Source organism: Telopea speciosissima, chromosome 4, assembly GCF_018873765.1.
Source record: "Telopea speciosissima isolate NSW1024214 ecotype Mountain lineage chromosome 4, Tspe_v1, whole genome shotgun sequence".
Lineage (NCBI taxonomy): Eukaryota > Viridiplantae > Streptophyta > Magnoliopsida > Proteales > Proteaceae > Telopea > Telopea speciosissima.
The window spans coordinates 27,546,391-27,614,785 of record NC_057919.1 but is presented as its reverse complement, the minus strand read 5'-3'; the positions used below and the strand labels follow the sequence as shown (position 1 = coordinate 27,614,785).

General features: G+C 40.6%; 2 protein-coding genes, 1 long non-coding RNA gene and 1 pseudogene across 3 annotated transcripts in view; 2 read left to right on the top strand and 2 right to left on the bottom strand.

The window, feature by feature from the left end:
* The window catches only part of LOC122658475 (protein FLX-like 4), a 1,512-nt gene extending 175 nt beyond the window's left edge, over positions 1 to 1,337 (bottom strand). The window contains exons 1-4 of the mRNA XM_043853452.1: positions 737 to 1,337; positions 450 to 589; positions 140 to 316; positions 1 to 94 (exon numbers count right to left, since the gene is read on the bottom strand). The exon at positions 1 to 94 is cut by the window's left edge and continues 175 nt beyond it. Coding sequence (XP_043709387.1) covers positions 1 to 94; positions 140 to 316; positions 450 to 589; positions 737 to 1,290 — 965 coding nt within the window. The 5' untranslated portion in view covers positions 1,291 to 1,337. The remainder of the gene's footprint in view (positions 95 to 139; positions 317 to 449; positions 590 to 736) is intronic.
* A 7,255-nt stretch (positions 1,338 to 8,592) lies between these two features.
* On the bottom strand, positions 8,593 to 19,062 carry LOC122658476. The gene is made up of 3 exons (XR_006332448.1): positions 18,949 to 19,062; positions 14,123 to 14,125; positions 8,593 to 8,604 (listed from the first exon to the last, which is right to left on the bottom strand). It is a non-coding gene; the product is annotated as an uncharacterized LOC122658476 (long non-coding RNA).
* A 3,606-nt stretch (positions 19,063 to 22,668) lies between these two features.
* On the top strand, positions 22,669 to 30,760 carry LOC122659650. Its single transcript, XM_043854747.1, has 2 exons — positions 22,669 to 23,062; positions 30,692 to 30,760. The coding sequence occupies exon 1, from the start codon at positions 22,786 to 22,788 to the stop codon at positions 23,056 to 23,058; it is 273 nt and encodes a 90-aa protein (XP_043710682.1). The 5' UTR covers positions 22,669 to 22,785; the 3' UTR covers positions 23,059 to 23,062; positions 30,692 to 30,760.
* Positions 30,761 to 33,288: 2,528 nt separating this feature from the next.
* On the top strand, positions 33,289 to 35,774 carry LOC122657862 (annotated as a pseudogene).
* The last annotated feature ends 32,621 nt before the right edge of the window (positions 35,775 to 68,395 follow it).

Below are 68,395 nucleotides of genomic sequence, written 5' to 3'. Positions count from 1 at the left end.
GATCCTCCCCGATTACCATTGCCACCATTGCTAGCTGGAGTACCTGCACCACCACCAGCAACAGCAGAACCAACGTTTGTACCACCAACAGAAGAACCGGTACCAGAAACAACACCACCAGCAGGAGCAGAACCAGCACTAACACCACCACCACCACTACCACTACCATTACTGCCATAAATATGTGTTCCATCTGCTCTCCCACCCATCTGAACCTGATGTCTTCCATAACCATCCATATAGAGACTATCACCTTGAAAAGTGTGCAGATGTGATGGATCTTGAATTCCATACGCTCCCCCGTATGGATTTGGAGCTACATGTAACACAACCACTAGTATGAGTTTCAAGGATAAAGCCTACATTATTGTTTCTTTTGGGTACACCAGGAGAAGGGCTACATTTAACATAACAATAGTAGAAGTAAATGGAGGGGGAAAAGACTTTACCACGTGCTCTGTTCTCTACATTTAAAACCTCGGCTCGGAGCTTCTCCACTTCTCTTGCCACAGATATCAGATTTTTCTCCATTGCTTTCATTTGCTCCACTTGCTCAATGTTCAAGCCCTTCTCATATTGAAAAGTGGCACTGTTTGTCATAACAAGAGTATGATTTTAGAATATGCCAGCTCGTGAGTAAACAAACTATTTAGCTAAGCAGGGTGCAATTAAGGATGTTGACATCCAACATGTACAAGCAATGAAATATGAACGTTTCGACAGAGTACTGACTTACCGCAGCCTCTGGTGTTCTTCCCTCAAACCATCAAGCTCAGCCTCCATCTCTGGTAGTTCCTTAACCTCAGAGAGGTTTTTCTGTAATTCCTGAGTTGCATGCTGAATCTGGGCATTCAGCTCTTTTCTAGCTGCTATTAGACTTTGTGCCTCCAAATGTGCCTGTTGCAAATCTGTTTTTAAACTCTCACTGGCTCGAACTTCTGCCTCCATTTTTGAAATCTTATCCAACAGGACTCTAATCTGAATATCACTTTCTGTTTGGATGCTTCCAATGTGTGCCTGCAGCTTCTGCATCTCCTGTTGAGCAGCAACAATTTCCTCCTTCAAGCCCACATGACTAACTGCCAATCTTTGATTATCCCTCGCAAGCTGGTCCATCTCCGCTGCCTGAATGGCTACCTTGTTCTCCAGTAGTTCTGCAGGAGGATGTGGCTCTAGAAGGCGTTGGCCAGCAGCAGGGCCCAACCCAGGAAATGGACCATGACGCATCATCCCTGGGGCTTGGATAGCACGTCCCTCAAAGGATGATGGTATATGTCCTCTTGCAGCCATGTGTAACACAATATCTCAAACCTTGAAGGAACGAAATGACTGATTTTTCCAAAACTCTGGAGTGCAAAGACTATTCTTAATATAATTGGTTAAAGCCAGGTAATTTGTCATACAGAAATACTGAAGTGATGAGTGATGTTAAACCCCCCCCCCCTCCAAAAAAAAAAAAGTGATATACCCTAGAAGTTGGAACAAAAATATTTATACATAAAAAATAAAGGGAAATGCAGGAGATAATGAGAACATAAGATTGTGAGGGGAAGGTAGAAAAAATACTGAAGGCAGATTCATGGCACCAATATAAAGTGATGCTCGGGGAACTTGGAACATGGAAAAATGGACATATCAATAGTTTTAAAATTCTTGAGAACCTTCCTCAAACTGACTGTAAAACAATGGTTTTTAAGCACCATTGTACCAGGAAACTTTGAACTCCAAATCAAGACATTCACAAAACTATTTATTAGCAAAGACAGGAACATGAATACAAGTCCCATGCTACAATATTCTTCTTGAGCGGTGTATGAAATAGTATACATTAACCTCTTGTGGCACTCATGTAGCACTTGACCATCACGCAGTACCATTCATACAAATTATTGCAAACATTAATGTCTCAGGAAATTTGCCCACTAGAAACCTAGCTCATTCACCATAATATGGCCATAGCAAACTAGATTATCACCATTAAATAAACTATGGGACTTCATAGGGTTGTACTAGTATGGTTAATGGAATTCTGGTTCAGTCTTTGCAACAGAATCAGAATCCTTAACAGACAGGATCGCAGGCAAGCATAATTGTCAAGGCATTGCCTAGGCGTCCGGGCACCTTTCTCTTGCCTTGATTTCTGGTGTCGCCTTGGTATTTTGCCCCTTCGGTTCGCCTAGGCGCCTTGGCAACTATGCAGGCAAGTGAGAGAAAACAACCAGAATTGAACAATTTCATAAAACTCTAATACAGGAATTTCAAACCAGATCAATTCCTGGTATGATCAGCTCAAATTTGGGTCGAAGGAAGGGACCAATGGATCCAATAATCCTCCTTCAAGAAACCACAGAGATCCAAGGGCTGGATATGAATGAAATTCAGTTGCAGCAGTAGAACATAAAATAGAAGAACCTCAAGTTTGGAAGAACTGCAAAACTAGAGTCTGTTTAACCACCGCTTATCCCTTATGATCAGCAACCAAACACCTTCAGGAATCCACCAAAACAACAGCAAACTACCAGCACAATTTGAGAACAAATAGGTAGATAAGAGGGATATGACCAAGGACTCTCACCAAGGCCTAGGTAAGAATCTCACCAACCAAAACAAGGTATCTCACCAAACAACCCAGCATCTAACTAAGCTCCACTGTATCTCACAGCTATTAGCATAGAACTAAAACTTTCATTCAATTTTTTAACTTGTTCAAAATGCTTATAGGCAAGCCCTTTTATAGAGTGACTGGGAGGGTTGTAGACTCTCATTGGGACTTTCTCCTAGACTCTCTGACCATTTAATCCAACAACTCAGCCTTATCCCAACTAAATGGGGTCGACTACATGGATCCTTACCCTTCAATCAGCTCTGTTCAAGGTCATACTTCATACAAGGCCTAAGCTATGCATTTTTTCCTCACCACTTCTCCTAAAATCATTTTAGGTCCACCCCTAGCTCTTTTAGCTCCTTCAATCTGAATCAAATCACTCCTTTGCACTGGAGCAACCAAAGGCCTCCATTGAATATGACCATGCCACCACAAATGACTTTCTCGTAGCTTATCATGTATGGGAGCCACTCCCAAATCGGCTGTAATATGATCATTTCTTACTTTATCATTCTTTGTGTTGCCACACAACCATCTCAACAACCTCATCTCAACTATACTAAGTTTATCTATATGATTCTTCTTAACTGCCCAACATTCCGCACCATACATCATAGCCAGACATATGACTCCTAAACATAAATCTTGTATTATAAATCAGATTCATCAGATAAAAGCAAAGCAGCCCATCGAATGAATTTCGATACCATCTCCTTATCGGTTGGCGGAGAGTCATCTCTTGGGCAGTCGAAAGGGGGCAACTCATCTTTCATAAGACGTTCAATATTTATTATTTCATTTCCAACAAATTCAAGAGAGATTATATCTGATTTATATTGAAAGATTTATGTATCAGTCAAACTTAATTTGGTGTGCGTGAATGTTGTCAAAATCGCTCTGAATGAAAATATAGTTTTTTAAATATCAATACAAATGAATATTTTACCATACATTTGGTTTTTAGCAATGTCATACCATATTAAGATTTATGGAATTTATAGATTTGAGAAAAAACCCCAGCATTTAAAAGTTGAAAATTGCACCTACCGCCAAAAATCCAGTTTTTGTTCTTGAACTAAGGGGGGTTGACTTTTTATCCTTTGGAATATGATTTTTTTAACTATTTTTATTGGATTCAAATATAAAAACTTTTACTTAAATGATATTAGGCATAAATAAGTGTCTGTCCTGGTTTCGAGCCATGTTTCCTCAAGTTTTGATGGGCACAAGTGTCAAAACTTGCGAAATTACCAACATCATGGTCGAAACAGGTCGAAACTGGTCAAGTAGGGATTTTTTAAAGTAGCAGGCCATCCCGTTTCGGTTTCGCAATAAACTGAAATATCTTGCAGTTTCGACCGAGAATTAGAACCATGATCTCACCATCCCCATACACCAGTACTTATCATATGGATTGCTATCTCTCAATGCACAACATTCTTAATATGGAAGGCATGACCAGTCTCATAATTTTCATATACAAGTTATCCTAGAATTTGATAATTCAGGCACAAACAGTCTATAGAGATACCTACTGCTGCAAATTTTCAGCAAGAACAGAAGATGGACCTGTTGTTTTGGGTTTGGTTCTGTTTCTTGGGTCAAACTGAACCTACGGTTCAAGAATGGGACAAGTTAGCCTTAATTTAGAATGCCCAATGGGTTATAGGTTATATGGGCCATGGGCTTTAGTATTTTTGGGTTTACTATTGTAATGGGCCAATTCTATAACCCAACTATAAGAGATTTAAGGCCTATACGGGATTAAGAGGTTAATTTCTATTTTTTATTAACCTAAAGGCATTCTAATTCGTTTTGATGCAGTTGCCTTAACTTGGCTGGACCAACATGACCCACTTTGGAGGCCCAACCAAAGACTAGTCCTAAACCAGTTTTCTGGTCTGGCAAGGGCTGGTAGTGTACTTAGGATGCAATATTTATTTTAGTATATTTATTTGAAATGGGTAGATTACGTATGAGCTTCTTAGGTAGTTTCCTTTCTTAGATATGGCTTATTTTGGTAATTTCCTTTCTGGGTTGTTTCCATTTTAGTTAGGTTTCTATTCCTATGCAAGGCTATTTTCTATTTATTCATTGTAATCGTAGGAGAGCAACAGAATTGAAGATTTGAGAATTGACTATTGAAGTTGAACTTGCTGGTTTGTGCAAGAAGTAATTGTGCATGTGCGTTCCCTCTTCTCTCTTTCCCCCCCTACAGTTCTGAATTTTTCCAGGCTTCCCTCTTCTCCTAAATGGCCCTCCACCAACTTGGTATCAGAGCCGAAGGATCCATCATCCCTCCCGATCAATCTCTTTCATTCCCCTCCCAATTAATCTCTTTCAACCCATTCTTCTTCTTCTTCTTCTATATCCCTCTCTTCCGTTACTGTTCTGCGACCAGCAGCAGTGAAATTATATATATATACACACACACTGTTCGAATCCAACGACCACCCCTCCCCATTCCACAGTCTTAGCAAAACCCAACACACCTTCCCTTTCCCTTCTTCCACGCTGTAACATCAAACCCAAAAAAGAAAAAAAAAATCGTCTCTGTTTAAAATAGAGCAACCGAATCAAAATCCCACCCCTGCGATTCCCACCGACAAACCCCCAAACCTCAACTCAAATCTCAATCCCATCATTTTCGACTCTCTTGGCAAAACCCCCAACCCACCATCACCCACCTTCTTGGTTCCGCCAGAACCTTAAAAAAAGAAAAGAAGAAGAGAGCAAGAAAAGAGAACCAGAAGCAAAAGAACACAAAAAAAAAAAAGAGATGGGAAGAGAGATGAGAGACAAAGATCAACACAAAAAAAAGAACTCTTACCTGGTTTGAAGCTCCCGCCGAGCTCCTCCTTCGACGTCGAAGCTCCATCACCGTGAGCTCTCTACTAACGAAGCCCTTTGACCCCTTCAAAGTCGCCGCAGCCTCCTCCGTTACAAGTCGTGATTCGTAGCACCTTCAAGATCGCGAGTTCCCTTCCATCCTTGCAGTCCACATCTCCACCATTTTTGTACTCTTCCTCTTCCTCTGGGTCGACTGACAGAGTCCAAACCCCAACGGTGACCCCTACCCCACGATCTTTCTTTTGCTTTTTTTTCTTTACCCTTTTCTTTCCTAAACTACCCCTCAGTTTTATATTAATTCTGTTTTATCCTTTTTTTTACCCACTTCCCAGTTTGACCTTTACCTTATATGTGCTTCTCCATCACCTTTCACCTTGTGTGTTACTTGTACTTCCCATAATTACTGTTCTGCCATTAGTGTCATAAACTTCCATTTATTTACTGTTTTGCCATTCACCCTTTGTCTTTGAGTGTTTTCTTGCTTTCCCTTAACCATGGTAGCCAAAAGTGAGGCCCTTCAACAGCTCAACTCCTATAAGGCTGAAAGCGATGCCAAATTGAAGACTCTCACTACTATTGTCAATTCAATTCAGACATTGATGGAATCTATGCAAGCTTCGATTGACCGACTGTTGGCTTCTGAGAAAGGAAAGAGTCCCATGCTATCTAGGGATTCTTCCAACTTCACCCCACCACCCCCATATGGGGCTGGACAATATGAAGGAGTGGACAAAGCAGCAAGGTTGGAAGTCATTGATTTTTATGGGGACCACAACCTGGAGCAATATCTCGATTGGGTTCATAGTTTGAAAATATTCTTCAGATGGTACAACTTGACAGAGGCAAGGAAATTGATCTTTGCAGAGGATAAATTGAAAGGCATGGCTCGGGTCTGGTAGATCAAACACTAGCAACAAAACGGGACTCGAGGTCTTGGGCAAGTTACTACATGGGCTGAAATGCGAAATGCAATGGACCGAAGATTCTAACCAGATGATTACAAGTAGCATGTACATCTCAAATTTGTGCAATTGAGACAAGATACTTTGTCAGTGAGTATGTGGTCAAGTTCTATTACTTAGCCAGTTGTTCTAAGTTTGAGTGGGACGAGGAAGTCTTAGTGGCACAGTTTCGTAATGGTTTACATCCACAGATTAATGCCGCACTTGCCGCCAGTAGACTACTTACTATGGAGCAAGTAGTTCAAGTGGCATATCAGGTTGAGCAAAATTTGAGGAAACCTTAAAATTGAAGAAATTTTAAACACACACATTCTAGAGGTGATAGCTTTCGCCCATAGCGATCCTCTTTTTAGGAGAAGTTAGTTACGGTTAGCAAACCATAGGCTAGTGGTTCCTCTATGGGACCTACACAGCCAATTCGCCCTTATTCCCCACCTCGGCGAGGTTCAGACAGACCTTATTCTCCACCTCGACGTGGATATGACAAAAATTCGGTGATGCCAAAAGCATCTATTCAGTGCTTCACGTGCAAGGGGTATGGACATATGACTGCTCAGTGCCCTAACCGGTCGGTAGCCCAAATTGATAAGGACAATTTCATACCATTTGAACCGAAGGAGAAACGACACACAGGAACAGTCAATCTGGTGGTTGAACATGAGCATGAGCCTAGTGAGGTTGATGATGATGATAGTAATGGCGAGCGTCAGTATTGCTATGTTATTCACCCCCTCTTAGCTACACAGAAAGTTCCCAATGAAAAAGATAAAGATTGGTGTCGTAATAGTATTTTTCAGATCAGGAGCGATGCAATGGCAACCTATGTGATATGGTGATTGACTCAGGCAGTTGCACCAACATTGTCGCTGAAGATGTTGTTCGTAAGTTGGGTTTAAAGACGGAACCTCATCCGAATCCCTACAAGGTTGCGTGGGTGAACAATACAGACCTCAAGGTTAATGAAAGGTGTTTTCTCTCACATATTCCATTGGTGGACTGATTGATCAGGTGCAACATGATGTCCTCCATTTGAAAGTGCCACATTCTTTTGGGACACCCATGGTTGTATGACAAAAAAGCCAGGCATTGTGGTTATTAAAATACATATTCCTTTCATCATGGTGGACTTGAGATGAAATTCCTCCAAGTAAAGGATCTTCCATCTATCAAACTCAAGAAGACAGCTAATACATTTCTCCTTAAGGCGAGTTCACTCAGACGGCATTCTTGGACCCTATCCGAACAGTCGGAGTCAAGTTCTTTTCAGAGGAGGAGAGCTGATGCAGTTGCCTTAGCCTGGCTGGACCGACATGACCCACTTTGGAGGCCCAAACCAAAGATTGATTCTAAACCAGTTTTCTGGTCTGGCAAGGGCTGGTAGTTTACTTACGATGCAATATTTATTTTAGTTAATTTATTTGAAATGGGTAGATTACGTAGGAGCTTCTTAGTTAGTTTCTTTTTTCTTAGATATGGCTTATTTTGGTAGTTTCCTACTTTGGTTAGTTTCCTTTTTGGGTTGTTTCCATTTTAGTTAGGTTTCTATTCTTATGCGAGGCTATTTTCAATTTATTCATTTTAATCGTAGGAGAGCAACAGAATATAAGATTTGAGAATCGAATACTGAAGTCGAACTTGCTGGTTTGTGCAAGAAGTGATTGTGCATGTGTGTTCCCTCTTCTCTCTTTCCTCCTACAGTTCTGATTTCTTCCAGGCTTCCCCCTCCACCATGTTTATCCAAAACTTTCTTGCTTGTACTTAAAGAGTTGTTATTTTCTAGTATTGTTGCAAGATTATAAATGAGTAGGGACAAAGCATGCTTTTGTGGGATTCAGAGCTGCTCTATTGTGGAAGTAGTAGGGAAGCCTTGGTGTGATACCAAGGCTGGAGCTGTTGAGAGACCACCTAAACAGTTAGGTGAGAGGCCTAACACACAAGGTTTGAGGTCTTGGTATCTTGGCAGGTTTCGATCAGCCCAAAAACTGAGTTGTCTCGGTAACTCGACCAGATCTCAGCAGAGATTTTTTTTTTTTCAAATTTTGGCCCTTAGTTTCGGGGGCTATATGACCTAATTATAGGGGTGTCAATGGGTCGGGTTGGGCCGGGCCTGCCCTAAACCCTAACCCAACCCTAGGGGCCTTAATCTAAACGCTAACCCAATCCAACCCTGGCAGGGCCTAAGAATCCCTCAACCCAGTCCGACCCTGCCAGGGTTTTCCCTAACCCAACCCGGCCCTGATTGACCCTGGTAGGGTCGGGTTGGCCCTGATTGACCCTGTCCCTGTCCCTGACTTTAATTTTTTATTTTTTTTTTTTGGAAATGGTTTTTCTTATGCCTGTAATTTTTACTATGTCAAAGTTGATCAGATTGTAAGTTTCTAGGATTGTCAGCATTGTGATTGTCATATTCCGCCTCTTGCAAGTAAAATATTTTAACTGAATTTGAAGCAGTAAAAGTGAACAGCTTATAAACACTACACTCAATGAATCTTGTTAGCTTGAGATCTGAAATTTCTCCCCATTCTGCTCTCCTTTCTAAGCTTAATTATGTATGAATATCAATAGGGAAAGAAAAAACTTGAAAGTCAAAAGATAGAAGATAGATCGCAAGAAGAAAAATAACAGCAGTACTACAAGTCCTCAGTAATGAAATCAAACATGTACATACCATCACACTAACCCGAAGGCCGAGTTACTAAAAGCCACAAAAAAAATATTCAATAATCCAAGATAAATTTAAGAAGAAAAAAAAATTATCTAAGAAAAGACATGGATTTGGGTATCTATCCGTTTCCATCTGTTAATTCAAAAGTTCAAGAGATCTCTGTTTTACATTCTACACCCAGTTTTGTCGTCCATGCCTTTGCCCTCTGCCACCGAGAGCTGTAAAAAAAATCATCTACAGCAGCCCCATCTCCCCAACCCCCCTCTCGACTCCAACAGTAACAACCTATTCTCCTTTCATTACCCCCTGCTGTAAGCCTGTAACAGCGAACAAACAAACAAACAAACAAACAAAAACCCTCGACGTTCACAGCAAAACACTCATCCCTCCGACTCTCATTCCCACCCAATTCCTTGACCCCAAACCAGATAACTTCTTCAATTTTAACCGAAAATCACCCCACCCATTTGACTTAAAAAAAACCACTGTCGATTGCCAGCGAAAACGCCCACCACCCCTTTTTTTCCCTCTGAAACTTCGATCAACCCCTTCTAGGGTTCGACCCAGTGAAAAGAAAAAAAAAAAGAGAAAGAGTAAAGAGAAGAGATCGAGAGACAGAACCAAGAGAGAGAAATGGAAGAAGAAGAAGAACAATCGGACATACCTAATTGGTCCAAACTCGCCTTGCAGTTCTCCTCGTCAGCCTTCTCCTCCAAAGTCCAAACGAGAACGATAGATGAGGCTAATCCAGACACTTGGGTAGGAGAGGAAACGAAATGTTAGGACTTAGGAGATCAGGGTTTTTCGTTTTCTAAACCATCTAATCCAGATTTCCAGACACTTGGGTGGGAGAGGAAAGAGAGGAAATAGAGGAAACGAAATGTTACGACCTAGGAGATGAGGGTTTTTCGTTTTCTAAACCAATTTAAATCCTACGGTTCTAACAAAAACGAAAAAACTTAAATCCTACGGTACAAAATATAGTAGACCCCCAAAAGCCCAACCTATATAGCATAGGGTCGGGTCGGGTCGGGCCGGAATGGGCTAAGCCCGAGGCCTAAATCCAAACCCAACCCGACCCTGCCAGGGCCAGGGTAATGCTAAACCCAATCCTGCCCTTCGGGTTGAAAAATCAGGGTCAAGTCCAGGTCGGGCTCAAGGCAGGTTCGGGTCAGCTTGGCTTTTTTGACAGACCTATAAAGAGTGGTGCCGTAACAATATTTTTCAGAGCAGGTTCGATGCAATGGCAACCTATGTGATATGGTGATTGACTCAGGCAGTTGCACCAACATTGTCACTGAAGATGTTGTTCGTAAGTTGGGTTTAAAAACGGAACCTCATCCGAATCCCTACAAGGTTGCGTGGATGAACAATACAAATCTCAAGGTTAATGAAAGGTGTTTTCTCACATATTCCATTGGTAGACTGATTAATCAGGTACAACATGATGTCCTCCCTTTGAAAGTGCCACATTCTTTTGGGACACCCATGGTTGTATGACAAGAAAACCAAGCATTGTGGTTATTAAAATTCATATTCCTTTTATCATGGTGGACTTGAGATGAAATTCCTCCAAGTAAAGGATCTTCCATCTATCAAACTCAAGAAGACAGATGGTACATTTCTCCTTAAGGCGAGTTCACTCGAACAGCATTCTTGGACCCTATCCAAACATGTCGGAGTCAAGTTCTTTTTAGAGGAGGAGAGCTGATATAGTTGTCTTAGCCTGGCTGGACCAACATGACCCACTTTGGAGGCCCAAACCAAAGACTGATTCTAAACTAGTTTTCTGGTCTAGCAAGGGCTAGTAGTTTACATAGGATCTTAGTTAGTAAGTTTGCGCATTATATACGTATTAAACGTATCTGAATGTTTAATTCAAAAAAACATATTATGCCATATATATCCGTATATTTACTAAAAAACACGTTCTTTGAGTGTTGCTGTTTTATACCCGTATAAATACGTATTAATCGCGTATAATACGTAAAAAAAAAAAAAAAAAAAAACTGAAGGTAAAATGAGAAAACGCGCAAAACCCCTTCAGTTCGCAAAAAGGGTAAAAAGCTCTGGTCTTCTCTTCAGTCTTGGAAACCTAGCCGTCTGCTGCGGTGCTGCTCGATCACCTGCTTCCTCTCCGTCTCCGTTCAACGGCGGCCGGCGAGACTTCATATAAGGTTCAATACCCCCTAGCCCCTGCTCCCTTCCTATTCTCCATCTCCGTTCAAGGTTAATTGCAGCGGTGGAGTGGCGGACAGGCTCTGTTCCTCTTCCATTCTTTGCCCCTTTCTCATCCTCTCGCTCCTGTAAGTTATACTATCTGCTGTGAATGTAAATAGCATTATTGAATGTTAAGCCCTTTGTGATTTTTTTTTTGTCTCATGTGACGATGTCTTTCTGCCGCTTCTTATTTCTTTACTCCTCAACCCCCCTCTTTTTGCTCTTGGTTCCATTGTTGTGTTAGTCAATACAACATCTTTTGTATTATTCAATTCGAAACCCAGATGTGAATTAATGAAAGAACCCAAGTTCTGATCATCATTTCAAACCCAATAAGTTCTTCAATCTTAAAATAGCTTTCCGTTTTGGATGTATTTGAAGCTTAAGTAATGGGAATAGATGGTGGTGGCTTGAGTGTTTTGACTAATTTTTAATCAATTATACTCAAATCAAGCACCATTGCTTTAGAGATTTGGAAATGGCAATTGCAGATTTGAAGATTTATGTAGAACAAATAACCTTGCTAAGCTATGCTACAGGACAAAGATTCTAAAAGAACCACCCCCTTTAACCCAGAATAAAGGTGTACTTGCATTGGTTCGATTTGTTTTTTTTTTTTTTTTATATTTTATTTTAAAGTACATTGAATGTTAATCTGAAGATTTAAGCTTAGCTCTCTGATTAAGGCTGTAATTAGTGGAAGTAACACAAGTTGAGAACAGAGAATGATAGAAAATTCTGGTTCCCCAATGCTTCAATTATCTTGGAGATACGAAGATCGTTTTTGTTTTTGGTTAAAGATTCTAAAACCACACACTAAAATCATTGTGTATATGCTATGATTTTGTTTATTAGGTGTGAATGTCTGTTACATAGTGAATATATGCCCGTATTTTTGCTTATAGAGTGGCCGTATTAAACATGTATTAAATGCGTATCGTATTATTGCCGTATGCGTTTTATTACGCCATATTTTTTAAAAGTATTATTGCCGTCTAGTCCGTTTAATTGCCGTACGTATCCGTTCCCGTTCAATTGCCGTTTCCGAACTTACTAACTAAGCATAGGATGCAATATTTATTTGAAATGGGTAGATTACGTAGGAGCTTCTTAGGTAGCTTCCTTTTTCTTAGATATGGCTTATTTTGGTAGTTTCCTACTTTGGTTAGTTTCATTTTTGGGTTGTTTCTCTTTTAGTTAAGTTTTTATTCTTATGCGAGGCTATTTTCGATTTATTTATTTTAATCGTAGGAGAGCAACAGAATATAAGATTTGAGAATTGAATATTGAAGTCGAACTTGCTGGTTTGTGCAAGAAGTGATTGTGCATGTGTGTTCCCTCTTCTCTCTTTCCCCCTACAGTTCTGATTTCTTCCAGGCTTTCCTCTTCTCCTAACCGACCCTCCACCATGTTTATCCAAGACTCTCTTGCTTGTGCTTAAAGAGTTGCTATTTTCTAGTATTGTTGCAAGATTATAAATGAGTAGGGACAAAGCATGCTTTTGTGGGATTCAGAACTGCCCTATTGTGGATGTAGTAGGGAAACCTTGGTGTGATACCAAGGCTGGAGCTAGTGAGAGACCACCTACACAGTTAGGTGAGAGGCCTAACACACAAGGTTTGAGGTCTCGGTATCTTGGCTGGTTTTGATCAACCCAAAAACTGAGTTGTCTCGGAAAATCGACCAGATCTCGGAGAGATATTTTTTTTCCAAATTTTGGCCCTTAGTTTCGGGGGCCATATGACCTAATTAGGTCACGAAACTATAAGACAGCCTATTTTAGGCCCTACAAACATGGTGGAACCCTTAGTTTTCTATAAATCACACCCAAAATGGTAGTTTGACTTGGGACCGACCGAGGTTGGTAGTGTATGTGTGTGTGTGTATATATACATATTGGAATACCAGAACCGAGAGAGTGAAAAGACGAGATGGAGGAGGAGAATGGAGAAGAGGGACAGGAGAGAAAACTTGTGATCGAATTGATTAGCCTCCTGTCCCATAGCTTTATTTATAGATTTAAATTACAATCAATATTACAACTAGGAATCATAATGTAACTAGAACTAAAAACTAGGACTAAGACTTAGAAACCTAATCTAAGTACAAGGACACCATAGCAAGGAATCTGGATTAGAACTAGGAACAGTCCAATCGAGATTCTCACAGCATAGCTCGATACTTAACAATATATATATACACACACACACACATTTGACCTATTCCACACAATCTTTATTATTAAAACATATATAATTCAAGAAGAACAACTTAAATAAGCAATAGGAATGAAAAGACATCAAATTATGAACCATTTAATAAATCATACATCTAACAATGTCTGTTATATAGAGTCAAATATATTTTGAGTCAACATTTAACAATACAAACCAACAACTACCAAGTACCAAGTCACCCCTATCCCTATAAGCTAATCCTAATATTGAACAAGTGTCGGGCCTTCAAGTTCAAAATTCCTCCAAAGGTTGTTGGGTAGCAAATCTCTTCCAAATGTTGTTCTTGAGCATCAAATCCAAGTGTTCCAAGCTTTTTTTTGGTAAGATTATGAGCAAATGAGTGATTTGGAGCTGTTTTCTTCACAAACTGGAGAAACCAGTCGAGTTTACCGAGAATAGGTCAAAATTTTGACTGAGAAAAATCGAAACAAGGTGGTATTTATACAACTGACTTTGTGACATTTTGGCGTAATACCGAAATTTCGACTAAGAAAATGTTTTCTTCTTATTTTGCACCCTATCTCGAATTGATCCTTGTCGAAACCGAGACAATTGCCGAGATCTTGCGTGACCATGCTATGACATCCTTTCTTCTTTCTTCTTCTTCTCATACAATCACGAACAGGTTCAGTACATGGATCAAGAACTCTCCAAGATCTTTGTAATATCTCGTTATTTTCAAAAGGCGAGACGAGATGGAAGGCGCAATGGAAAACTACAATGTTTTGGTCGAGATCTCAATTTCGATTCAACCGAGATTGAACCAAACCCCCCTTTGAGTTATGCTTTAACTTGACTGGTCTCGGTGCTCTTGGTTGTCTCGACAGTGAAGCTCCAAGAAACTTGAAAAAATTGGAATCCCACTTTTCGACGGAAAACTTGCTGGATTGTGTGGAGATACGTCACCAATCACCAACAACACTTATACGTATTATGTGGAAGAGTAGGTGCAATGCTTCAGCAGCACTATGACATGGGAAGCCCATGTGCCACATATAGAGGCTAACTTGCTTCGAAACTAGGCCTGTCAAAAAAACCCGGCCGGCCCAAACCCGCTTTGAGCCCGGCCCGGACCCGACCCTGATTTTTCAACCCGAAGGGCGGGATTGGGTTTAGCATTACCCTTGCCTTGGTAGGGTCGGGTCGGGTTCGGGTTTAGGCCCCGGGCTTAGCCCAGCCCGACCCGACTAGACCCTGTGCTATATAGGTTGGGCTTTTGGAGGTCTATATTTTGTACCGTAGGATTTAAGTTTTTTGTTTTGTTAGAACCGTAGGATTTAAATTGGTTTAGAAAACGAAGAACCTTGATCTCCTGAGTCCTAACATTTCGTTTCCTCTCCCACCCAAGTGTCTGGATTAGCCTCTTCTATCGTTCTCGTTTGGACTTTGGAGGAGAAGGCTGACGAGGAGAACTGCAAGGCGAGTTTGGACCAATTAGGTATGTCCAATTGTTCTTCTTCTTCCGTATCTCTCTCTTGGTTCTATCTCTCGCTCTCTTCTCTTTGCTCTTTCTCCTTTTTTTTCTTTTCACTGGGTCGAACCCTAGAAGGGGTTGATCGAAGTTTCAGAGAGAAAAAAAGGGGTGGTGGGCGTTTTCGCTGGGAATTGACAGTGGTTTTTTTTTTTAGTCAAATGGGTGGGGTGATTTTCAGTGAAAATTGAAGAAGTTATTTGGTTTGGGGTCAAGGAATTGTGTGGGAATCAGAGTCGGAGGGATGAGTGTTTTGCTGTGAACGTCGAGGGTTTTTGTTTGTTCGCTGTTACAAGCTTACAGCAGGGGGTAATGAAAGGAGAATAGGTTGTTACTGTTGGAGTCGAGAGGGGGGTTGGGGAGATGGGGCTGCTGTAGATGATTTTTTTTAGGGTAATTTACACATACCACCCCTGAGGTTTGACAAAAGGATAATTTTACGCCCCAGTTTTGAAAAATTCTGCGTACCCCCCTGAGGTTTGCAAACAGTAACAAATAAGCCCATTCCGTTAGTTCATGACTAACAGTGTTAAAAATAAGAGGTGAACTGACAAAATTACACTTGCAAAAAAAGAAAAAAAAGAAAAAAACCTGCAACTCATCTTCCCCAAATCAATTGGGGAAGATGAGTTGCAGGTTTCAAAACCCTTTCTGCATTCTACAGCTCCACCTCCTTCATTCCTCTCTATCTCTGCTGTGGAACCAAACAGTTTCAGGGGCCTGAGAGAAGAGATACCAGATCAAGAACAAATTAGCAATGACAAGGCAATCAGTCTTGCAAACTAATGAATTGAAAAACTTTGTTACGGAAAAGCACAAGATGAAGTATCAAAATCCAAAGAACCCTTGATGCATTGATGTGATTCAAGAAGCCAAAAGAATGTGCCAAAGAAGCTAAAATACGGAGGGGGGAGAAGAAAGACAAAATGACCAAGAACCATACTTTATCGAGAAGGTACCCATCTGCCATTTTTCCACTCCTGATGAACTCTCTATTGAGAAACTGAGTAGGCAATTCCTTCTCCAGTGATTTCGAAGTACACTTGATACCTGGACTTGTTTTTTTCTAGTGATCGTCCCAACCCACCATCCATCTTTGTCGTAGGCATCCACTCTGTCGAACAGACCAAACTTAGAAACTTGAATTGCAGGAGGATAAGACCTTACTTCATCAGCACAGACGATCTCTCTCAACAATCGATTCCCGTCTTGGGCTAAAAGATTCTTATATTCTACCAGGAAATGAGTCTTTTTTACTGGAAAGATAATCTCTGCAGAGTAGTAAGAACCCACGACCCCCTCTTCTTTGCTGCAGATTTCAACCAGGCCACCAATTCGGAATGCCATTGTTGTTTCTTTGATCCTTCTTCGAATTTCGACCCCTACAGAAGAGAAGCAGGAAGAAGGAGAAAGGCCATAGAGTGAATTTTTGAAGGGTTGAAGGGGTTTGAAACTTGCAACTCATGGAAGATGAGTTGCAGGTTTTTTTTTTTTTACAAGGGTAATTTTGTCAGTTCACCTCTTATTTTTAACACTATTAGTCATGAACTGACGGAATGGGCTTATTTGTTACTGTTTGCAAACCTCAGGGGGGTACGCAGAATTTTTCAAAACTGGGGCGTAAAATTATCCTTTTGTCAAACCTCAGGGGTGGTATGTGTAAATTACCCTTTTTTTTACAGCTCTCGGTGGCAGAGGGCAAAGGCATGGACGACAAAACTGGGTGTAGAATGTAAAACAGAGATCTCTTGAACTTTTGAATTAATAGATGGAAATGGATAGGTACCCAAATCCATACGTCTTTTCTTAGATAATTTTTTTTTTCTTAAATTTATCTTGGATTATTGAATGGTTTTTTTGTGGCTTTTAGTAACCCGGCCTTCGGGTTAGTGTGATGGTATGTACATGTTTGATTTCATTACTGAGGACTTGTAGTACTGCAGTTATTTTTCTTCTTGCGATCTATCTTCTATCTTTTGACTTTCAAGTTTTTTCTTTCCCTATTGATATTCATACATAATTAAGCTTAGAAAGGAAAGCAGAATGGGGAGAAATTTCAGATCTCAAGCTAACGAGATTCATTGAGTGTACTGTTTATAAGCTGTTCACTTTTACTGCTTCAAATTCAGTTAAAATATTTTACTTGCAAGAGGCGGAATATGACAATCACAATGCTGACAATCCTAGAAACTTACAATCTGATCAACTTTGACATAGTAAAAATTACAGGCATAAGAAAAACCATTTCCAAAAAAAATAAATAAAAATTAAAGTCAGGGTCAGGGACAGGGTCAATCAGGGCCAACCCGACCCTACCAGGGTCAATCAGGGCCGGGTTGGGTTAGGGAAAACCCTGGCAGGGTCGGACTGGGTTGAGGGATTCTTAGGCCCTGCCACGGTTGGGTTGGGTTAGTGTTTAGATTAAGGCCCCTAGGGTTGGGTTAGGGTTTAGGGCAGGCCCAGCCCAACCCGACCCATTGACACCGCTAACTCTTCATCTTTTTCATTGGGAACTTTCTGCGTAGCCAAGAGGGGGTGAATAACATAACATAGCAATACTGACGCTTACCATAACTATCATCATCATCAGCCTCACTAGGCTCATGCTCATATTCAGCCACCAGATTGACTGTTCCTGTGTGTCGTCAAAATTACTTGGATACCCCCTAGACTATGGCCATTTTGCTTACTATCCTCAACTTTTCAAACAATTACTTGATACCCCCTGAAATCTGACAGTGTTAGTCTGCTGTTAGTGTTTAAATGGAAATGTCCATGTTACCCATATGAGTTATTTAACTTAAACTTATGAAGTTAAGTTAAATGACCAACTTACCCTCCTCCTTCTTTCTTCTTCTTCTTCTTCTTCCTGCAACTACAGTTCAGCTGCAGAGGCAGGACCGAACCTCACCATTGTCACCATCACGTATGATGGGTACATCGGGAGGGATTCTCGGTTTCTCGCCCTCTCTGCTCTTCTTCTTCTTCTTCTCTTTTTTTTTTTTCAATTGGTGGAACCCTAGAGGGAGTAGGGGTGGAGTTGCAGAGAGATAAGTTCCAAGCTAAGTTGAAAACAAAAAAATTAAAGGACTGGTTTTTAGGAGATTAATATGAAACTGAAGAAAAAAAACTGAAATTATGCGAGTTGAATTAGGTGGCAATTCAGCCGAAAACAAAAGGTTTCGATATCTGAAATTAGGAAGAAGATGGTGGAATTCTGGGCAGATTATAGTGGTAAAAAAAAGAGAAGAGTAAGAGAAAATATTAGTTATAGGGTAAGGGCTGAAATCAGAGTAAGCAGAACTGAAAACAGAATAAAATATTAAAGAAAAAAATAAGAGTAGAGAGAGAAGAAACAGGCCTGCACCTTGAAGATCAAGTTTGCTGAATCTGCAAGAACAAGGACCTGTTCAGGTGAGATAAACCGAAATTAGTTCCATCGACAGAGGATCCAAATGCAACCGAGCAAAAAAAAAAAGGCTCAGAACTCAGAAAGCGTTCAGGGTCTTCAACCAATGGTAGAACAATTCACTATAAAGTATTAAAAAAAAAAAATTCCTAAAAAACAGACAAGGAACCAGAAGGAGAAATGACCAAAAAGATGCAAATTTTAAGATTCAAAAGGAGAGAATTGAGGTTTTTACCTCTATGAACAGAGGAATCCCAAGTCGTTCCATTTAAGCAAGCATTGATTCCATGAAAAACCAGCAAAAATTAATCTTTTCGATCTATTTTATTCCATCAATAGCAGTTCGAACCGAAAGAACATAAAGGAGAAATCTGTCAAATTCACCTCAGTCTAAACTTGAATCCCTCGAGCGAACACCGTTGTATTTCAAAGTCCAAAATTTGATTTCTTCAAACCCAGAAAGGAAGCATGTGTATCTTCTCTTGCCCTAGAAGTGTAGAACAACGAGAGGGAAAAGGAGGGTTCAGACTTCATAAATCATCCTCATTCTCTCCCAATCATCACAATCGCAATTCTACGGTGTAAAGCTTTCTACTACTAATTCTTCTTCTGTTTCAGTCCCACCTATACCCTCCCTGAGGCAAAAACCACGGTGGATAATATTTTTCTGTTAGAAGATTCTGGAGAGATTTATTAGGGTTTGAATCTGAAATCGATTGGGTTTTGGGTTATTTTGATTTGAAATTTGTTTAGGAACAAAGAATTTTTTCTGAAATCGATTAGGGTTTGAATCTGAAATCGGTGGGTTGCAAGAAGAAGGAAAAGAAGAAGAATGAGGAAGAGGGTAAAAGGGTCACTTCACTACCCTTTAAGGGTAGTTTAGGCATTACAACAAATTTAACCAATGACATCATCACGAAACTAATGAACAAGGACCTACTTGAAAGAAATGGTAAAATGCAGGGGGTGTTCAAGTAATTGTTTGAAAAGTTGGGGATAGTAAGCAAAATGGCCATAGTCTAGGGGGTGTCCAAGTAATTTTCTCATTGTAATATTACAAAAATCTAATTTTGATTTAGAAAAGTAGTAGGGCAATTTTGTAATTATTGGTAACAGTATAAGAACATGTTTCCGGAAACAGATTTGATCAAACATCATTGGTGTTCCAATTGTGTTTTGAAAACGTTTCAAGAATAGGTTTACCAAATGCTACAAAAGTTGTTTTTCAGCATAAAAACGGAAAAAACTGTTTTTGCTGTTTCTCAGCACAGAAACAATAGAAAGGTTATCAAGCGGGCTCTTAATTTTTTTTTCTCTTACTTTCTGGAGGAGGGGGAGAAAATGATATAAAACGTGATTGAAAACAAAAAAAACTCCTCCCTAGTACCCCACTTCCAAAATTATAAAAACAAAACTAGTTTTTTAGGGTCTGAACCATGTTAGTAAGTTCCGGTATGACAATAATACGGGAACGGATACGTACGGCCCATACGGTATTAGTGTGTTTTAAAAAATCCAGTGCAATAAAACGCGTACGACAATGATACAGTACATGTTTAATACATGTTTTAATACGGTTGCTCTGCAAAAGTAAGGGAGCAAAAATACGAGTTTATCCTAATAAAAATCAAGGTGCAAACTGGTTTTTTTGCAACTAAATTATAATCTCTCATGTCTTCATGAACACTTAAAACCAATATGGATTTCCAATTTGAAATCATTTCTCATTCTTTTGGATCTCTACATCTAATATTAATTAAGTTTAACCATGTCTATCAAAACAAATGTTGATAGGTTATCCATCAACCACAATCTAACATAGCAAATAATAGCATATATCAATCAAAATAATAATAATAATAATAATAATAATAAGCAGACAACCATTTAACAAATCAAATTATCATCATTGAAATGATCTCATCAAACAAGAAAATCCATAACACATTATCTATAACAAGAAAATATATATATCATCCGTCACATAACCCATGAAATCCACAAAATAAAAAACGAGAATAGCTATCTGTAGAGTTTGATTAACGGAAGACGAAAAAGGGGGACAAATTCAATCACCCCCACCCAAAAAAGAAATCCATCTCCCAAAAGAACCAGAATTCAGTGATTCTTAGTATTTCAGCTTTGATGAATCCAAATTCCAGACTAACATAAAATCTAAGTAGAGAATTGAGAAAATAATACGGTCACAAGCAATGAAGCAAAAGAAAATACCAATTGAAGAAAGAGGGAAAAAAAAAAGGAAGAAGAAAGGGATTACCCTGCACCATGAATCGAAAACAACTAACACAAATAATAAAAAAAAAAACCCTAGTTCGTGAAGAATGGCAGATCTAAATAAATCTTATCAAGAGAGAGAGAGAGAGATGAAAGATACTTGGATTTGATGGATATGGACTAGAGCTAGAGTCTTCGAGGTTGATCAGAGAACCAGAGTGCTTTCCTTGACTGTAAGAGTAGATGGTTTGCTAGAACGAGAGTCTTCGAGTTTCAGGTTTGGGGGTTTTCTCACCGGATTTTGGGCTTTTAGGTTTTAGCTTTTTATTTTGTGTAATTAAAACTTATAAATATGTATTAATACGCGATTAATATGACAATTAATATAGTGTTTCTTTAAGCATAGGAGATTAGAATTTAGTTGCAAACAATCAGTTTTAGTTCATTCTTTATACTAGATTAAACTCGTATTTTTGCCCCCGAAATTTTACAGAGCAACCGTATTAAACACATACTGTATAATTTCTGTACGCGCTTTATTGCACCATTTTTTTGAAAAATGCTATTGCCATATAATCTGTTTAATTGCCGTTCGTATCTGTTCCCATGTTATTACCGTTCCCGAACTTACAGACTATGGTCATATCATGGTACGACCTGGACCTTCGACTTCCTGTCGCAGCGTTGGCGCCGGAGAAGGCAAGGTCTCTTGATGTAGATCAAAGCATGAAGAAGACCAAAGGCTAAAAAGATATATTTATGTTCGTATATTGTCTTATTTTTGGGTTCCATAGTTGAAAATTTTAAACAGTTAAAACTCATACAGTCCGTTCTCTGAGTGTTTGACTGTATTTTTGACCATCGCGTTCAATTTCTGGGCCGTTTTAAACTCTCCATACCAAACAAAGTTTTTTGTCATTTCCCCTTTAACTATAGACTTCCTCCTTGCCCTAATGTCATCCTAACTCTTGCTCCTGCACCTCCAATTGTAGGGCCGCGGCAGATGCGATTGTACCTGATGATCTCTTCTCTGGAAAAGGTAAGATCTCTCTTTCTCTCTTCCCCCGCCTACCCTGCCCTAACCCTTATGTCCGCCCCTGATTCTCTGTTGATACTCAGATGGTCTCTTATGAGGGAGATGGTCTCTTACTATTGCGAAACTATGAACTAAATAGGAACCTAAAAAGAAAATGAAGAATAAACAGAGACAACTTACTATTGCGAAACTATGAACTAAATAGGAACCTAAAAAGAAAATGAAGAATAAACAGAGACATTGAAATACCATCTCCCTCATAAGAGACCATCTGAGTATCAACAGAGATATCAGGGGCGGATATAAGGGTTAGGGCAGGGTAGGCGGGGGAAGAGAGAGAGAGATTTTACCTTTTCCAGTGAAGAGATCGTCAGGTACAATCGCATCTGCCGCGACCCTGCAACTGGAGGTGCAGGAGCAAGAGTTCGGATGATGTTAGGGCAAGTAGGAAGTCTATAATTAAAAGGGAAACGACCAAAAAACTTTGTTTGGTACGGAGAGTTTAAAACGGCCCAGAAATTGAACGCGATGGTCAAAAATACAGTCAAACACTCAGAGAACGGACTGTATGAGTTTTAACTGTTTAGATTTTTCAAATATGGAACCCAAAAATAAGACAATATATGAACAAAAATATGACTTTTTAGTCTTTTGTCTTCTTCATTCTTTTATCTAAATGTTTTAAACCCGCTTTAGCTTTATTACCGTTCGCGAAATGTTTGACTGCATTTTTTGACCGTCCCATTTAAATTCTGTGCCGTTTTAAACACGCTGTAGTGGCAAATATTTTTGTCATTCCTGTTTTAACTATAATTCAAATGCGGCCTAATATTCTCAGTCTGTTTATAGGTAAAAGTCATATAAAAAATTATTAAATACATTAAAGAAAAAAGTAGAACTTTACTTGATTTTTACCCCAAAACGTATTCCTTTGCAATATTATCCTATCTAATTCCCCCCCCTTATTTAAATAAGCTTTGAGCTTCTCTCTTGTAGGTGATCCAGGTTGAGGGTCTTCGGTGTAACTTGGAGTTTAGCTAGACTTGGTGCCGAGGTCTCGATATTCAATAAAGCTTTTGATTTTTCAGTTCTTCGATGGCAAGGGGTCTATTATGGGCAACCACAGAGGACTTGGTGCGTAACAGAGGGAGAGTCCTCTCTCTATATCGTCAATTGCTAAGGAGCCTTAATTCTCCCAAACTGCCACTAAACTTAGCGGCGAGATTGGCCAAGAAGGCAGAGCTCCGCACCATCTTCATGCTGGGTTCTGAGGAGCATTCTCTCCACAATATCGCTGACCTCATTGAAACTGCTGAGTACTCTCTCTCCCTTCTAAAGGAAGGTGAAATCCCCAAATACATACAATGATTGAGTAAGTGGCTTCCTCTGTTCTCTCCTTTTTAAAATTTTTTTTTCTTCCGCATTGTAATGATAAACTGTAAGTTGGGCTTTCAATCTGATTTTATTGTAGTCAAGCACACATGTATTATATCTTAATTATGAGTTGAGTTCTAATTTGATTGAAATTCTAGTGTGTAAGCTAAGTGATTGTTAGAAGCCAATCCATAAAATCGACTAGTTAGGGGGGGTTAATGTTGGACTTTTATATCTGAATTATAAATTGTACTTTTTCTCGTTAATGCTTCTTTGGTTTTTGTTTTTGGGTGTCCATTAAAAGAAAAAAAGGGACATGATTCTTACACACTCCCCCTATAAATCTTCTAATTGTTATTCACGTTGGGTTGAATGCGCAAACACGAAAAAAATCATGTAGGCAGTCATACTTAAACGTCAGGAATTTACTGTGGTTCTGCATAAATGCCTACATCCACTTGAGAGATCCTATTAACCAAAAAATATTACATCTCTCCACCTTACTGCCTAATCTTCCAAGGGTTTTCCTCAAATAGACAATAAATAGATACCCTAGAAACTCTGACTCCTACATAATTACAATTTTACCCATGTACATGTAATGGACTCAGAACCGACCCAGTAAAACATATACAAGGCCACTAATAACTGCGTGAGCACATGAGACAATCCCAACAAATCTCCACCTTGGCTTAGATTTTGCAAGTTGTACCTTGAAGGAAAAGCGAGGTTGATGTTTTTTATAAACTTGTATTATTTCTTCCTATTCGCCACCCAAACCATCATGGTCCATAACTTGCCTAGGTGTCATGCATAACTCACTACCGTACGATGTGATGAGACAACCCCTCCTATTGCTGCAACCCGATCAGAGAGATCATTTCTACTCACAGGATCCGAAGCGAAAAAAACCTGCTTCTTTCCTGATCTACATTTGTTCATAGTTTGAACCGTTTATTAACTTCGTTGGCCACTTGTACCTCTTGCTTGAGTTCTAATGGTCGCTTCACCTGCTTCAACACTCCCTATAAGTCTGTACAAATTCTAAGTCATTTGTCCCTGTATCACAACTATGTTCCCCTCTAGACACCCTGAGAACTCCACCTTTGGATGAGTATTTGTAACCTCTCGAATCCAATGCTCTCGGTGAAATCAGATTTTCCTTTAGATCCAGTACATGTCTAAACCCAGTCAAAGTTCGCCCAATCCATCAAACATGTGGAACCCCATTGTTGCAACTTTGATTATCTTGCTTTCAGCATTGTTTTATTTTTATGTAATTAATAATCATGTGACTATTTAAGTTGGGCTGGATTAAGACTCTATAAGTCCAGCCAAGTTTTGAGTCTATTTCCTTCAATATTTTAGTCTCCTAGTCAGGTTAAGTTACCTAATAGATTAAGGATTGGGTTAAGCCTTTCCTTTTTAGTGTAAGAGTCTATTTTTGAGTCTTTTTATATAATGTTGTAAGGGGGGTGGGGGGGGGGGGGCAAGTATTGATACACAAATTTTGATATTAATGAAAAGCTTTCGCTGCTCTTCTTCTCCATTGAAGATTTTTGTCTTGTGTATGATCAAGGCTGGTGAGATTGGTGTTTGATCCGATTGAAGCTCTTCTTTCAAGTTCAAGTTCAAGACTCGATTTTTATTCAAGTTCTTCAATCAAGCAAGCTAGTGCCAATGGAATTCTGCAACTATAGTATGTTTGATTCATTCCCGACCCCTACCATTCTTCTTCTAACCTTCTATGCACACCCTAAGATTCCCTCTTTGTTTTCAAATTTTCCCAATACCTAACTTCTGTCCAGACCAAACCAGCCAGTCAAATCACACCAAACTTTGATTGAATTCTCCTCTCATACATACTACGGAAAACTCGATCCAAGTTGCTCCCTCATCTGACCATCTTAAACCCTAAAAATCCATCTTTTCCTCTTTTCAAAAACCCGAAAACCTAACCCTAAAATTTGCAACCGATTTTGGTTAGCTAAACTAGACCCATTGGAACTTAATAAGACCTTCACTCATAGACTCCCCTACCTCAACTTAACATAACCCACACATCGAACCCTAACCCTAATTTGACCAAAACACCTAGTTTTGACCTATCCAAACTTCCTTGTTCACAACAGATCCTGGTTATTGGCTTCTAGTGGGTCTCTTACCATTCTAGGACTATATTACGTATATGTTTAATATATGAATGAATTAATATTTTCTGTTGCTGATAAAAAAAATATACAGAAATTTAACTCGCATTAATTAAAAATGCTACTTTATTGGACTAGAAAAGTACTTTCTAAACTGATACCACTATTATCATGCCCTTGGCATCAGCGTTGGGAGGGTGTTGAAATATCATTCCGTCTGTAATCATTCATTCAATAGATTTGGTGTGGAACCACATGAAATTTCTTCTCCAAGTGAATGGGCATCAGCATTGGGAGGGTGTTGAAATATCATATCGTTTCGTCTCTAATCATTGATTCAATAGATGTGGTATGGAACCACATGGAATTTCTTCTCTAAGTGAATGGGATTGGTGTTTTATGAAATTGGAATTGCTACTCCAAAGAAAGAGACAAAAAACAAGGAGGGGTGGAAGAATTTTTCCCTTTTTTTTTTTGGGGGGGGGGGGGGGCGGGAGAAGTGGAGAGGAAAGTAGAAAAATAGATGTGCAAAGTTGTTTGATTGTGTGTGTGATGTAGATCGAAGCACGAAGAAAACCAAACGCAAAAGAAAGAGAGGTTACTGTTCACGTGAACAGTACCTCACGACGCTGTTCACATGAATAGTGATTTGGGGGGCTGATATGGACTGCTGGTTTAGTGGAGTTGATTTTTGGTGATATTTATATTATTAGACACTTATTTATTTCCCTATAGGTGCTCTCACCCATGTCCTTCATCTCACAATTACTGGACAGAAACAGCTTGGTTTCCTGAAGTAAACCAAGATCACGCTGCCCTGTATCACCGGCTCTTCCATAGTATTCTCCACCCCTATCAGACCTGATAGACTTTATCTTTCTACTATGGAAGAGTTCCACTTCAGCCTTGAAGATCATAAAAGCGTTCAACGCATTTGCTTTCTCAGCAAGCAAGAAAATGTAACCGTATTGGGACCAGTCATCTATGAAAGTAATAAAGTAACGCTGGCCTCCAAGTGCAGGTGTAGGGAAAGGTCCGCAGTGCTCCATGCCAGGCACACCACAACAAAATGGTGTAGTAGAGAGGAGAAATTGTACTATGAAAGACATGGTGCGAACCATGGTCAGTAACACCAGTCTTCCAGAGTCCTTATGGGGAGAAGCACTAAAAACTGCGGCCTACATTCTCAACAGAGTGCCAAGTAAGTCAGTAAGTAAGACTCCCTATGAACTCTGGACAGGTGAGAAGCCTAGCCTTAGGCATCTTTGAGTCTGGGGTTGCCCTGTCGAGGCCAGACTCTTCAATCCACAGTAGAAAGTGTGGGACCCAAAAACTGTGAGCTATCATTTTGTGGGGTACCCAGAAAGGTCTAAGGGCTACAGATTCTGTTGCCCAGGTACAGGGAATAGAATAGTGAAGACCACCCATGCCAAGTTTCTTGAGTCAGAAGGAGATCACTCTGTGCCCCGGAACTTAAGGTTTGATGAAGGACAGATTGGAACATCTGGTGTGGCACCGGAGTCGAGCAGGCCCTTATTGATTGAAGACGGTGATTCTCACATGGATGTTGATGTGGATGTGCCTACAGATCCTGTTGTCCCTGCCATTGCAGTTGTGGATGTGCCACTCCCTGAGTTCGATGATCCGATACCAGCCGACACGGTTACTGCTACGGACGCTGAGCCTTTGAGGAGATCTACCAGGACTCGCAGGTCTACCATTCACTCAGATTATGTCACATATCTGAATGAGTGTGAGTTCGACATCAGTAAGGAGGAGGATCCTGTTACTTTTCTGCAGGCAATCAATAGCAGGGAGTCTGACAAATGGGTGAAAGCTATGAAGGAAGAGTTACAATCCATGCACAACAATGGTGTTTGGGAGTTGGTAGAGATTCCACAGGGCTGCAAAGCCATTGCATCAAAATGGGTCTTCAAGACCAAAATTGATTCTCAGGGAAACATAGAACGCTACAAGGCCAGACTTGTGGTAAAGGGCTTCACACAGAGAGATGGCATAGACTTCAAGGAGACCTTCTCCCATGTATCTTCGAAAGACTCATTCAGAATCATCATGGCCATAGTAGCACACTTTGACCTTGAGCTACATCAGATGGATGTGAAGACGGCTTTTCTGAATGAGGATCTAGCTGAGTAGGTTTACATGTGTCAGCCCGAGGGTTTCGAAGAGAAAGGGATGGAGCATCAAGTTTGCAAACTGAAGAAATCATGTATGGACTGAAACAGGCTACGAGACAGTGGTACTTGAAGTTCGATCAGATAGTGACCTCTTTTGGTTTTGTTGAGAATCCAATTGATAATTGCTTCTACATGAAGGCTACCAGGGGCAGATTTATTTTCTTGGTACTTTATGTCGATGATATCCTACTTGCCAGCAGTGATCTTGGTTTACTTCAGGAAACCAAGCTGTTTCTGTCCAGTAACTTTGAGATGAAGGACATGGGTGAGAGCACCTATGTACTTTGCATCGAGATAAGTCGGGATAGAAAGCAAGGTCTTCTTGGTTTGTCACAGAGGGCTTACATTGACAGAATTTTGAAGAGATTCAACATGTCCCAATGTTCTGGGAATGATGCACCCATCAACAAAGGGGATAAGTTGAACAAGCAGCAGTGCCCGAAGAATAACCTTAAAGAGAGATTCTATGAAGGACAAGCCATATGCTTTAGCTGTTGGAATGAGGATTTGGAGGTTTATCTTTGCCTTAGGGACCTAGATCTTTGTCTGAGAGAGCCCAAGCCTGCAGATCTCACCCCAGCCAGTACTCAGGTTGAGATGACTGAACATGAGAAGTGGGAAACAGCAAATAGGAAGTGCCTAAAGGTTATAAAGCATGCTATCCCTGAGACAATGAAAGATAGCATCACCATGAAGGCAGCTGCAACCGAGTACTTGGAGGCTATTAGAGTAAAATTTGAATCTTCCAAGAAGGCTCAGTCAGGTGACTTGATGAGGAAGCTGACCACTGCCAAATTTGATGGAAATGGTAGTATCAGGGAACATCTTTTGGGACTTGTTTCCTTAGGAAACAAGATTAGGGAGCTGGAAATAAACTTTGATGACGACTTCCTAGTGACCATTGCACTCAATTCGCTCCCAGGACAGTATAAGCACCTTCATGGTACCTACAATGCCTTGAAGGATAAATGGAATATGGATGAGTTGATCACCATAGTTGGGCAGGAAGAGGCAAGAATGAACAGGGACAAGATAGAAAGTGCCAATCTCACACAGGGCAAGGGATCCTCATCTGGAGGACCTCACAGGAATCACAGAAGGTTTTCCAAGAAAGGCAGATTTGCACCCTACCGGACTGAGCAGGGCAATAGAGGGCAGCAGGGCAACAGAGACAGCACAGGGCAAAAAGATTCAAACGGTGTTGAATGTTTCTGGTGTAAGAAGAAGGGGCACATGAAGAAAGACTGCTTCAAGAGGAAGGCCTATCTTGATAAGAAAAAGAACACTGGTAAGGACACATCCTTGGTCTGCTATGAATTTTCACTTATAGATACACCGGTAGATTCTTGGTGGTTGGATTCTGGATCATCCATTCATGTGACTCATTCCTTACAGGGGTTCACAAGCAGGAGGGTGCCAAGCAAGAGTGAGGTGACGGTGTTTGTCGGGAATGGAGCGGAAGTGGAAGTGAAAGCCATAGGAACTGTTAGATTATCTTTAAAGTTAGACAGTACAGACAATTTTATTGATTTGAAGGATGTAGTTTTTATTCCCTCTATGAGGAAGAATTTGATTTCAGTTTCCAGATTAGTTTCAGATGGATATTCAGTTGTTTTCAATAAAGTTGGCTTCACTCTGCTTTTGAATTCTGTGGTTGTGGGTTCTGGCTATTGTTCTGATGGTTTGTATAGACGGAACTGTCTCCTCTTGGGTTATGAACGTTGGCACTAAACGTCAACTTGTTGATGAGAAGTCTCTTGTACTCTGGCACAGAAGGTTGGGACATATCTCTAGAAAGAGAATGGATAGGTTGATCAAGGAGAAGATCCTTGATGAGATGGATTTTCAGGACATGGAAATATGTATTGACTGTATAAAGGGGAAGATGACTTCTTCTACGAAGAAGGATGCATCTCGCTACAGTGAGGCCCTAGATCTCATTCACACTGACATATGCGGCTCTGATACCACTTGTAGGGATTTAGGAACCCCAGTCACTCATTCATATGCCCATATAGATTTGGAATGCATCAATAATAAAGGAAGAACAAGACATACTTTTTTGGTTGATAATTGAAGTCGATCCCCAAGCTTTTCTCCTTCCCAAAAGCCTTCCACAGCCTTTCACTTTTGCTCTCCCGTGAGTAGGAATTCTAAAATAACAAGTGACGGCTGTGGGGACCTTAGGGTTGAATATATAATATTCTCCCTGACCCTAATCACACTCCCACAATGTGTTAGGTCAGTAATACCCCTGACTTAACCTAGAGTGAATTATTTACCATATGGGCCCAATAAATATAATATATATTAATAAAGCCCAAAACCCAACAGAGGGCAGACTCTCCCACACAAGCTTTACAGCAGAATATAAATCAGAAGCAAACAATACGAACTTTATTAACATGTCTAAATTATATAATCAAAATGCAAGGTGAATTGGAATTGAAACCTGTTTACAGGCCTCAATATGCATGAGTCTTTTCTTCTCTTGTAGCTTTCGCTATTTTTCCTTTATCCTTTTCTTCTTCCTCTTGTGAAAGCCAATGATAGAGTCCCTATTCAACCTGAACTCAAGTACAAGAATCTAGTTAAGTGAAGAAAAACCCAAACCTTTTAGCTTAGAAAAAGAAAGTACTTGAGATTCTGTCATTAAAGGTAATAGAAAGAGCGTTGTTTCTGAGTGCTTCCTTCTTTATATGCAGCACCTTAGCGTGTGGGTCTTATCGCATGTTGCCACTGATGCCTACAAAGATTCAGTTGAATGGCATATTTGTTGTTAATGAAATTTTTTATCTGTTTGTACTTAATGACTTATATTCAGAGTTTCAAAAATCGGTGAATCGGATCAGGAATATGAATCAGTGATCCCGATTTTGACGATTTGATACAGCTGATAACTCCAGAATCATTTGATTATTCCTGGGATCTATTGATTTTAGGGTTTTTTTTTAAGGCCAATTCAGACCCGATTCGAATTGGAATCTTCATTGATCGTTTCTTTCACCAATTCCCAGTTTTAAAACCCTGCCTATACTTGCATGCTGCACATGGAATATGGTGGTTGGTTATTAACTTGATTGGTCTTTAATCATATTGTAATTCGATTGGTAATATGTCAGACAGAGGGTTTGTTTTTATGAAACCATTAATACATAAATATTCAGTAGTCAGTTCATTTGAAGTTGTCTTTTGTTCTGTAATGCTTAATTACTTGTAATTTTGTCATACTTATTCTTTTGTTCTGGTCTCATGACAATGCTTTTCTGGATATCACCGGTGTCTCCATTGGACAGGTTAGCTAGTCACAACAGGAAGAAGAGGAAGAGGTTGAAGAGAAATGAGGGGAAAATAAATCTTTTTTCTTTAAAACCAAGGAGGAATGAAGCAGGAACGACAATAAATTAATAAATTAGTTATAGCAGATCCCTTTTTTGTAATTTTGGGGTTATAGAAAAAATCATAAGCAAGTCCTTCCCAAAGGACTGATTTTTAGTGACAGTTTGAGGTCTGATTTTACAAATTCCCAAACTGGAAGCGAATTTGGCCAAAAAAAACAAATAAATAAATAAAATTTTCTACTGATAGATTAGGGTCACCCAATCTTTTTATTTTATTTTATGCGAAAGAAAAGGATAAAATTAAAGGAAATAGAGTCATACATTTATAACTTAACTACCCTTTGCTCGCATCTATTATGACTTCTTATAAGCTGCAACTACTAAGTACCAACCTTCCTACAAACCAAAGAAGGTAACAATAGGATCATTTTCCTTGGGAATTCCAGCTAGGATCTTTCTGCTGCTAGTGTCATGTAGGAATTTTAAACTTTGGTGTGGCCAGTCGTAACATGGTTTACTCAACCTGATATTTGGCATGAAAAGCCACAGCTTTTGCTGACAGTGGTCTGCAAGTAGACTACAAACACATTAAATATTGGAAGTGGTTTGCATGCATAACACAGATATCATATCTACCTCATGGGGGTTGTTCACAGGAGAGTGAAATTTTATGGAAAGGTGGACTCTAACTTCTCTTTTTCATAGTTAAAGTTTAAGAACAATCGAGTTGGTTAAGTTGCAAATTAAAACATGGAAAATCTTGTGGAAAAATGTAACTTATTGAGAAGAATAGATGGTTGAAAATGTTCGGGTTTTGGGGTTTTTTATAACAAAGCCATGCTTCCCTTTTCTTCTTCCATGAGGGGGATCCAGATCCTCTACTGCCGAGCTGCCCGGCAGGATGGTACTGCCAAGACACAGTAAGGCGGGGAATGACCGTCTTACCCCTGCCTGAGTGCCTTGCCCGAGCAGGGGTAAGGTGGTCATTCACCGCCTTGCGGTGTCTTGACAGCAGGGTCCTGCCGGGCAGCTAGGCAGTAAAGGATCCAACCAAATTGGAGGAGGAACGCCCTTCAAGAGGATTAAATTTCAGCCTTAGACAAGCGTGGGGAAGCGATTTGTGAGCTTTTTAAGTTAAAAGATGCTATTTCACAAATAGAATATAGGCAAAATGGGTTTTAGCAAAGGGGGAGAGGGTTCTTTGTGCAAGCTGGTAGTGCACCGAGGAGAGAGATACAATAAATCGATATTGTACATTGGAGGGCAGAAAGGACACTTCATGTGATAAGGATTTAACGAGAGATAGAAAGTAGAAATAGAGGTGCTACAACACCCTGCCCTGCAGCGCAGAGAACCTTTTCCATTTAGTAAAGGGAGAATGTTATCTCTGCTGCAGCGCAGCCTGTGCCCAGGTACATGGGCAGCCTGTGCAGTGGATAAGATGATCATTGTGCCTATCCCCATGTACCTAGGCGCAGGTTGCGCTGCAGCACAGAGAACAACACCCCTTATTGTTTACTTGAAAGGTCATTTTTAAGGATTTCCACAGTTCCACTATTGGTTTTGGGCTGTAATTAAGACACTAATCACATATTTTACGTGCCATGGGGCATCGGTACATTTCTACCAAAAAAAGTTAAAAAAAACAAAGGTTATCGATACATTTACCACTACCCAGTAGTTATGGAAAGGAATTCGTGCACGGTTGATTCCAATCTTCCATGCATCAATTCATCCACTAGGGGTTAGGGGTTTTATGGTCATTTCAAAATTACCACTCCACCCGAAAGTTGGATTATACTTTTGAGTGAATCAAACTTTGGCTCACCTGAAAAGGCTTCCAACACCACCCCCAATCCAAAATAAAAAAGGATTGGCTTTCAGCTTTTAACGGAAAACCAGATTTGGATCGGAATCAATCTGAAAAGTCCTCTAGAATTGGCATATTTTATGGATGTTCCAATGACTGGTGCTGTTATCCAGAAATCGGCTGTGTTGATTCATTAGAAATAGAGATTAGTGACCACCGATTCCGATTTGAATCGGGCGATTCCTGATCCGATTAGCCGATTCTTGAAACCCTGGTATTGACGCCTATGCTTCTGCTCTTTTTCTTTCGTTCCTTCCGTTCCGTCTACTCCTCTTCTCCTCCATCAACCAATCGATCTGCTAAAACTAAAAATTTTTGATTTTGACTCCCCCAATAAACAATTTGCATTATTCGCTTCTCGTTAGATTTTGACTTCTAAGAACTGGGATAAGCTTTCAAAGACTAGTTTGTAAAATCCTTCAACCAGGTATGCTCGCTTTCTTTTTCTGTTTGTGTGTGTTTCTCATTTGGTGTTTATCAAATTTCATATAAGTTTTTTCTTGCAGTGTTCAATTGGTGTTTCAGTGTCACTCTATATCACAGTAATCTAATCAGCCCTAGCAATTTTTACAGGTCTAAATATATAACTTCGTTGGGTGAGATAAAATAAAGCAAGAAAACCTTCGTTGTCATGTTTGGGATTGGTGTAGGCGTAATAACCAACCTGTATCAATCCTGAACCATAATCCTCTCTACCATTTTCATGGAAACACCAGCATCAACATCTTCAGCACCAGCTGAATCCGACATAGTAAGGAACATAGTAACTATACTTACTTCCCAAACTTCCTTGCAATCTCTGAGGTCATACATTCCTCGTCTCGCCCCCTCTGTGATACCATCAATTTTCTCTTCTCCACCCCTTTCTTCTTGTCCTAATACACTTCTCAGCTTCTTCCAATGGTACCGTATTCATATTTCCAATGTCACCCATGACTGCAATTCCCTCCCTTCCCTCCTCGCCCTCCTTCCTTGTCTCTTTAGTCACAATAAGTTCTCTGATGCCAAATCTCTTCTTCTCTCTTTCATAGCTGCTGACACTCGTCACGTCCTCCGCAACCACCTTCTCCATCTATCCTCTTGCTTCCCTCGCCCCTCGAAAGCCCTCCTTGACACTGCCATTGGTTCCTATGTCCAGTACCGGAAATCCCACCTTGCGTTTCAGATTTTCAAGAAGATGAAGCGCCATCACCTACGCGCAACAGTCCTCACGTGCAACCACCCTCCTCAATTCCCTGGTAAGGTACCCATCTTCTTATTCGCTTCTTATGTCGAGACAGGTCTTACAGAAGGCATCTAAGATGGTATTGTAAGTAACATTATCAGGTAAACAATCAAACTCAGTTATTCGGTTAAGCAACATCATGGCATCATTAAACTTAGAATTCAAGCAATATCCTTAAATCATAATATTGAAAGTGTTCGTATTTGAATGAGGCTCGGGATTTGCTTTCTGATATGAAATACAGAGGCCTTTCCCCGAACCGGAATACATATAACACCTTGGTTTGTGCGTATTGTAAGTTGGGATGGCTGAAGGAGGCAGCAAAAACAATTGAATTGATGACCCAAAGCAAATTTTTGCCTGATATTTGGACTTACAATATGTTGATTAATGGGTTGTGCAGGGAGGGTAGGATTGAAGAAGCTCTTAGGCTTCAGGATGAGATGGAGAATCTGAAGTTGTTTCCCGATGTGGTTACTTATAACACATTGATTAATGCATGTTTTGAGTGGAAGATGAACTTCATGGCTTACGAGTTGCTTGAGGAAATGGCTGAGAAGGGTGTGCAGAAAAATGGTGTTACCCATAATATTATCATAAAGGGGTTGTGCAAAGAGGGAAAGGTAGATGAAGCAAGTGAATCCATTAGTAATATGCAGGAAAATGGGTTTTCTCCGGATTGTGTTACATACAATACTTTGATCAATGGGTACTGTAAATCAGGGAAAATGGCGGAAGCATTCAAGATGATGGATGAGATTGCTCGGAAAGGTTTGAAGATGGACACTGTTACTCTCAATACTGTTCTATAAAATCTCTGTAAGGAGAGGAAATTAGATGAGGCTTATGGGCTACTTCGTAGTGCTGCAAAGAAGGGGTATTCCATTGATGAGGTTAGTTATGGAACCTTAATAATGGGCTACTTCAAGGACGAGGATGTTGATGGGGCTTTGAAGCTTTGGAATGAGATGGAAGAGAAAGAGATACTTCCTAGTGTTGTTACCTACAATTCTGTTATTGGAGGGCTTTGCAAGTGTGGAAAGACTGAGGAGGCGTTGTCCAAGTTGAATGAGCTTATACAGAATGGGTTGGTGCCAGATGAGACAACTTACAACAGTCTTATACATGGGTACTGTAGGGACGGAGACGTTGAGAAGGCATTTCACTTCCACAACAAGATGGTAGACAAATTATTCAAGCCAGATACTTTTACTTGTAATATTCTTCTTCGTGCACTCTGCAATGGGGGAATGGTTGATAGGGCTCATAAACTCTTCCAAACATGGGTTTCAAAGGGGAAAGTTGTTGATGCTGTCACTTACAACATTCTGATAACAGGCATGTGCAAAGAAGGTAAGATGGAGCATGCATTGGAGCTTCTCATAGAAATGGAAGAGAAGAAACTGGGACCGAACCACATTACATACAATGCGATTTTGTGTGGACTTATGGAGTCAGGTAGAACTGAAGATGCCAAGGAGTTCCTATCCAATATGATTGACAATGACAAATTACCCAATCAAATATCTTTTGCAGCTATTGGGGAAGTCATCACAGGAGTGCAGGGTGAAAAAGGTCAAGAGGTGGTTGCTAAGGAAACTCCCCAGGACTGGGATTCAAGTTCTATTGCTTACTCTAAGCGCATTGATGACCTATGTAGTGAAGGAAAATACAAAGAAGCAATGTGCACATTGGAAGAATCAATGACAAATGGAATTACAGTAAATAGATCCACATATATTACATTAATGGAAGGGCTCATTAAGAGGCGGAAAAGCACATCGAATATGGCCCGATAGAAGTGGCCTCATGTTGTTTCTCGTCTATTCTTCTGTAATCACGCCATTATCTTTTTTCGGTTCTTGGCAGGCAGTTGAACCAGATAAGTTCAGATACATATTCTTTCCTGTTGGAGAATGGAACATTATTGGAGATTGTTTGGATTCAGTCTGTGATGGCAGTTGAACCAGGTGTTGGAGAACGGAACATTATTAGAGATTGTTTGGATTCCATTATCCTATAATGCTGTATGCACTTTTAAGTTTTAACATAACATTGTATTTGAAACATCTTTTTCTTTAAAATATATAAGAAGTTTTTTGGTTGACTGTTTGATATTACTAGAATTATTCAGGTGAGACCGTGAGAGCCACATGCAAGGAGCCTAGACCTCCTATTTCTTGAGGCGCAAGGCATTGCTAAGGCACTCTCGTGATTGAAATGAAGCACAATTTATGAAAGATATCATGAAGTTGTCCATACTAATTGACATAGTATCATGGTTCAAGATCTCGGTTTCGCAGGAAACTGAGACAAAACCTGGGCTCGAAATGGAATCAGACCAGGTTTCAACAACTGAAACCTTGGTTTCGACCAAAACCTGGTTCAACCCAGGCTTTAAAGTCACATGTCTCCCACGAAACCTCTCTGTCTTTCTGGTTTCGACATTGGGGAGCATTTTCTTGGCAAAAACATAGTGGTAGGTTTGTGCAAAATGCCCCTCAGAATATTTCAGGAAACAACACTGATTTATGCTGAATATCATTTAAGTATTCTCCATTAGATATTATTCATAAATAAGCAAACACCCCCCTAAATGAATCAAAACAAATTAGTCAAAAATTCAAATTCCAAAAGGATAAAAAGTCAGCTCTTCAGTTCAAGAACAAAAATCGACAAAATCCGAATTTTTTTTATTGTAGGGTTGATTTTTAACTCTCAAATGTTGGGATTTTTCTCAAATCTAAAAATTTCATAAATTTTACTGTGATTAAACACTACCAAAAGACAGGCAAAATAATCTTTTATTTTAACGTTTAAAAGTTTATTCTCATTCATGGTGATTTTAAACAGCATTCGCACATCAAATAAGGTTTGACTGGAACATAACTCTTCAATGTATCATTTATGCTTGTTTTTCCATTCTAATGTATGTTTTGATTGTTTCAGTAGCTTATTTACATCTCCAGTAGCTAAGTTATATGTAGACTTAGTGTTTATAATAAACCTAGTGTACAACATCATTTAGCGTACACTAGCAAACTTGGGTCAAAACCACAAGTACCATTTGGGGGGGGGGGGGTTGGTAAAAATAATCCATGGATAACGTTTAAAATGTCAAAAATAGGCAGTACAGAAAAAATCAGGACAAAAAACCACTTTCTAGGCCTTGAAACCAAGGTTTTGAGTTGGCCCCGAAAAAATAACTCGGTTGAAACCTGTTGATGTAGATTCTGGCCAGAGGAAGAAGATAAAAGACCAAAACACTGTTCATGGCACTGTTCACGTGAACAATGTCACAGCCCAGATTGCCTTGATGGAGATCCTTCTAGAAGACCCAAGTTGAAGACAAAAACACTGTTCACGTCACTGTTCACGTGAACAGTGTCAAAGCCAATATGCCCCAGGATTTTGAGAAGATTGTCCTTTGACCAGTCAATTAGGATTGGTGCACTTTGGTTTCTACTTTATGACTGCATCCTTTTTAGTAGTTACTATATTTATTAGTTTCTAATTTTGTTATTTGTATGTGGCTGAAATATAAAGCCAAGTAGTTAATTTTAGTTACTTTCTATTTTAGTTAGGATTTAGTAGTTTCTATTTTAGATTAGTTCTTATTTTTTAGAAAGTTTCTATTTCATTTTAAGCTTGACTAAGCTATTAATAGGCATGATATCTTAATGAAAAGGCAGAGTTTTAGTAAAAAGAATATTTTGGCCACTTAAGCCATCGGTTATGGAGTTTTCTCCTATGTTCAACAGCTGAGATAGCTGTGGGTGAGAGACCCAGTGTGAGAAGCCCATTCCCCTGCCCCCCTTTCTTCTTCTATCCCCTCTTTCCCTTTTCTCCCTACCCTGATCGATCTCTGGTTGCTGCTGTGTATTATAATTGCTCCAGCCATTGAGAAGACCATCCGGGTGCTACTGCTGTTTCTCCAGATCTTCTGCTGCTGCTGTTCTTCAGTTAAGGATCGAGTCACCTTGTTGCTGCCCAGTTTTTCTTCCAGGTTTGGTGCTGGGATTTGTGGAGTCTTATCTCTGCAAACAACCATCAGTTTTAGTTGATCTTTGAAGCAAACAACCTCCCCACCATCACCTCCACCTGATCTCCATTCCCATCCTCTTCCACTGCCTGCAACCCCCATAGCCTCCATACTTTGTGTTTTCATTCCCAGCCATCCATCTCTATATCCCACCCTCAGAATTGATTCAAACTTGCAGATCAAGCTCCCTACACCAAGTCTTACACTGGGCTACTGCAGAGAGCACCATCAGCCTGGTTTGGAAGGTTTTCCTCTAACCTTCTATTTTGGTGAAACCTTGATAACTTCACATCAAGCCATCAGAAGTGACCCGAATTTTGAAGACAACATCTCCTTATCATTATCTACCTTCGATCCAAAGGAGGTGTCAATCAGTTGGTTGGATTGGCCTGAACCTTAAAGTTTCTAATTCTGGTTTTGTTCCTATTTGAGCTTTTGTGGGTTTTTTGGGACTGGTATTCCAGTCGTACATTACCTGCAATATATTGGTTTCAACAATGTCCGAAACTGGCCTCGAAACGGAGATGTCGATCCTTGCATAGTATGTCAATGTGCAAAATTATCAGATACCGAATCATGTCTGTATGCTCTAGCAAAGCGAGTCCCAAAGGCTGCAATGTTCAAACAAATTGAACTTATGATTTGTCTGCTTGGATGGAGCAGCCTAGGACTGTCAATGGGTCACACTCAAAATAGGTCCTAGTGCATCTAATTTCAGATCCGATTATTAATCGCGTAGTTGGATCCAGATCTAGATATCTGATCATCTTAAGACACTTGAAAAAACCCCTTCTGAGAAATGTGACGGTTATTGAAGGTAAACTGAACCAATGTTTAAAAACCCATTCAGGAAATTAGACAGGCCAAGCTGCAAGGATCCAAGACCTTGGAAGATCCAGTCTGATTCAAGTCCTGGTAAGAATTAAACCCATAGTTTCATGAGGGAAGGAATTAGGATTAAGAATTTCATTATTAATCTGTATTTTATATTCTACCCAAAAAAATCTGTATCCTATTCTTTACTGACCTTTCAATGTAAGTTCAAACAATCATAAATTCGTATAACCGACTCTGACTCCACTTAGTTTGATTAAAGTCCCGCTAAGAATTAAATCCTAGAGTCATTTTAGGCTTACCCCTGGCTCTTTTAGGTCCTCCATCTGAATCAAATCACCCTTCCGTATTGGAGCATTCAAAGGCCTTCATTGCACATGTCCATGCCACCTCAAACAACTTTCTTGCAACTTATCATATATTGGATTTACTCCCAAATTAGCTCTAATTTGTTCATTCATTATTTATCTTTTCTATATTTACTTGTCTTTCATCTCAACACCCTCATTTCAACTACACTGTATATGTTTATATACTGTTTCTTCACTGCCTAACATTCAGCTCCATCAATCATTGCTGGTCGTATAACTGTCCCATAAAAATTTTCGTTGAGTTTTAAAGGAATACATCGATCACACAACACTCTGAACCCACCCCTCTACTTCATCCAACCTGTTCTAATTCCTTGTGCAGCATCATCCTTTATTTATTATTGAACCTACATATCTAAATTTTCACTTTGTAGGATCTCCCCATCATCAATTTTTACCACCCTAGTTTCAGTCCTATTGTTACTAAAGTTACGCATATACTCTGTTTTTGTTCTACTTATCTTAAACCGTTTTGATCCCACGGTTTGGGATCTGATCTTGAATGTCTCTAGTTAGCTCGTCTATGATTAGCAAACAAATATGTGCTTGAAGTTGATCCTTGATGTAAGCCAATTGTAATTGGGAATTCACTACCCTACACTCCCCATAGTTCATACACAAGTCACTGCACCATTATTCATATCTTTAATTATGCCCACATATTTATTCGAAACACTTTTTTTCTCGTAACACTTGCCAAATTAACTCTATAGTGTCTCTATTATAATTTTTTTGTAAGTCAATAATGACCATATTAAAATCATTCTTACATACTCAATCTTTCTATTAGTCTCCTAACAGATAAATAGCTTCTGTGGTTGATCTTCTTGGCATAAAACCAAATTGGTTATCCGAACTATTAGATATTTTTTTTGTCTCATGCAGGTTTCAATTACTCTCTTTCATAATTTCATAGTATGACTCATTAGTTTTATTCAAAATAGTCGTAATACCCACCGAAAAGCTTCATAAAAACCAGCTTAATGCAGTCTGAAAACAAACCTTTCCACGATTCCTGTTTATGCTGATGAGAAGCTATATAAGGTGGCATGTTCTTCATTGTTTTGTTGCTTGTTTTGCAGTTTCACGTCTGCCCAGTGCTTTTTCTTTCCTTGAAACAGAATTTTTTGCTTGAAAATCCCAACTGAAACTTAAACTTTCAAACTGATGTGGTATGAAATGAATCTCCTTTGTGTTAACAGTTGGTTATCAGGACACTGATGCTGCAGTGTCATACTTTAGATTAAGACTAATGCAAGAGTTTTCTTGTTATTGTTGAGGGTTATGATATTATTTTGGTTTGGGATTAATCTACATTATGGTCTCTTTTTTGCTTTTTCTCCTCCCTCTCTCTTCTTTGCCTGTTCTGTCTAAGATTGTTTAATTATTCAGTGGATTTGATTGTTGACGGTGATTGAGCAGACTGCAAGTGAGGGTTTCTGGTCTCATATTCAGGAGGTTTACTGATATGGAGAGGAAGATGAGCATTTGTATGAACATGAGGGTTGATTTGGTGATTAAAGCTCTTTATGCTTCTTCCAGAGATGATTCCCTTGTTTCACACTCTTTGATGCCTCTGCCCGTAGATTCATTCATTGAAAGGTGGGATGAATTCTATGGGTCATCACTCAAATTATTGTTTGTCCTTTAGATTTCCCTGCAGAGGACTTCTGGGCCCGTCTCAAGAGATACTTGTATGTTCATAAGGTATAATGGGATTTAATTTTCAACTCCTTGTTCTCATAATTATTTATTCATTTTGCTCCTTATGTTTTGATTTTGATGTATTTAATCAGTTTTCTTGAAATGAAGCTAATTTGGGAACAAGAATTATGAATGGCATTGTATCTGTATCTGTTTAGCAGTATACTTTGATCACCATTGTTAACAGATTTTACTAATTTCCCAATTTATGTTATTATATATGCAATATCAATTCATGTGAAGTGTGAAATTGCAGCTTATTATGGAACAGAAATACTGCACAATTGATGTTCTGTTTGTGTGTAATCTCTCTTTGAAAATTAGCTGTCAGTACTAACTGCATATACAGTATCACTTATATGGTTAAGATGATACTAAGAAGTGAAAATTTCTGTTAATACATTGTAAAATTTTCTTAAGGTAAACATGAGCATAGGAAAGCTAGGTGTTTATTCAGTCCAACGGACTTCGACAACTGAGAGACTTGTCAACATTGAACCACAACCATATAATGCAGGAATGATATAATCTGATTGCTTAAGCTATGTGAGAACCCATAGGTAAGTTAAGCCAGAGTACATGCAACTAACATTCATTGATAATGAATGCATGGAGTGGGGAGTGGGAGAGGGAGGGGAGGGAAATTTATGCTTATTTTCTGCTTTACGTTGTCATGGTTCTCCTGACTTGCCTTCTGTCAGCAATCACTGGGATCAGGTTCTTGGAAAGAATTATTGAATAATCCTAATGTCTATGTGTTACATACCTTTTGGGCTCAATTCAAGAGGAACCCAAAAACCTCTCCTATTGGGCCCTATTTGAGAGGAAACCAAATACTGATACAGGGGTTTTGTTTACTTGTTGGGTTATTTTTGTAATTTTTGTTGATGCTAGCTGTTGTAGGAGACAGTAGTGAATTGAGTTAGAATCAAAGTCTGTTTCAGATATACGATTAGGAGTTTATCTTTTCCTTATATATGTAAGCACTGAGATATATGAATTCGATTTGAAAGATTGAATTGAATTTTTTTTGTGGCTGCTGTGCGAGTTGCTGGTTGGTTTCTTCTTCCCCTCAGGTCTGACTTCTCCATACTCTTTTCCCTTGTTCTACTTCATTGTTTCTCTTCTCCTATTCCTTATTTTCTCATTTGTTCATTACTGTCCTATTCTCTTACACCTGCTTTACTGGTTGGGTTGGGAAGAGGTTGTTAGATCTCCCTGATTTCCAAGCCACTCAACCTCAGATTTTGGGGGTTTGTGCCAACCAGTGCAGCTCTGTGCGCGGCAGTGCAGACATGCCCGCGGCCTTGTGTGCAGCAGTGCAGCCATGCTGGGCAGTCCAAATCTTGGATTTTTATTCCCGACAATCCTCTTTGTTGTGAGATTTCAGTCTGACATCAAAACTGGTTTTTAGATTAGCACTTCCTCTGGTTTCATCAATTTCATTATCGATTTTTGCTTGCTGAATTGCATGATGATTGGTTGGATTTCAAAGAGCAGTGGGTTAGTAGCATCCTTGTCCTAGATTTTTGGGTTAAGCTGTTAAGGGTTTAAATCGAGTGAGGTACCTCAACTGAAAGCAACCTGCTTTCTTCACGTTCTGTTAACCATCACAAGGCTGAAGAAGGTGAATTTTTGTTATTCGCAAATAAGCCCTTACATTTGCTGTTTCGCAAATAGCCATTCCTTTCATAAATTGTTTCTGTTTTGCCCCCAGAATATTCTGAAATTCCAGGGTTGTCCTCTTCCTTTAAAGTTATATATAATTCAGTCCTAAATTCTGCTCTCCTCTTTTAAGGTTCCTAAACTGTGAATATTTACTAAACTACCACTACTCATTCAATTTGAATAATTTATCATTTGTGGAACCGTAGCGATCCAAATTTAAGGGTTTTGAAAACTGGGATTGTGTTAAACACTCTCATAAACAACTCATAAGGAATTGCACATTAATGATGATAACGTCTTAATGCAAAAGTCGACCTCAAACCAGTGAGAGATCGATTGCAGCCAGGATCAACACAATAAAGTATTAATGTTGTGCAACAGCAGCAACAATTTGGGTCAACAGCAGCAGCACTCGATTGACCTTCTGAGCAGAGGAGTGTCAACACAACAGCCCTGGTTCAATTGGAAGTAGCAGCAACAGTCTTGGGGGTCAATAGAAGGATGGATTCAGATCTTCAGATTGTGTTCTCAGTAGTTGTGGCAGTTACAGGTTGTAGCAACACTCAGAAGGTATAAGGGAATCTCACTCAGTAGTCTTCAGTTGAGGTTTCCAGAAGTAGCAATAGTCATAAATAGCAGTAGTCACCAATAGGGAATCAGGGAATCAGGGAATCGAGCAGGGTAGTTTGCAGGAGCAGCAATGGAGATCGAACAGGAGTAGGGAAGAAGAGAAGATAGAAGGGGGTAGGGGGATGGGCCTCTCACCCTGGGTCTCTCACCCACAGCTATCTCAGCTGTTGCAGCATAGGGAAAACACCCATACTAGCTTAATTGGCCAAACAAGTCTTTCTCAAATTTTGTATTTTTCATTAAGATCTGATGCCTTTTAACAGGCAAGCTAACAATAGAACTTCCAAAAATAAAAGCTAATTCTAAAATAGAAACTCAATAAAAGAAACTACTAAATCCTAAGAGAAATTAACTAAATCTACTTGGCTTTATAATTCAGCCACAAAATAGAAACTTAAACAAATTAGAAACTATAAAATTAGAAACATAATAATGATTGAATTAGAAACTAGGCCTGCCTAATAAAAATAGAAACTAAATAAAGTCTTCAAGTTGCATTCAATCTCCACTAGTCTGTCCATATCAGCCCTAAATCATTGTTCACGTGAACAGTAACTCGTGGTACTGTTCACGTGAGCAGTAACTTTTTTTTTTTGGTCTTGGTCTCTTATCTTCTTCATGCTTCTCTCTGGGCTAGGGCTGCCTTAGGTGATGCTCCATCGAACCAATAGAAACTTGCCACATCATCAAATCAGGCTGCCTCTCACGGCAGTCGAATCCACAACTTTGCTGGGCTGGTTTTGGGGCTTGTTTCTTGCAGGTACATATGGACTTGTGATCTACATCACGTCCTCCCATTTATTTAATGATAACCACTTTAAACACAACAGTTACAATAAGGTTATGGAGCTGACTCAGATTCATATAACATGGGAAACATGTTAGGAACTTGGATCTCATCCTCAAAAGCTAGCCACTTCAGCTCCACGTCAGCTCCCGCGTGAAAATTCCTGTTTGGCCAAGGATTCTCGGGGTTTGATCTCAGGCTCTATGTCAGCTCCTGCGTGGAGGGGGTCGGGATCTCAGGCTCCACGTGTTTGCCATATGCGTGGTGGAGGAGATTGTTGGGATATCCACGCATAAGGCAAAAAGAATAGTCCCACATCGGATATGAAAGGGGATGTGGGTGAGTTAATAGGTACTTGGGCACCCTCTCCTTAATAGCTAGCTTTTGAGGATGAGACCCAAGTTCCTAACAAAACACAACTACTTTGACCTTCTATACCTCATTTTAACTATTTCCAGATTAGACACGTGGTCTGTTTTCTACTGTTGCTTATCTAATTAGTGGTTACAAGAGTAAGGACAATATAGAAAACATATGCATGTTCCCCAAAATGGTTGTAACGCTATGCCTTAGAAGTGTGGAGGTGAAGGGCTTCTATCAAGGTTTGTTTTCCTCTTTCCTTCCCCCCCACCCCCTCACCCGTGCCCCAACTCTTTTACCCAGAGAATTCTAGAGTAAGGTTCATCATTTCATTATCATAGAGAAATAGTAAGATTATTTTCTTTTCAATTGACAGGTTTAGCCAGCTGATTTATGGAGGAGTAGCATGTATTTTTAAACTCTTTAGCTTCTTTCTGAATTCTTCTGGTTCTATTCTTATGTAGGTAACTATATGCCAGAAAGAATAATGGTATTGCTGTCTGGGTGATGGACTAAAAGGTTTTTCTCCAGTCTAGTGAAATTCTTTCTTGTTGATGCATATACAAGTTGTTGATTGTTATGATGAGGCTGCTGGCTTGCAGCCAAGAGGGTCAAAACCGAAATATTTCAGATTTCGACTGAAACCTGGCTGAAATCCTACAGGCTTCGGTGCATGATTTCGTTTGACCATTTCGTTGGTCAAACGGCCATATTTTGGTCTGAAATTTGGCAGAGACCTTAATTAAGCATGTGACAATATCAGACTAGGAACCAGCAACCAAAGAGAAGAAAAAGAAGACTAAATGACATGTATTTTTATCTGGTGATTTTGCTAAGAGGATTCTAGTTGTTGGACCCCTAGCTTTAAGGACAGAATACTTCCAGTCCCCGTCCCTGTGTGAGTTGATTAAATCTTTCATCACTAGCCCTTCCTTGTTAGAGATAGAAAAGCATAGCATACTATATGTTCTTGCCATATCCCTTTATTTCATTTGGTTGGCTCATAATTTTGTGATCTTTCATAACTTGAAGTCTAACCCAATTAAAACTCTCCAACTTATTAATATATAATAAATAAACCTATGACCTTAATCTTTGTTAATCAGTGGATCTAATGAGCCCATGCCATAATGAGGACAGTCCTTTATGCATAGATGATTATCGTAAATTAGTGGATAGGGGGATCTTGTGTTTTAGTATGAGATGATAGTTTTGATCAACTAACAAGTACAATAGGATGAGCATCTATTCTGTTGTTTAACTCTCAATTTGTGGCAGCATATATGAATCATGGTTTTGTAGGGAATCCTCAAGTGTCAAAGATACGGAGGTTGCTCAGGGGTTGCGGGGAGTGAAGGAGCTAGGATAGACAAATGCAGAGGCATGGCTGGACTATCAAGAAATTGTAACATGACTAAGGCAAGGTTCCTATGAAGGATGGCCATGGGAATACTCTTTGTTATATGATACTTACATGCTTATGAAATCTCTCTTTTGTTTGTATTTTAAAGAAGGATAGATGGAGTGTATCATTAGCCCATAAATGGCCTGGGATTGCTAGAATTGATAAGATGGGAGGTTCTATCTAATCGAATGTATAACTTGTTTTATTTAGCTAATTTACTTTTATTTCCATAAAAAAAGAGAGTAACTAGGTTTTTGCTGAATGTTAATTCTTAGGCGCACACATGACTTAGGGGACTAGGGCCCTCTCCACTGAGTGGAGAGCCCAATGAGGCATCCAATGGCTATGTTGTGCTGCACACATCTAGATGTGCGCTCAGTCTGTTGTCGGGATGTGTGCGGCACAGCATAGCCCAGCCGTCGGATACCTCATTGGGCGATGCCCTTCAAGGAGAGGAGCCGGATCCCGTGACTTGAGTGAATTGAGCTCATCTCCGGGGAGCCGTGCACCTTGGGTGCATCCAGCGGGCATCAAGCGGTTGAGCTGTGCCGCACACATCTCGATGCACGCCTAGGGATGTGTGTGGCACAGTCCAAACTTTTGGGCATTTCTCGAAAGGATACAATTACTTGGAATTTGACCAATTGAGATATCCGGAAACAATATTTTATTATTTCTTCATTCGAGAAAGAGATCTTTATTCTATTTGTATATTATTTCTAGATCCAAGGACTAACCAATTAATTAGAAATAAAAAAAGAGGGAATAGATCCATAGGTTCAATACCTTGTTATAGAACTTATGCTTGATAGAAATATCAGATCGGTGGCAGCACCCTGGGTGTTCCCTGCTCACTGGAGACGATCCTGATCCGACTTATAGGGACACACCAAAGGTATTGGCTTGGAATAATCACTATTCACTACCTCTTACCACAAAAGCCACTCTTAAGCCCCTAAGCCCATCCCTGGAGGCATTTGAAAATTTTATTCTTGATAAATCAAATGAGACGCAAAGAATAATATTTCAAAAGTAAGAGATTGATTCGAGAGATGAACCAATTTGTAACTCCATCAAGCAAGGAAGAAAACCACTCACTTTAATTGGTATTCTTGGCTTGCTAATTAAAAAAGTTGGGGATGGAATAGAACCAAGTTTGATGCACCCTAGACCCCATTATTTACCAAAAAAAAAAAGTATTGCAAGCTGCTTTATTTTGATTTTCTTCACTATATATATTAGAAAAAAATTACAAAATTATTTACTTTTGGGCTTTCCTTTACAAAACTACCTACTGTATGTTTACTTTAAAAAATTATATTACTGTCTCTCCCTCCCTTATTTACATTATTTGACATTTTTACCTTTGACCCCACCATCTTCCCCCTCTCTTCTCCGCAACTCCACCCCGCCTCGCACGATCCCACCGTCCATTGTCCCGCCCCTCCCCGCCCGCCCTGCCACCTTGCCATTCCCTTCTACCCTGCAACCCACCTTCATTCCCATAGGTTTTACGACAACCCAATCTTCAACCCTGCCCCTGCAATCGCCCAACCCCACCGCTGTGTCATGGCGTGAGTTTCTTCAAGGGGCATCGAACCGCCGTCTCGATGTCGCAACTTGCTATCATGCGTGGCACGGGAAAGTATGTTAACGCGAAGGGATATGACGCAAGCAGTCAAGAGTACTCAAGACTCAAGACCCTTCCGCTGATCAGAACTCCACCGATGGAGTTGGGACTGCTTCTGTGTCTTCCCTACCGAACCCTACCCTAGCTGCTCTCCGTCTTCGAGTTCATCATTGATCACTGTCATCGTTTCGGATTAGCAATCCTGTCCGGAAACGCCTTCAACCCTGCCACTATAATCGTCCTTGCTACCCCACCTTAGATCCCAAAGCGGCAGTCAAAAGGACTGAGAAGTTGGTCATCTTTCTTCCTCTGATCATCAACTCGGGGATTGATTCTACAGTTAGTTGGGTTCAAACACATTTCAAATCGCATGAGATAAACAAACCCAGATGATTAATAACTACAAAATCGAAGCAAATGGCAGGAACCAATTCGAGAAATGGAATAGTCCTGTATAATTCCAACAGGACCGAACCAAATTTATGGGTCAATGGACCTGAAGCAAGGCAAGAAAAACCTAGAATGTTTCTCTCCCTCATCTATGAGATTGTGACTACAATTTTGGTGCGAGTGCGTGTGTGTGTGCAAGTGTGTTTCATTCAAGGTTCCAACTTCAATGGGAAGCCCAATTAACATTCTCATGACACCAACTAGAACCCCAAATCAGAAATCCGTCTCTTCGTGAGTTTCCAGAAAGCATCAAGAACCGAATCCATGGAATCCTCTTGGAATCTGTCGGCTTCTGATTTCAAATCGAGATTCAAAACCTACAATCGCTTGCATGCAGTTGCGGTCCCTTCCGGTGAGAAACTTCCGATTCCGGCGGAGATAATTGCACTTGGCGGATATTCTGATGGCAAGAGCTCTATGCTCGAAGCCCTATTTGGCTTCCTTTTCAACGTTCGGGAAGTCGAAATGGGCACTCGCAGGCCTCTCATCTTCAGAAGGTCAACGACCCTTCAGCCTTGGAGCATCGATGCAGATTTCAGGTTCTTCCTTTTTTTTTTTGAAAATCATTCTTCAGGTTCGATCAATCTGGTTAATTGTGCTGCTTTTTTTTCCATGTTCTCGTATGCTGTATGTGGGGTTTATATCTTATCTTGGGTTTTGGAAACCCTTTTAAGAATGCATCTTAGAATAATTGATGTGTAGTATGGTTGGTTCGTAGTAAGCTCGGAGGACAGCCAGTTCATGTCTTGTGACGGTGGGGTGGGGTGGGGTGGGATTGCAGAAGAAAGAGGGGCTAGGGACGGGTGGGGTGACAGGAACAACTGAACAAGGGTGGAGGGGGAGGGGGAAGTGGAGTTTGGGGGGGGGGGGGGGGGGGGCGCGTGTGAGCGTAGGGGCATAGCGGATGGAGTGGCAGGAGGAAAAAGAAGAAGCGGGTAGGAGCAGGTGGTCTCATCGTTGGAAGAACCGTGATTGGAGAAGGAGAAGTGGGGGTAAAACTGGGATTATAATCCTCTCCAATTCCTAAAGTGTGGCAGCGGCAGTGCTAAGTGGAGATGTCGACACCTGGCAGCTGTTGCATCCAACGATCGACACTTGGCAGCTATCGCATCCAACGGTCGACACCTGGCAGCTACCGCATCCAACAGTCCAATCTCATTGATATGGACCGTTGGATGCCGCAGCTGCCAGGTGTCGACATCTCCACCTAGCATTGCCGCACTGCCGCACTGCCACACTTTAAGGAATTTGAGAGGATAATTTTCCATAAAAACTGTCAATAAAGTCCTTAATTGAGGGAGGAACATTGTTTTGATAGTTTTGTAAACTCAAACTCAAAACAATGTATTTTTGTTAACTAAAAAGTGGTTAATTTTGTAAAAGTAAACCTTATTTTGTGTAATCCTGTAATTTTCCCAAAAATATATTGTGGAAAATTTTAATTTTTTTTTATTGAAGCTTAAATTTATCAAAAACATTTTATTGTTAGGGAGAGGGATAGGCACACCGCCCGTGTGCGGTAAGCTAGCAGGCGGCACCAATGAGGCGGGGAATGGGACATCATACAGAAGGGATGAGGTCATTTAAAAATGGGAAGAGAGAGAGATTGACACAACGGGTGTTAGCTTGCGGTATGTGGGCTGTGTGCCCAGCCTTTTCCCTTATTGTTAATTTGTTAACCGATCTTGTAGTATATTGTATGCCCACAAAAGCCAATAACATATGACTAATTTTACAGTTTTAAATTACATGATTTTATGGGTATGCAGTCTTGGATTATTTATTAGATTGAAATTAGATATGTTATGCATGAAAATGTGCATGGCTCTAATAGATTTGAAGGCATCACCAATGAGAAGCAAAGAGTTATTCTTAGAAAGATCAAATGAGACACAAAGAATAGTTCTTTTAAGAGATTGATTTGAGAGATGGACTACATTGAAACTTGATCCATTCAAGCAAGGGAGAAAAGGAATCACTTTAATTGATATTCCTAGCTAGCTAAATAAAAAAGTAGGCGAGGGGGGGAGGGGATCTGACTTTACTCTCATTAGATAAAAACCATGGTGAAGAAGCAATAGTTAGATGCACCCTAGACCCCACTCTAAGTATTGCATGCTGCTTTATTTTGATTGTCTTCACCTCATACTTGTTATTTCATCTTTGCCATGTACGTATAAAATGGGGAAAATATATATATATATATAGTGGGGAATGAGAAAATTTAAATTTTATTTATTGAAGCTTAAAATTTTCAGACATTCTATTGTTATTAATTTTGTTCACAGGGTCTTTTTGAATATTTTATATGCCCTCAAATGCTACAATTTTGCCTTTGTATTAGATATGTTATGCATTTAAGATTACTTATGCCTCACTTCTAGAAGCAATTAGGAGGATCCAAACTCTATAATAAAGGTGGAGAGGAGGGGAGGGGGATGACTTTGCTAGCTAGCAGATAGCTCATCCCCATTGGTGTTGGGTGCTCTCTTATACTCTTCTTCTTTTCTACTTCGGTTTTGGTTATCCAAAACACTAAGGAAATTATCCGCCTCTGATCATCTAGGTTTTGTAATTGTCTTATTCAATACAAGGAGGAGGGTGTATGAACAAGCAAGCTTAGAGGCTTTTACAATTGTGATAGCTTGAGGTATGTACATCTGTTCCTCTTCTCTCTTGACATGAACAAGTAAAAAATCATGGGATGTAGCCAATGTGGTTTTCTCTTTATTTTAAATTTTATTTTAGGGAAAAGGAACTTGGCACATCGCCCGAGTGCCCGCTGTGTCTATCTCTCTCTTCCCCCTTTGAAATGATCTCCCTGCTCCTTCTGTATGATGCCCTGTTCCATTCCCCCATTGGTATCGCTCGTTAGCTTGCTGCACGCGGGCAGTGTGATTATCCATGTCCCTTTGTTTTATCATGCTTTTTGTCCAACACATCTAATATAGAATGATAATCAGTCTAATAAGTGTATAATAGTCTTATCCCCTGAAGAAAAAAAAAATTTTTCCTTTTTTTCCATCTCATATAATAATGTTTATTAATTGGACTCGTGGTCCAACTCGAAAAGGGGACTGCCCCACTTTTTTCTGGTCTGGTCTTAACTCTTAACATGAAACCCCTCTTACCGGGAACTACAATAGAACCAAACAGTATCTAAAAAAATTGTCACTTAAGTAAAAATCCATGATTTGATGTGTTTTAGAAACGGGTTCCACTCTTCTCCTTTCTTCTTCTCTTGTATTTCTAGTTTGGCTCTCCAAAACCCTAAGCAAGCTGTTTGCCTCTCCTCTAGGGTTTGTAATTGTTTTCTTCAATCCAAGGAGAGTGTGTGAACAAACTAGAGGCTTTTGCAATTGTGAAAGCTTGAGGTATGTACATTTATTTTTTCTCAAGACATGAAAATAATATTTTTATTTGTGTTAGAATTTCAGCATGCTTCTACTCCAATATATCTAATATAGAATGGTAATCAGTTTAATAAATGTAACTCTTGAGCATGGAATGAGGTATCAGTATCGGATCGGCTGGATCGTATCGGTATCGGCTGGCTGATACCAATACCTAGCCGATCCTGGATCGGATATTGGATCAAGGGTAAAATTGTAAGAAAACCTGGTTTTTAATGAGAAGGGTAAAATTGATCGATCCGGGCCGAAACCCTAAGAAAACTGTTTGCTTTTCATCTAGGGTTATAGTTGTCTTCTTCAACACAAAGAGCGACGTGAACAAGATAGATGTTTTGCAATGATGAAAGCTTGAGGTATGTACTTCTATTATTCTCTCTAGACATGAAGAAGCCAATTCATGGGATATTGAAAATATGGTTTTCTCTTATGTTAAGAGTTTTATTTTAGCATGCTTTTAGTTGAAGAGATCTAATATCGAGTAGTAATCAGTTTAATGAGAATGTATAGTCTCACCTCTTAAAGAAAAAAAACATGTGTATTAATTCGTAGTTTTTTGAAAATGGACTGGTGGTCCAATCCGGAAAGGAACTGCCACTTTTATTCTGGTCTGGTTTTAACATAGAACCCCTCTTACTAAGAACTAGAATCAAATTACGCAGTTTCTAGAAGAACTGTCACTTGCCAATATCCATGATTTGATCAGTTTTAGAAACAGGTTTGTAACTATACTTTTTTGTTTTTTTGTTTTTTTGTTTTTTATCCCCATAGGATTACATGTCAGTTATTTAGGGTATGTAAATTTGAGAGGACACTCATCCCTCCCCAAATCAGCTATTAGCGAAAATCGTCAATGCATGGGTCTAGAGGGGGCTGTATGGCAACATTTCTGTTTAAAATTAGTATTTCCGAGTCTTGAAATGTTTTTTCCTGTTTCTGTTATTTTGGAATGCTTCTAAGCCCATAATTGTTGTATGGTAAACCACGAAAAAAATTACTTCTAGGACAAAAAAAAAATAAAAAAATAGAAACATGTATGTGATGCACTTTAACAGAAATGTTTATTCTGTTAAAGACAAATTATAAAAGGTCATTCAACATACTTTTCTATTAAAAATATTAATTGAAACATGATTTTAGCCACATAGACGTAATTTAATATATATAATTAAAAAAAAGAGAGGAAATCCTTCTACAAAATTTAAATTACAAAACGTCATTTGTGCATATTCTAAAATAGTATAACAACCCAAACTGTTCATAGTCATAGTAAGTACCCATGTTAGAATATCTTTCCTACAACCCCTACTTTTTGAAATACATGTAAATGAAACCCACGGATAGGATTAGAAGCCATATGAACTGGACTTTTGTATCATCAAACACCAAATACTGGGGCCAGAAACCCTTAGGTGGTTGATAACGGACAGGTGGTTGGAAAGATGTTTCACCAGCTCTTTGGAACATATCAGGTTTAAAGTATGAAACCCACAAAAATGAATTTTCGTGATCTTCATTCGCTGGACATTTGTAATATCATCGCCCATAGTTTTTATCAGAACAAGACATCCTCAAGGCCATGTGGTCTCGTCCACATGCACACATGGGTCCATTATCGTAAGACATTATTCTGCATAAAATATTGAAATAACAACATTGATCCATAATGTAGATAGCAATAAAAGCCAAATGTATGAAATAGATATTGTTTATCAAAATCATCAAATACAAGTTTTGAAATAAGCCAAGAGCATAAAATAGCATCCAAACTTTACTAAATAAAATAAAGTTGTCAATCACCCACATAAAATTTCATCAAATTACACATTAAATACCAAGTATTGTAAATCAAAATCATAGTTCAAATCAAATGGGTATTTCCTCCATCCTATTTTGCCTTGCTAATCGGTTGGCAATCTTCTCCCTAATCAATTCCAATTCTCTAGCCCTAGTACGTTGACTGCTGATAGAAGGTCCATCTACTGGATCATCATCATCACTCATGTCCAACTTTGGATTTCCAAAATACTCAAATTCATTGTCATTTTGTTGTTCTTTGCGAATAAAGTTGGGAAGTGCACAACATGCAATGACAATAAAAGTTTGAGTCTTGATAGGAAAACATGGAATTTTGCTCAAGATAGAAAAACGTGAGTTCAAAGCACCAAAAGTCCTTTCAATAACGTTCCAAAGTGATGAGTGTCTGTGGTTAAAGAGTTCTACAGCTGACCTTGCTCTCCTATTTATATAACCTCGTCAAAAAACCGGTGGTGGATGGATACCCGGAGTCAATCACATAGTATTTGCCTATGAAATAATGTTACAACACTTAAGCATACCGGTAAAAGTAAACAAACAAAAGTATTGTTCAACTATTCTTGTTTTCTTACCTGGAGGAGGAAGAAGAAACTCAAAGGATAGATTTGCAAGTGCAGAAGCAAATATTCGATAGTCATTAATGGAACCTTCCCAACCCGTGTACACAAAAGTAAATTTCATGTCATGTGAACATGCGTACATGACATTCCAGGTTGTGATTCCTTTTCTTCTCTATAAGGTATTTACTTGTCAAAAGGAATTGAGGCACTAATATGGGTACCATTTATAGCACCGACACAATTCTACCAACATAAGATAAGAAGTGGGACTTTCAACCTTCTAGTTTCTTCCTAACCATCTCAAACAAAGAGAAACAAAACCTTCAGCTTTCTGGAAAGAGAACACCATGTATTATGGGAAGGAGAGCTTCTTGAAACCCTGATGCATCCAGAAAATGTTGTCGACACTCTATAGACTTAGAGTTATTCAATTGAAGACCAGAACACAAAGAAAAAGTTGCCATAACGTCTAAAACTCCAATGGATGACATGAGATCATCAACATTCAACAAAGATAAGATGGGATGACTAAAGAGGTTTACATCGGGGAAAGAGCTAATATTTTTTAATCTTGCACCGGCTAGATTCCTCGACATCACAGTTCTATAACAATGGTAAACAAATAGGGAGATATTGGTCCCCTTGCCTTATCTCCTTACCTCCTATAAAATACCCAATAGGGCTCCCATTTACAGGAATTGGAACATGGTTGATTCCATACAACCTTTCACCCATTCAATGAACCTCCTCAGGAAACCCATATGGACCATTATGTCATATAAGAAGTCACTATTCAAAGAATCATAGGCTTTGTGCAGGTCAATTTTCAACTTTACAAAAGGAAATGCGTGCTTTCGGTTTATCCCATCACAATGTCATGACAAACTAATATATTGCCAACAATCAACCTTCCTTTGATAAAAGCTGATTGATTCATTGAAACAAAATTCTCCACCAACACTTGAAGGTGGTTAGCAATGATCTTGGAAATGAACTTGTACAACAAATTACACATAACAATGGGGCGAAACCACTCAAATCTGAACTACTAGAAGGCTTAGGAATTAAACAAATAAAGGTTGAGTTTATTGACCGGGACATATAGTTATCACGGCGTGTAGGCGACCCAAGGCGTTGGAGAGGGTCGAAAATCAAGGCGACACCATTTAGGTGACCAAGGCGCATGGAACTAAAACTCGCGAGATCTTGGTTTTTCCCAGGTTCGAGACGAGATGACATACGAAACAAAAAAGTGCAATATCTCGTCGAGATCTCAGGTTGAGATGAGATCTCGACCCCACTCAGCTTATAAAACTTCCAGATCTCGAGATATCTCGGCCTGTTTCGAGCTATCTCGACCGAGAGGCTGTTCCATGAGCTTCTACCTCTGGTTTTTCACCATTTTTGAGCTGGATTTCGTCGGAGAAGCTGCTGCCAACATCATTCAGATTTCAGATACACTATAGCAAGATTAGTGTATGATTTGTGGTTCTTTACATCAATTTTGAAGAACTTTTGACTATGATTATGGCCAGGAGAGTACCGGTTTCTAACTTGAGTTCGACAATCAAAGCACTGGGTCAGGTTTTGGGCCCATATTCCCAATCCCAAACCAACTACACCCATACATGCCTCAATATGACAGTAGCAGTGGATCTCACGCCTCATGGCAACCGCCTCTTCTATACCCTATGATAAGGGAATTGGCATATGCTGATGATAACTCTTATATGAGTGCTGTGGCAAACTATGTGCAACACTTCAGCAGCACTATGACATGGGAAGACTATGTGACACGAGTTGGGACTTAAATGCGTGATTCAATAACATTTTATGGGATTATAGATGTAAAATTGTTAAACAGATTGATGTATTGTACACTTTAACATTTCTAATGCATATTTAATTTGTTTTACATTAATTGAATGTTTTGATTGCTTTCTATTACTAAATTATGTGTAGAGTAGGGGTATTTTAGTACGTCGTCGCCTGCCAACCTAGGGTCCGAAGTGAAACTCCTATTTGGACTTTGTTTTTGTAAAATCTGATAGTGCCATTGTGTTTAAATGGCCTAAAATAGGCTGAGTACCAAGTTTCAGATCCAAACTAGGTCTAAAACCCATTGAAACCAGCCTTCGAGTTGGAAAAAAAAAAAAAAAAAATACACCAACTTGATCGAGATCTCGGTTTCCAAGGTCGAAACCTGGTCGAGTTCGGAGTTTTAGTTCCATGCCAAGGTGCCCAAGTTGACTAAGGCACCTGGACGCCTAGGCGTTGCCTTGACAACTATGTTAGGACATTAGAGAATTGATGAAGAACTATTTGATAGCCTCTGTTGTATCTTCACCAACAATGTCCCAAGCAGACTTAAAGAAGTGAATATTGAGGCCATTAAGAGCGAGAGCTTTACTTTCCTTGAAAGAGAATGCTGCCTCTTTAATCATCTCTGTCGGAACTTCCCTCATCAACCATCTCTGCTGATCAGCTGATAGAAAGGAGTGTAACCATAAACCATATCAACCAGCCTATGGTACACATCCCTCAGACCCCACCCAAAGAGCTTCTTAAAGTACCTTACTGAAACCATTATTTCCGTCTCCTAGCTGAAACCATTGCAAACGAGGCTTCTAATTTAAAAATGACTCCTCCGAACCTCCACTCTAAGGGACGCTAACAGACTGGCCTTAGCTTCTCTTTCTTGATCCACAAGGGCAGCATTGGATGGAGTCTGAGATAGGGCACTATGAATACTCTAAATCCTGTTTCCAGCTTCCTTCAATGAACCAAAAACATCAGCAAAACCAACTTTAGTCCAAGATCTCATGGTTCTTTACATTCCCAAGTTTAGATAAAAGGCGAGCTAATAGATTCATACTATTCCCCACAGGTTCATCCTAACCTCTGAGTAGTGAGTACTACATCCCTATACTCCACATGAGAGGACCAAGACATCAATAAACCGGAATGGTTTGGCCCAAAATTCAGTTGCTTAAGGATTGATAGCTTAATTGACTATAATCTAAGGAGGAATCCAACTTGTGAAGTACTTATGCAATCAACCCACTTGGAATTCACTAGAACCTTGTCCCACTTGCAACGAATCCGGTGGTTACCTGTCTGGCCATTGCTCCAAGTAAAAAATTCACCCTTCCATTGGAGGTTGAGTATCCCCACATCAAAGACATCAACTTGTGAACTACTTATGCAATCAACCCACTTGGAATTCACTAGAATCTTGTCCCACTTGCAACGATTCCGGTGGTTACCTGTCTGGTCATTGCTCCAAGTAAAAAATTCACCCTTCCATTGGAGGTCGAGTATCCCCACATCCAAGACACATTTGTTGATATCATCTACCGCTCCTTGATTAAAGTTTTTCACGTTGATTTCGTACCACGTTAAAATCACCAAATATCACATAAGGACTAGTAATAGATTGAGAAACATCACTCAAATCGGCCCACCAAATCTACAAACCTCCCTACAGTTGCCTCCATATACCATCATGTAACAACAATGAAAAGAGACCCTTCCGAAGAGCAGGGCTGTAACCTATAGAATGATTCATGGAATAGTTGTAAGCAAATTCACAAGTGATAGACAGCCTTCCCAAGAGCAGGGAATGTCATCTATCAAGGTCCTCAACAAATTTCCCAAGGACCGATTTACAAATTCGGTTTGTCCATCAGTTTGGGGGTGAAACACGGTGCTATACTGAAGTGTAGTCCCAATACTCTTCCATAGTTGATGCTAAAAGTGGCTAAGGAACTTAGTGCTTGATCAGAAGTGGAGGTCTTTGGCACACCATGCAATTTGAAGACCTATTTGAAAAACAATTCAGCAACGTGTGAGGCATCCATGGTTTTTCAATAGGGTATGAATTATGCCATTTTGGAAAACCTGTCAACAACCACAACAGATTGAATCCTCGCCCTGTTGTGTCCATCGCAATCCAAGGATGAAATCCATAGATATTTCTTCCCATGGTACTTGTGGTATATGCAAGGGCATGTACAGGCAAGCATTGGTGGCTTGTCCTTTACCGATTTGACAAATTCGGCACCTCATAATATAACGATGTACATCTCGTTTCTGATGTGGCCAAAACTACTTTACTGAAACAAGTTGTAAGGTCTTATCATGACCAAAATGTCCTTCATTGTGTAGTTTGCCGATCACCTTTTGCCGAAGAGAGCAGTCCAACACACATAGGAGATTTCCTTTGAAGAGAAATCCGTCACACAAGGTGAAATCAGCAAGCCTTTTTGTCGTGTACATCTGATATGATCTGAGAAAAATATGCATCTTCCTTGTACAGATCTTGCAAGGACTTGAAGCCAAGCACGGTAGTGCACTGTGCGCATGGTATGGGGTAAACTTTGTTTTTGGCTAAGAGCATTGGCCACTTGATTTTGCACTACAACTTTGTGCTTGATGTTGATGGTGAAATCTTTAATATATTTAGCCTTTTGCTTGTCGGGAATTGAGTTTTTGCTGACTTGAAATATACTTACCAGCCTATCATGGTCAGGGCACAAAATAAATTACCTATGTGTAAAGTATTGCCTCCAATGCTCAAGGGTGCGAAAAGAGCATAGACCTCCAAGTCATAAGTGCTGTAATGAAGCTTGGCACCATTAAGTTTCTCACTTAAAAATGCAATGAGAAGTCCACCTTGACTCAAAACTCCTCCAATAATGGTACCCCATGCATCACACTGAGCCTAAAAAATGAGATCATAGTTGGGTAGTGCAAGGACCACGGCTGTGTGCTCAACTTCTCCTTGAGCTGCTCAAAACTCATTTTTAATGTGTTGGTCCACTCAAATATTCCTTTCTTTATGCAAGAAGTGAGTGGGGCTGCTAAGGTCCTGAAGTGTGCAATGAATAGCCGGTAGAAGGAAGTTAAACCATGAAAGCTTCAGACCTCATACATGTTAGTTGGAGTCAGCCATTCTTGTATCTCCTTGACCTTAGATTCATTTACTGAAATTCAATCTCCGGAAACATTGAATCCCAAAACTAATATTTGAGACTCCATGAAATAGCACTTTTTGAGACCTGCAGACAAGTGTTCCTGTCTCAACATACACAACGCATCTCAAAGATGTTGAACATGCTCATCAGTAGTTTTGGTGATAATAAGAATATCGTCAAAATAAACAACAACAAAGTGCCCAAGATTAGGCTTCAAAACCTGAGTCATGAACCGCATAAAGGTGGACGGTGCATTGGATAATCCGAAAGGCATAACTAACTGCTGAAGCAGTCCGTCTTTGGTTTTGAACACCATCTTCCATTCATCTCCGGGCTTGATTCGGATTTGATGTTAACCACTTTTCAGATCGATCTTTGAGAAAATGGTGGCACCGAATAGTTGGTCCAATAGGTCATCAAGGTGAGGAATAAGAAAACGATACTTGATAGTGATTTTGTTGATCGCTCTACTATCGACATATCCTCCATGTGCCATTCTTCTTGGGAACTAAAAGGGCCGGTACAACAGAAGTATTGAGACTTTCTCTAATCAATCCTTTGTCCATCAATTCCATTACTTGCTTTCGAAGTTCACTATGCTCAGTCAGACTCATCCGATAATGAGCCAAATGTGGTAGTGGGGCTCTAGCATCAAATCAATTTGGTATTGTATGTCCCTCATTGGAGGAAGAGCATGGGTAAGGTCGATGGGAAATACGTCCTTGAATTCATTCAAAATGGGCTTCACTTTTTCAGGCACATCATGCAAAACACCATTATTTTCAGATTTATTCAACGGAACATACACCACATCCACATTATCCATAACACTCCTCAAATCCCTCAACATAAGCAAGTTTGAGGAATTTTATAATATGAGGGATTGAATAGGCTCCTTTGAAAGTGCAGAATAATTTCTTTCCTCCATACACAAAAGAGGTGTTGTTGTAACCACCATAGGTGGTTTTCCTATCAGTCTACCAAGGGCAACCAAGAATAATATGGCTAACATCCATAACAAGGTTCTAAATCTTGGTTTCGACCAACCAGAAACCGAGACAATCTCGGTTTCAACCATATCTTGGTCGAAACTTGGTACTTTCTCCAAGCTAACTCAAACCTCGGTTTCGAGGCCCAAAAGTTGTTTTTTTGCCCTGATTCTTGTAGTGCGGCCTATTTTTGACATTTTGAATCCAATCCATGCATTAGTTTCACATAGAGAATACTCAAAACAATACTTTTGGTTTTGACCCAAATTTGATAGAGTATATTGTTCTTGGTCAAAGTTTTCAATCAAATCCAAGATTGCTTAAATCTAATTTATATTGAAGGAGTAATGTTCCAATCAAACTTAATTTGGTGTGTGCGAATGCTGTTTAAAATCGCTCTGAATGGAATAAATTTTTAGACATCAAAACAAATGAATATTTTACTGCTCTTTGATTTTTAGCAATATTTTATCATATTAAGATTTATGAAATTTTTAGATTTGAGAAAAACAACCAGCATTTAAAAGTTGAAAATTGTACCTACTGCCGAAAATCCAGTTTTTGTTCTTGAACTGAGGGTTGTCTTTTTATCCTTTTAGAATTTGATTTTTAACTATTTTTATTGGATTCAAAGATGGGGTATTTGCTTATTTATGAATAATATCTTAAGTAAATGAAATAACAACATTTACTTAAATGATATTTGGCATAAATAAGTGGTTGTCCTGGTTTGGAGCCAGGTTTCCTCAAGTTTTGATGGGGATAAGTGAATTTGTATAGATGTTCAATGTCGAAACTTGAGAAATTATTGAAATATGGTCGAAACAGGTCAAAACATTACATTTTTTAAACTCCCCCTTCAACTCGTCTCTGTCAGCTGTGAAACCGAGATTTAGTTCCATGATCCATTGGTAACACATCACACCATATTTCGTCAAAATATGTAGAGGCAATTGAAATACATATGTGGCATTGTTTTGAAACAGTTACCTCATTCCCTCGCTTCAACCATGACATATTGTAAGGTGTGGGGTGTTCTTTCATTTCCAGCTTTAACTTGCACACTGCCTCTTTGAAATGACATTCTCACAACAACCGAAATCAACAATAAGTTGACATACCTTTCCGGAAATGGTACATGCTGAGTGACAAGTCTCCATTTTCTTGTCTAGGGGTGAGAAAAAATTTCCCATCATGATGAACTCACCGAAATCAGAATGTCATACTTGTTTTGCTTCATCATTCTTCGGATTTTCTTGGAGGGGTTCATCATACATTGGATCAGATTCAAGGTCCTCATCACCTGGATCATCAAACTCATTGCCCAATAATAATCCTTTGTCAGTTGGATGGTGCTTGGACTTCTGGCAATTGCTGACACAATGTCCCATCTCTCCACACGAATAACATCCTATACTAGCTAAAGAACTTTGGCCAATAGGGGGTGGTTGGCTGGAACTGTTGGGCAGAGTTGGTGCCTTGTCCGTGCTAGCGAGTTGTGCAATAGTGCTGCCGGTTTTTGGTGGAGTTAACCATGCCTCAAGCTGGCTGGTTGGGAAAGGTAGTGGACTGTTGTTTCCGAGAGTGCGAACACTCTACCTTAAGATCTTGTTGATGAGCATCTCTCAAATCCCAGATGTCAAGAACATCGTCTTGGATATAGGGCTATAGTCCTCCCAAGTACTTGTGCTTGAGCATCTCCTCCGAATCTTGAATGTTGTTTCAAATCACCAGTTCATTAAATTCATCGGTGTATTGATCTACCAATCGAGTCCCTTGTCTCAAGTGCTGGAACCTTTGATATATCTCTCTCTTATAGCTCCTAGGAAGGAAATTCTTGTGAATCTTCTCATCCATTTGTCGCCATTGGGTGATGGGTGCTTTGCCAGTGGTGTGGCAGATTTGCTTTTCATGCCTCCACCATGTTATTGCCTTTCCTTGGAATCACATGCGATGATGATGCTAACACGTCGATTCTCTGGGACATCCCTATACTCAAAATCTTCATTCACAAGCATGGTTTGAGGAATCGGTATCGGATCGGGCGATTCGTATCGGTATCTGTGGAGACCGATACCGATTCTTGATCGATCCTGTATTGGTGGATCGCTATGGACAAGGGTAAAAATGTAAAAAATTCTGATTTTTTAAAAAAGAAAACAGGGGTAAACCTGACCAATCCAGACCGATATGTACCGATCCGGATCGGTATTGGTCTACTGATACCGATTGCTAAAACCCTATTCACAAGAGTTAATCAATCCACATTCTCATTGGGGGAATCTGTATCCAAAAATTCGAGGATGTCGCATTTCACATCCTTGTCCCGATTTTGTTCACGCCAGTCTTGGGTTCGATTTTGGGGAGGTCTTCTTGTTCGAACAGATTGTGAATCCTCCGAGAAGAAGAATCAACTTCAACTTCTGTTGCATTCTCTATTGAACTTGGACAACAGGGAGGGGGTGCTGCTTGCAACCTCTCGACCTCACGGGTCAAGTCAGATACTTGTTGTCGAAGCAGTAACATTTTATCTCTTGCATTAGTGTCCTCCATGTGGACCACCTCTATGTCTGGGCGGGATTGACAAGCATCGTCAGACCGGGAGAGTGATTATATACTCTACAAATGTGTAAGAAAGGTAAACAATGCAAGAAGGTGAGGATTGTAGTATGTCTCTTATAGGCTATGTGCAACTCTTCAAGGATGATGGAAAATTCTTCAAGGTTTTCAAGAGATGAACTCAACTTGGTTCAAGGAGGTACCAAAGGTACTTTCATTCAAAAATCATCAAAAAGAAAAAATTACATCCCAAATTCGGTAGCCTTTTTTTGACAAGAATTAAATCCCAAACCGTACCTTCTACCCCTAAGATCCTGAGGCTGAGATTGCACAAGAGCTTTGCTTAAGAGAATAAAAGAGAACTACATGGTAGAGAAATCCTACTATCTTGGGGTTGGCTCAAGTTTTACATTTTCCAAGCAAATTTCATTCTTCCCAAGTGATGTCATAAATGCCAAGAGAGAAAGTTTATGTATCTTCATTTTCCTAGTATTGGAATCTCCAAGAAGCATTTAATGCATTGTAGAAACTCTCCACATTATCTACTCAGCAAGAATGGTCTTGTCATTGAGTTTTGTCATTTGAATGGGCTAAGAACCAAGCTGGACAGTAGAGCGGACGACCAATGTACACAATACCGGTCGACAGGAACATCATCCTCTGGTTATCGAGTGCACCCTTATGCAGACAGATGTGAATCTGGTCGATGGACTCATCAATCGGTGTTGTCTGAGAGGTGTGCTTGGGCATGGCCTGGTCCTTCTTACGGTCCTTAATACGGGTGGATCTTCTTAGGACTTTGGGATGATTGAGTTGGGCTTCAAAGGCTTGGGCTATCTCATCCGGGCCTGCATCATCAATGAAGAGAGATTGAATCAATGGAGTCCCATCTCTAAGGAGAGGGAGACTGTGTTGGATTGATTATCTTCTTTCTCATCAATCAAATCCTCTAAAATATCCTTTTAGGAGAAAAGGGTGATATGGCTTTCCATGTTGGATTCGGAGCCCATCACCAACCAATGCCCTAAATCATACCCTCTTTCTTTTTTTAATCAAATCCCATTACGGTATAAATTAGATTTAATTTGAATTCTAAATTCAAACTTGTAGAGAAAAGGTTCTCCCTCTCTTCATCTCCCTAATCTTGATGTGTGATCACATCTCACATTAAGATTCCGATCCGATGGACATTCTCCTAAGTCCTAAGGACTATGGCCAAAAGAATATATGCTACATAAATGGGTTGAACCAAGGGGTAGGATTCCATTGGGATTCTACCTAGCATGCCACGTGTCGTTAGGAATGGCAAAAACACCACACCAGTAGATGTAGGAAGATTGGAGGACCGATCTAATGCACTCAAGTCTGCCCGCATAGGAGAGAAGCTTGCCTTTCTAGAGTTGGAGGCGCTTGCGGATATTGTCAAGCATGAGAGTGCAGTGGTGGTTGGAGAATCTGGCAGAGATGAAAGGGAGGCCTAGGTATTTGACTGGAAGAACTAAGGGAAAAGCCAGTCAGGTGGAGCAGAGAATCTTTTACAGCATCAGGGATCCCAGAAAGGAAGAGTTTGGATTTGAGGAGGTTGATACGAAGCCCCGAAAGGCGTTCAAAGAGATGAAGGGAGGACATGATGGCAGAGATGGAGGAAGGGGAAGCTTTGGAGAAGATCATCAAGTCATCAGCAAAGGCAAAGTAGGTGAGGTTGATGTGCTTACATTTGGGAAGAGGAGAGATAAGGTGAAGGTCAGTGTTGGCCTGTAGACTCCTACAGAGGACTTCAAGGGCCAGGGAGAAGAGGACAGGGGAGAGGGGGCAGCCTTGACGGATCCCGACTTTTGCGTGGAAAAACCCCGCAAGTGAGCCGTTAATGATAACAAAGAAGGAGAGGGAGGAGATGCAAGCCAGAATCCACCTAACGAAGGGCAGGGGAAAGCCCATCTGGGACATCACATTTGCAATAAAGTACCAACAAAGGGAATCAAAAGCTTTGTGAAGGTCAATCTTCATCAGGGCTGCAGGCGAGTGGGATTTTTTATCGAACGCTCGAACGATTTCAGAGCAGAGGATGATGTTATCCGCAATGCTTCTACCAGAGATGAAGGCAGATTGGTTCGGACTCACTAAGGAGGGGATAACAAGCTGGATCCTATTGGCCAAGATCTTTGCAATGAACTTGTAAAGAAGATTGCAAAGGGAGATAGGCCTGAAATCAGAGAGAGAGGAAGCACCATCTTTTTTAGGGATGAGGTAGAGGAAAGTCTGGTTGATCTGGGCCAGCTGGTTTGGGTTGAAGAAGAAACTACGGACAACAGTGATGAGCTCGGCTTTGATGTGGTCTCAGCAGCTCAAGAAGAACCCCATGCTGAAGCCATCAGGACCAGGAGCCTTGTTGGATTTATGGGAGAGGATGGCTTTGGAGATCTCCTCATCCAAGGGAATGGCAAGGAGGGAGCTAGCCAGGGAGGGGGGGACAAATTTATTTATGAGATCAGGGGGGATGGGGGAAGAAGGGGGGAGGGGAGGGTTGAAGAGGGAGGAGAAGGAGACTACCTTGGACTTGATGTCGGAGACAGAAGAGAGATGGGAGCCATCATTAGCAATGAGCATGGTGATGGAGTTGGAGCTCAGCCTGGCCCTGAGAGAGCGGTGGAAATAAGCCGAGTTGGAGTCGCCTAGCTCCAACCACCAAATGCGGGATTTCTGGTGAAGGAAGCTTTCTTCTTGAGAGGAAAGGGAGACAAGGGATTCAGAGAGCTTTTTCTCTTCCTCCGCCAAGAAGGGGTTGAGAGGGTCAGCTTGGAGGCGGGATTGGATACAGGAGAGGTCAATGCGGCAATCAGAGACACGGGAAGGGATGTTGCCAAAGGTGGAGGAGTTCCAGACTTTGAGGGCTGATTTGGTGAGACAGAGCGTTTTGGCAAAGGAGATGAGAGGGAGGGAGGGACAGAAAACAGGCGAGCTTCATGCTTTATAGATGGTGGAGAGGTAGAGGGGGTGGGAGGTCCACATGTCAAAGAATTTGAAAGGTTTGGGGCCAAAAGAGGAGTAATGCTGGATGTGGAGGAGGTAGGGGCTGTGGTCGGATAGACCTTGGAGGAGAAAGGAAGCGTGGGAATGGGGAAAGAAGAGAGCCAGGCTTCATTGATGAGGAGCTGGTCGAGCTTGCAGGCGATCCGATCAGGACCTGCGTGACCATTGTGCCAAGTGAGGGGGGATCCGGACCAGCGAAGGTCGTTGATACCTGCTTCCTCGATGCAATCATTAAAGGCAGAGACGGCGAGAGAGTCAAGTGGACGGCCGCCAATTTTTTCAGATTGAAATCTGACAACATTAAAATCTCCCCCCACCCCCCAAGGGCTGGAACCGACCCTGGATTTGAGGAGAAGAAGGTCGTCCCAAAGAGGGGTGCGATCGGCAGCCCTATTAAAGGCATAGACAATAGAGAGGAAGAAAGAGGGAGGGGAGTTGGAAAGAGAGATGGAGAGGTGAAGGAGTTGGGGGGAGGAGTGAGAGATGGAGATGTGGAGTTTGGAGGGGTCCCAGAGAAGCTAGATGCGGCCGTTGGGCGAATGGTCGTAATTGGAGAGGAAAGACCAAGAGGGGACAATGGCTGCCGCAATACGGGGGGCATTATCAATGAGAACCCGAGTTTCAAGGAGGACAAAAGGAGGAGTTGGAGGATTTGATGAGGTTCTAGATTTCATGGTGCTTTGCCAAGGAATTAAGGCCCTGGACATTCCAGATGAAGCCCGAAGACATGGAGAACTAGAGGGGGGGGGGCAGCGAGTTCTTTGGGGGGCACTTCTATACCTCCGGCGAAAGTAAGAGATGGTGGGGCGGTGGCGGGCAATGATCGGAGCTGCAAGAGGGCAAGGGGTCGCAGTGGTGGGAGCAAGGGGGTTGGGAGGAGGGATCTGGCCAGACCCAAGAAGTGGGGGAGGGGGGCCTGCCAAGGGTCGAGAAGAGAGGGGAGAGGGCAAAAGGCAGCAAGGGTTGAAGGGTGGAGCAACTGGATGGGAAGTGGGTTGGTAGATGGGTCATCTGGGCAGGTAGCAGTTGGGATATCGGGTCGGGTAGAAGGGGCAGGGGGTATTTGGTCGAGGATGGGTGATGGGTCGTGGGGGGACTACGGTCAGGGCCAGTTGCGGGTTGTGGGTATTAAGGAGGTGTGGAGGGGGGTTAAAATGGGTAAATTGTAGGTGAAAAAGGATGGTAGAGGTTTGACAGTTGGTGGGGCCAAGGAGGGAGGGAGAGGAGAGGGATTAAGGGATAAGGTGGGGACACTTGTCAAAATTGGATAGGGGGGAGGTTGGGGGTGGTTGGGAAGCGACAAAGAGTCGCAAGGGTAAAAAAATAGGGGGTTTGAAAAAGGGGGGGATTCGTTTACCTTGTCATTCACAATAGCCAAGCCCTTGTCAAGAGAGAGGCTCCTGGTTACAAATCTCGTCCCACAGGAGGTGAAGTCTGCAGCTGCGTCAGGGGGAGCCGGAGGAGGTAAAGCCCAAAACCTTGATACTGTAGAGTATGAAGGGGTTTTGGCAAGTTTTGGCAAGAGCTTCAGAGGCCAAAAGGGTGCTACAAGCTTTGCGAGGCGTCGATTCAGTCATCTAGGGCATCGTCAGACTCAGGGGAGCAAAGCGATTTGAAGAGGTTGAAGGATCCATCCGAGGAGGGCCAAGGATCGATGTGGATGACTGACCAGCTGACGGAGGCAGAGTGGCAGGGCCAGTGCAGGTGGGCAGAGTCGTCTCAGGCGTCGGAAAAGATGGGCCTTCGCTGCGCACAGGCGAAGAGGAGCTCTGTTGGGCACGGCTGCGATTTCTGTTGGGGCGGCGGCGAGATTTCAGTCGACCCCTGCTTGGAGATCTGGTGGGGCCAGAAGCTAGCGGGGGGATCAAGAGATGGTTTGGAGTAGCCTGAGGTGCGGGAATGTCCATCGTTGCTGGAGGAGACGAGATATGACTTGGGGCCATAGATGTCGAAGACGAGAGCAGGGCTGCTGGAGGATCAGAGGGTTCATCTTGAGCAGCAAGGCCAGACGAAGGGAGTGGTGTCTTACCAGAGCAACCCCGGGAATGGTGACCAAAGACGTGGCAGTGAATGCAGTGTGGGGGAAGCTAGTCGAATTTGATGGGCTGCTCAAAGCTGAAGCCATCATCGTCGACAATGGAGATGGAGGAGGGGGGCGATCAGCAGAGACATCGATGCAGAGACGAGCAAAAGACAACCTGTCCATCTTGAGGGTGCGCACATTAGTGTAGAGAGGGTGAGCAACAACAGAGCCGATTCTGCTGAGGCTTTCCTTGCTCCATAAGTGAAAAGGAAGGCCAGGAAGGGAGATCCACAAGGGAATGGAGCTGTGGTCGACCTTGTGGAGAAGGATGTAGGGGTTCCATTGTCTGAGAAAAATAGGATTGCTGCCCACAAGCCAGGGGGCACCGTTTAGAGCGCGAGCCTTTGTGTCGTCTGAGAAGAACCTGAATATGAACATGCTGCAGTCGAGGAGGTAAATGTCCAGGGAGCCCTACGCTTTCCAATGTTTAGAGAGGGAAGCCCTGACGGTGTTGAAAGAGGGCCAAGAGCCAAGAAAATGACCAACTAGGCACGATTGCCACTTGGAAATTTCAGGGGACAGAATATCTTTGGGGCAGAGGGCAAAGGTATTGCCATCTTCAAAAGATGGTTCAACGTAGTGGAGGGAAAGACCAGAGCTGAGGGGGGAAGGTGGGGGAGAGAGCAAGGAAGCCCAGGATTTAGAGCTAGAAGGGATGGTGGAGGTAATGACAACAGGGGGTGGTGGTGGAAGTGAGTGGGGTGGTGGAGGAGCAGGCGATGGGGATGGAGGAGGAGCAGGTGGTAGGGATGGTCGGAGGAGAGGAGGTGGTGGGGAGGGAGGAGGGTGACGGGAGGCTCATCTTATCATCCTATTCTTATCGTTGGTAGATGTTTGACCACATTATCAGTAATGTACTTAGGGACTCCCCTTTTAATTTCCACCACCTTATCTTAGGGTACATAGGTTCCCTCCTCCTATGCTTCTGTGCGTTGACATACATATCCAGGACTACCAGTCTATGTTGGGTGGTAAGACTCTCCCCAGGGATAACCTTACAGTCCTTACACCATGGTTTAAAGTATCGACCAATACGATACGATACGGACCGATATGTATCGGTATTGATCGCTACCGATACGATACATACCGATACGTTTCCAGTTTTTTTTTAATGAACTGTTTCAAATTGTATAGAAATGTATCGACCGATATAGGCCAATACGATACGATACGACCGATACGTATCGATACCATCGATACGTCCAATAAAGGGTTCAGTGGATGCTTTAATACGTATC

Bases quoted from the DNA above. Each gene is read 5' to 3' on its own strand.
- LOC122659650 (XM_043854747.1), top strand. From the start codon at position 22,786: ATGGCAAGGGGTCTATTATGGGCAACCACAGAGGACTTGGTGCGTAAC.